Below are 72,089 nucleotides of genomic sequence, written 5' to 3'. Positions count from 1 at the left end.
TCCATTTGACTGCCTCGCTGAACAACATCGCTGCCACGCCACCATCTTTGACCGGTTTACCAAGCAAAGAACCCAAAAGAAGTCCCTTGTAGTCTTGTGTACGTGTAGGTGTAGCAAAACATTCCAGTTAACAACTCCACGACCTAACACCCGTGACTCTCCTGACTTTTCCTTGTTCTTTCTTTAATGCAGATCAACCTGTCCAATACGACCTGTGCAATTCCTTGAAACCGACCCTTTTTTTGTCAAAACAAATCTCAGTAGCTCCTGTATTGCACCACAGCTTTCCAACCAGCACACTGTCCCACGGCGCCCTGAGTCTCGGCTGGGCTCGCCCGCGCCTTGCGGCCTGCCTGGCTGCACCAGCCGCAACCCCGCACTTGGGCCTCCGCTGCGCTAGCGCGGTATGCCGTCGCTCTTCGCTCGATCCGATCACGCCAAGAACTCGGCTGCTGCACGTTCCGCCATCGCCACAATCGATCCATCGCTCACGAACACCTCTCATGTACACGCCGCCTGAGCCTCCAGCCCGATCGAGATCCTGCCGAGTTCCATGCTGACGTCGCTACGTGCTTCTCCGATTGCCCTTTGTTTGCTGCTAGTCCGGATCGCTTGATCATGTCGCCGATCCTGATCAAACCACACTGATAGAAAAAGAGGCTTCCGTCCAGCCCCATTAGTCGCGAAACTGTAGGAACCGCGACTAATGAAGTCTTTAGTCGCGGTTCGGCAGATGAACCGCGACCAAATGCCTGGGCCCAGGGCGCTCGCGGGCTTTAGTCGCGGTTGGCCAGGCCAACCGGGACTAAAGGTGCCCAAAGGCCTTTAGTCGCGGTTGGCCAGGCCAACCGCGACTAAAGCTCCTCCCTTTTAGTCGCGGTTTGTGGCACGAACCGGAACTAATGGGGTTGAGACCTTTAGTCCCGGTTCGTGCCACGAACCGGTACTAAAGGTCCCATTTTCAAACTCTACCCCCCCCCCCCGATCGCCTTTTCAGTTTTAAAAAAATTAAAAGAAAATAATGGAAATGTCAAAAAAATAAAAGAAAATAAGTTTCTCATGTGATATGTGGTCTAGTTGTTGGGAAAATTTGCAAATGTGAATTTTGACTTTATTTGCAAAATCTCTCTGAAATTTGTAAAAATGGGCATAACTTTTGCATACTAACTCGGATGAAAAAGTTTTTTATATGAAAAATCATCTACTCGAAAAGTTACATCCAAATTTTAACTGGGGGAACCCCGTTAAACATTTTCAAAATCCTCAAAAACCTAATAGAAAAAAAGTTACGGGGCTTGTAAGATCTAGAGTGGAAAAAATTGAAAAATATTCAAACAGTGGGCAAACTATGGTCAAACAATGGTCAAACTAATTATTCTAGAATATTAGTGTTACTAAATAATTATTTTAATTATTTCAATTTTGGTCAAATCTGGTCAAACTGTGGTCAACTGTGGTCAAACTGTGGTCAAACAATGGTCAAACTAATTATTCAAGAAATATTAGTGTTACTAAATAATTATTGTTTTTTAAAACAATAGTTTCAAACTCAAACAGTGAAATGTGTCACTTCATGCTCAAGCAAAATTCCTGAAGGTTAATAGGATTGACATCTTATTATTGTGAGGAAAACAACAAGTGCAGACTTGGAGCGTGGGAGAATAGAACCCGGAAGTTAAGCGTGCTTGGGCTGGAGTAGTGAGAGGGATGGATGACCGGTTGGGAAGTGATGAGGGGTGATGATTTGGAATGATGAGGGGTGATAAAAGAATAAATTGAGAAGTGATGAGGGGTGGTGATTAGAGACTAGAGGTTAAAATAATTTAGAAATTTGAAAAAAAAAATTCAATTTTTTTTTTCAAAAACCTGCGGCGGCCTTTAGTCGCGGTTGGCCAGAAGAACCGCGACTAAAGGTCCTCCGCCCCGACGGCCACCTGGCGCCCACGTGGACGGGCCTTTAGTCGCGGTTCTTAAGCAACCGCGACTAAAGGGGGGGGGGCCTTTAGTCGCGCCCGTTCTGTCGCGGTTGCGCAACCGCGACTAATGGCAGTTGCGAACCGCGACCAAAGGCCCTTTTTCCACCAGTGCCAGTCGCTATCTACCATGGTCGCGACTTTCGATCTCTCAGCCACACGTCGATCAACTTTCGATCTCTGCCGCAGCTCCTTTAGATCAACTATCCACAACCTCTTCGAACCTTGCTCATGATACCACTTGTTAGAATAAATCCGAAGCGCTCCGTCGATCTACCGAGGATCAAGCAATCACACGAGGCACGACACCGAGATTTGTTAGCGAGGTTCACCAGGCTACATCCCCGAGGCATGACTACAGGCGCTCCTCCCCATGACACCGTGACAATACCGCACCCCGGCACACGCCGCCGGCTCCCCCCGCGTGCCCGTGCTATTATGTTGGCATAGGTTATATCGTGTGTCTACCAAGGATACAAGTGTCCTACTAGGACACGACTCCATATTCTATGTAAACACAATACTACTCATAGTCCAACTGTAACCTATCTCGTACAATAATATTCGACACAATTCTAACAATGTGTATATATTGATGTAGACAATGGTCTAAAAAGATTCCCTTAAATACACGTCCAGTTTTGCATCAGAACGTCTATATGTATGGACCATGACAGGTGGGCTGTCGCTAGGGAGAGGAAGAAATCATGACTGCAGCTGAGTTTAGACGACGCCTTCACATTGTCTAAGCATAGACATTGTTGAGGTCGATTTAGAGGATGTGTATATTTGGACGACCATATAGACAAGCCGTTGGACGCCTGTTTTGGGCTCACGTCGTGGAAAACGAGTATATACATCCATATAGACAAGCTATTGAAGATGCTCTTAACACTTATACAAGGTGGAGCATTGTGAGGGGCTCACGGGCTCACTTGTAGGACTACTTTAATTGGCCCACCTGACCAAACGAATAAGCCCACTGTCCACCTGCTGAAAGAGCACACAGAGCCGAGCATTGGGTCGTTCCATCGTCCACTCACACGCACGCAAGGACTGAGAGCTGATTTTTTTTCGTGTGCATGACAAGAGCAGCGACCTCTGTACTTTACGCCAACTCTACCGGCGACCCCAAACGGACGTCCGTTTTGTTCTATTTTTGTCCCTTTGGGTAGGGTGAAAGAACATGCGGTGCCCCATGTTTGGTTTTGGAAATTGATGACAATCTCTATGGACTAATGGTTGCCTTGAGTTTGAAGGTTTTGTCCATAGGCTTTTCTTGGAGTACTTGTGTTGGTTTCAAGAAAAGTTTGTGTCGACCAAGGTGCTATTCAAGGAATTATCCAAAGATTGGTCATTTGAGAGTTGAGCTTATTGCAAGCATGTCTTGAAGAAGAAGATTGTGTGATCATTCATGTTTACCTTCAAGACATCATCCAAACGAAGAGAACTGGAAAGATTCAAGGTTGATCAAGACTAAGTCAAGAGTGAATCAAGTTGATCAACTCACAAAGCATAGAAGATGTACCGAGAGGGATGAAGTGATCCCATGGTTTGGTAAGCATTGTCCATTGTGCTTTGTGTACTAACCCATGGTCTATGTGAGAGTTCTACGTGGGGTTAGGTACATGTTCATGGGCTTGTGTCAAGAGGAAGATATCTCTCAACCCATGGAGAGGATGACATCAAGTGGTGATCGTCATCAAGATTGCCGTGTGCAAGTTCAAGTGGATCATCGCGAAGAGATCAAGTGCTTGAAGCTTGCCGGCCATTATGGTGACAATGGACTTGTGAAGATGTGCCGAAGAGTGGCTCACCCATAGTGGTCTATGGGGGAGCAATCATCTAGTCTTCATCGTGCCAACACAATCAAGAAAGGTGGTCCAACTTGAGGAAGTCAAGATCGTCATCATCTAGCTCAAGTGGACCATGTGCAAGGCAAAGTTTTGCCCTTGATAGGTTTTCTATTTTACCGGTCTCATGATGGTAGTTGGGAGACCGGGTTATAGGATCGATTGCCGTACTATCAAGGGGGGCTCTCGATGAGTAGCTTGATCGTATCGTTCGTAGAGAGCTCAAACCATTGCATCCTTGCATCATCTTTCTTGGTTCTTGTTTGGTTCTCTTTGTGAGTCTTAGAGTTTATGGTCATCTTGATGACAAGCTTGAGTTCATCGAAAACGGAGTTCGCATGCATCTTCTATGATGTTTTCGATGTTGGAGGTTTTGCCGGTTCTTCTCGGTTGGAGGTTTCTCTCCTCTATTTGTTGGCATACCTCCCCTGCCTCTTCTTACTATAACCATTCGCTGTTTTGATGCTACTCGTCGTCTTGTTTTCAACAAGCTTGAGTTTGCTCAATTCGGAGCTCATATGCAGAAGTTATGGCAGTTCTGATTTTCTTGAGTGTGGTTTTTGTCAGGGTCCCAGCGGTAGTACCGTGGTACCCAGCGGTAGTACCGCTGAGGAGTCACAAGCGGCAGTACCGCTCCGCAGCGGTAGTACCACCGGCCACAACGGTAGTACCGCTCCTCGGAGCGGTAGTACCGCTTGATGGTCCCAGCAGTAGTACCGTTGCGGCTCCGTGCTCCTACCGCCTCGACTCGAGTGCGCTTTTTCTCGTGTCGGGTTTTGCGGCACTTGCTGCGGTAGTAGTGGCGGTAGTACCGCTTATTAGCGGTAGTACCACCCTGCCTCCACGGTAGTATCGCTCTGGGTCCCAGCCCCAGCCCCTTTTCTTCTTGCGCGGCAGTACCGCTGAAGGCGAGCGGTAGTACCGCTTATGAGCGGTAGTACCGCCCTGCCTCCGCGGTAGTACCGCTCTCTGCGGGGCTGAGTGGGGGATAACGGTTGGATTTTCCCCCTCCTATAAAAGGGGGTCTTCTTCCCCTTTGAACCTTATCCTTTGAGCTCGTGTTCTTTCCCCATTGTTGACCTTCTTCGAGCTTGCTAACTCTCAATCCCTCCATGGATTCTTGCTAGTTTTTGAGGGAAAAGAGAGAGGAGATCTAGATCCACATCTCCACCAATCACTTTCTCCTCTATGTGAGGGGAACCCCTTGGATTTAGATCTTGGAGTTCTTGGTGTTCTCTTTCTTGTTCTTCCTCTCATTTTCCTCCCTAGCATTAGTTGCTTCGGTGGGATTTGAGAGAGAAGGACTTGGGCACTCCGTGTGCCCTTGCCATTGCATTTGGTGCATCGGTTTGAGTTCTCCACGTGATACGTGGAAGTTGCAAGTTGAGAAGCTTATTACTCTTGGGTGCTTGGTACCCTTGAGCTTGTTCCTCTTGGGTGCTTGGGCGCCCTAGACGGTTGTTAGTGTTCGGAGCTCAATCATTGTGGTGCAAAGCTCCGGGCAAGCGTTGGGGTCTCCAATTAGGTTGTGGAGATCGCCCCGAGCAATTTGACGGGTTCGGTGACCGCCCCCAAGGGTTGCCAAAGTGTACGGGTTCGGTGACCGCCCCCAAGGGTTGCCATTTGTACGGGTTCGGTGACCGCCCTCAAGGGTCCCTTAGTGGAATCACGACATCTTGCATTGTGCGAGAGCGTGAGGAGATTACGGTGGCCCTAGTGGCTTCTTGGGGAGCATTGTGCCTCCACACCGCTCCAAACGGAGATTAGCATCCGCAAGGGTGTGAACTTCGGGATACATCGTCGTCTCCTCGTGCCTCGGTTATCTCTTACCCGAGCCCACTAGTTATGCACTTTACTTTGTGATAGCCATATTGTTTCTTGTCATATATCTTGCTATCACATAGTGGCTTATCCTTTTTAGCATAAGTTGTTGGTGCACATAGGGGAGCCAAGTTGTTTTAGGTTTTGTGCTTGGCAAATTAACCGCTAGGTTTATTCCGCATTTGTTCAAGCCTAAACCATAATTATTTTAAAATGCCTATTCACCCCCCCTCTAGGCGACATCCACGATCTTTCATAGGGATTTGGGGTCGTGTCCGGGCCTGTCCTGGGATGCGGTGGCCATGCGCCCACCGCGCGGACGCATCTTTTTGCCCCATCCTATCCGCGTCAATTTTAAAAAAGGGGACGTTTCAAATGCCAAGCCTCAGTTCACGACCCCAGTTCATCACGCCGGCAACAAAGCGAGCGGCCTACACGACCATCGCCGGCAACATAGCCAGCGGCCGGCAACACAGCCAGCCTCCAAAATGAATGTTGGAAATATGCCCTAGAGGCAATAATAAATTGATTATTATTATATTTCCTTGTTCATGATAATCGTTTATTATCCATGCTAGAATTGTATTGATAGTAAACTCAGATACATGTGTGGATACATAGACAACACCATGTCCCTAGTAAGCCTCTAGTTGACTAGCTCGTTGATCAATAGATGGTTACGGTTTCCTGACCATGGACATTGGATGTCGTTGATAACGGGATCACATCATTAGGAGAATGATGTGATGGACAAGACCCAATCCTAAGCCTAGCACAAGATCATGTAGTTCGTATGCTAAAGCTTTTCTAATGTCAAGTATCATTTCCTTAGACCATGAGATTGTGCAACTCCCGGATACCGTAGGAGTGCTTTGGGTGTGCCAAACGTCACAACGCAACTGGGTGGCTATAAAGGTACACTACGGGTATCTCTGAAAGTGTCTGTTGGGTTGGCACGAATCGAGATTGGGATTTTGTCACTCCGTGTAAACGGAGAGGTATCTCTGGGCCCACTCGGTAGGACATCATCATAATGTGCACAATGTGACCAAGGGGTTGATCACGGGATGATGTGTTACGGAACGAGTAAAGAGACTTGCCGGTAACGAGATTGAACAAGGTATCGGTATACCGACGATCGAATCTCGGGCAAGTACCATACCGCTAGACAAAGGGAATTGTATACGGGATTGATTGAGTCCTTGACATCGTGGTTCATCCGATGAGATCATCGTGGAACATGTGGGAGCCAACATGGGTATCCAGATCCCGCTGTTGGTTATTGACCGGAGAACATCTCGGTCATGACTACATGTCTCCCGAACCCGTAGGGTCTACACACTTAAGGTTCGATGACGCTAGGGTTATAAAGGAAGTTTGTATGTGGTTACCGAATGTTGTTCGGAGTCCCGGATGAGATCCCGGACGTCACGAGGAGTTCTGGAATGGTCCGGAGGTAAAGATTTATATATAGGAAGTCCTGTTTCGGCCATCGGGACAAGTTTCGGGGTCATCGGTATTGTACCGGGACCACCGGAAGGGTCCCGGGGGCCCACCGGGTGGGGCCACCTGCCCCGGGGGGCCACATGGGCTGAAGGGGGTGCGCCTTGGCCTACATGGGCCAAGGGCACCAGCCCCTAGAGGCCCATGCGCCAAGATATAGGAAAAAGGGGAGAGTCCTAAAGGGGGAAGGCACCTCCGAGGTGCCTTGGGGAGGATGGACTCCTCCCCCCCTCTTAGCCGCACCCCTTTCTTGGAGGAAGGGGCAAGGCTGCGCCTCCCCCCTCTCCCCTGCCCCTATATATAGTGGAGGGGAGGGAGGGCATCCATACCTGAGCCCTTGGCGCCTCCCTCCCTCCCGTGACACCTCCTCCTCTCCCGTAGGTGCTTGGCGAAGCCCTGCAGGATTGCCACGCTCCTCCATCACCACCACGCCGTTGTGCTGCTGCTGGATGGAGTCTTCCTCAACCTCTCCCTCTCTCCTTGCTGGATCAAGGCGTGGGAGACATCGTCGAGCTGTACGTGTGTTGAACACGGAGGTGCCGTCCGTTCGGCACTAGGATCATCGGTGATCTGAATCACGACGAGTACGACTCCATCAACCCCGTTCACTTGAACGCTTCCGCTTAGAGATCTACAAGGGTATGTAGATGCACTCTCCTTTCTACTCATTGTTGGTCTCTCCATAGATAGATCTTGGTGATACGTAGGAAATTTTTTGAATTTCTGCTACGTTCCCCAACAGTGGCATCATGAGCTAGGTCTATTGCGTAGTTTCTTTGCACGAGTAGAACACAAAGTAGTTGTGGGCGTCGATATTGTTCAATATGCTTGCCGTTACTAGTCTTATCTTGATTCGGCGGCATCGTGGGATGAAGCGGCCCGGACCAACCTTACACGTACGCTTACGTGAGACCGGTTCCACCGACAAACATGCACTAGTTGCATAAGGTGGCTGGCGGGTGTTTGTCTCTCCCACTTTAGTCGGATCGGATTCGATGAAAAGGGTCCTTATGAAGGGTAAATAGCAATTGGCATATCACGTTGTGGTTCATGCGTAGGTAAGAAACGTTCTTGCTAGAAACCCATAGCAGCCACGTAAAACATGCAAACAACAATTAGAGGACGTCTAACTTGTTTTTGCAGGGTATGCTATGTGATGTGATATGGCCAAAAAGGATGTGATGAATGATATATGTGATGTATGAGATTGATCATGTTCTTGTAATAGGAATCACGACTTGCATGTCGATGAGTATGACAACCGGCAGGAGCCATAGGAGTTTTCTTTATTTATTTGTGACCTGCGTGTCAACTTAAACGTCATGTAATTACTTTACTTTATTGCTAACCGTTAGCCATAGTAGTAGAAGTAATAGTTGGCGAGGCAACTTCATGAAGACACGATGATGGAGATCATGATGATGGAGATCATGGTGTCATGCCGGTGACGATGATGATCATTGAGCCCCGAAGATGGAGATCAAAAGGAGCAAAGTGATGATGGCCATATCATGTCACTATTTGATTGCATGTGATGTTTATCATGTTTATACATCTTATTTGCTTAGAACGACGGTAGTAAATAAGATGATCCCTTACAACAATTTCAAGAAGTGTTCTCCCCTAACTGTGCACCGTTGCGACAGTTCGTGTTTTGAAGCACCACGTGATGATCGGGTGTTAGATTCTAACGTTCACATACAACGGGTGTAAGACAGATTTACACACGCGAAACACTTAGGGTTAACTTGACGAGCCTAGCATGTACAGACATGGCCTCGGAACACGGAGACCGAAAGGTCGAACATGAGTCGTATAGAAGATACGATCAACATGAAGATGTTCACCGATGATGACTAGTCCGTCTCACGTGATGATCGGACACGGCCTAGTTTGACTCGGATCATGTAATCACTTAGATGACTAGAGGGATGTCTATCTGAGTGGGAGTTCATAAGATGAACTTAATTATCCTGAACATAGTCAAAAGGTTTTTGCAAATTATGTCGTAGCTCACGCTATAGTTCTACTGTTTAGATATGTTCCTAGAGAAAAATTAGTTGAAAGTTGATAGTAGCAATTATGCGGACTAGGTCCGTAAACTGAGGATTGTCCTCATTGCTTCATAGAAGGCTTATGTCCTTAATGCACCGCTCAGTGTGCTGAACCTCGAACGATGTATGTGGTTGTTGCGAACATCTGACATACACGTTTTGATAACTACGTGATAGTTCAGTTAAACGGTTTAGAGTTGAGGCACCAAAGACGTTTTTGAAACATCGCGAAACATATGAGATATTTTGAGGGCTGAAATTGGGATTTCAGGCTCGTGCCCATGTCAAGAGGTATAAAACCTTCGATGACTTTCTTAACCTGCAAACTAAGGAGAAAAGCTCAATTGTTGAGCTTGTGCTTAGATTGTCTGAGTACAACAATCATTTGAATCGAGTGGGAGTTGATCTTCCAGATAAGACAGCGATGGTTCTCCAAAGTCATTGCCACCAAGCTGTTAGAGCTTCGTGATGAACTATAACATATCAGGGATAGATATGATGATCCTTGAGGTATTCGCGATGTTTGACACCGCGAAAGTAGAAATCAAGAAGGAGCATCAATTGTTGATGGTTGGTGAAACCACTAGTTTCAAGAAGGGCAAGGGCAAGAAGGGATACTTCATGGAATGGCAAATCAGCTGCTGCTCTAGTGAAGAAACCCAAGGTAAAACCCAAACCCGAGACTAAGTGCTTCTGTAATAAGGGGAACAACCACTAGAGCAGAATTACCCTAGATACTTGGTAGATAAGAAGGCTGGCAAGGTCGATAGAAGTATATTGGATATACATTGTGTTAATGTGTACTTTGCTAGTACTCCTAGTAGCACCAGGGTATTAGATACCGGTTCGGTTGCTAAGTGTTAGTAACTCGAAACAAAAGGCTACAGAATAAACGGAGACTAGCTAAAGGTGAGCTGACGATATGTGTTGGAAGTTTTTCCAAGCTTGATATGATCAAACATCGCACGCTCCCTCTACCAAAGAGATTGGTGTTAAACCTAAATAATTGTTATTTGGTGTTTGCGTTGAGCATAGACATGATTGGATTACGTCTATCGCAATACGGTTATTCATTTAAGGAGAATAATGGTTACTCTGTTTATTCGAATAATACCTTCAATGGTCTTACACCTAAAATGAATGGTTTATTAAATCTCGATCGTAGTGATACACATGTTCATGCCAAAAGATAGTAATGATAGTACCACCTACTTGTGGCACTGCCACGTAAGTCATATCAGTATAAAACGCATGAAGAAGCTCCATATTGATGGATCTTTGGGCTCACTCGTTTTTGAAAAGTTTGAGACATGCGAACCATGTCTATTGGTGTATATGCATGAAGAAACTCCATGCAAATGGACCGTTTTGACTCACTTGATTTTGAATCACTTGGGACATGCAAATCATACCACATGGGCAAGATGACTGAAAAGCCTCGTTTTCAGTAAGATGGAACAAGATAGCAACTTGTTGGAAGTAACACATTTTGATGTGTGCAGTCCAATGAGTGCTGAGGCATGCAGTGAACATCGTTATGTTCTTACTTCACAGATGATTCGAGTAGATGTTGAGTATATTTACTTGATGAATCACGAGTCTGAATTATTGAAAGGTTCAAGTAATTTCAGTGTGAAGTTGAAAGATCGTCGTGACAAGAGGATAAAAGATCTATGATATGATCATAGAGATGAATATCTGAATCACGAGTTTGGCACAGAATTAAGACATTGTGGAAATTGTTTCACAACTGATACAGCCTGGAACACCATAGTGTGATGGTGTGTCCAAACGTCATAGTTGCACCCTATTGCATATGGTGCGTACCATGATGTCTCTTATCGAATTACCACTATCGTTCATGGGTTAGGCATTAGAGACAACCACATTCACTTTAAATAGGGCACCACGTAATTCCGATGAGATGACACCGTATGAATTATGGTTTAGAGAAACCTAAGTTGTCGTTTCTTAAAGGTTTGGGGCTGCGACGCTTATGTGAAAAAGTTTCAGGATTAAGCTCGAACCCAAAGCGGATAAAATGCATCTTCATAGGACACCCAAAACAGTTGGGTATACCTCCTAATTCAGATCCGAAAGCAATATGGATTGTTTTTCTTTAATCGGGTCCTTTCTCGAGGAAAAGTTTCTCTCGAAAGAATTGAGTGGGAGGATGGTGGAGACTTGATGAGGTTATTGAACCGTCACTTCAACAAGTGTGTAGCAGGGCACAGGAAGTTGTTCCTGTGGCACGTACACCAACTGAAGTGGAAGCTTATGATAGTGATCATGAAACTTCGGATCGAGTCACTACCAAACCTCGTGGGATGACAAGGATGCGTACTACTTCAGAGTGGTACGTAATCCTGTCTTGGAAGTCATGTTGCTAGACAACAATGAACCTACGAGCTATGGAGAAGCGATGGTGGGCCCGGATTCCGATCCATGTATGAAAACAAAGTGTAGACTTTGGAAGAACTACTTGATGGTCGTAAGGCTGTTAGGTACATATGGATTTTGAAAGGAAGACAGACAATGATGGTAAGCGTCACCATTGAGAAAGCTCGACTTGTCGTTAAGATGTTTTTCGACAAGTTCAAGGAGTTGACTACGATGAGACTTTCTCACTCGTAGCGATGCTAAGAGTCTGTTGGAATTATATTAGCAATTACTGCATTATTTATGAAATCTTGCAGATAGGATGTCAAAACATTGTTTCCTCGACGATTCTTGAGGAAAGGTTGTATGTGATACAACCGGAAGGTTTTGTCTATCCTGAAATATGCTAATAAGTATGCAAAGCTCCAGCAATCCTTCTGAGGACTGGAGTGAGCATCTCGGAGTTGGAATTGTTGGGGAACGTTGCAGAAAACAAAAAATTTCCTACTCGTTTCACCAAGATCATCTAGGAGTTCATCTAGCAACGAGTGATTAGATGCATCTACATACCTTTGTAGATCGCGAGCGAAAGCGTTTAAAAGAACGGTGATGATGTAGTCGTACTCGACGTGATCCAAATCACCGATGACCAGCGCCGAACGGACGGCACCTCCGCGTTCAACACACGTACGGAACAGCCACGTCTCCTCCTTCTTGATCCAGCAAGGGAGGGAGGAGAGGTTGAGGGAGATGGCACCAGCAGCAGCACGACGGCGTGGTGTTGATGGAGCTGCAGTACTCCGGCAGAGCTTCGCTAAGCACTATGGAGGTGGAGGAGGTGTTGGGGAGGGAGAAGGAGGCAACCAAAGGCCAAGGCGTTCAGGTATTAAGTCCCTCCTCTCCCCCACTATATATAGGAGGGCCAAGGGGGGGTGGCCGGCCCTAGGAGATCCAATCTCCTAGGGGTGCGGCGGCCAAGGGGGGTTTCCCTCCCCCCCAAGGCACCTAGGAGGTGCCTTCCCCTCCTAGGACTCTTCCCCCTTCAAACCCTAGGCGCATGGGCCTATGTGGGGCTGGTGCCCTTGGCCCATTAGGCCAAGGCGCACCCCCTACAGCCCATGTGGCCCCCCGGGACAGGTGGACCCACCCGGTGGACCCCCGGGACCCTTCCGGTGGTCCCGATACAATACCGATAACCCCGAAACTTGTCCCGATGCCCGAAACAGGACTTCCCATATATAAATATTTACCTCCGGACCATTCCGGAACTCCTCGTGACGTCCGGGATCTCATCCGGGACTCCGAACAACATTCGGGTTACTGCATATACATATCCCTACATCCCTAGCGTAACTGAACCTTAAGTGTGTAGACCCTACGGGTTCGGGAGACAAGCAGACATGACCGAGACGACTCTCCGGTCAATAACCAACAGCGGGATCTGGATACCCATGTTGGCTCCCACATGCTCCACGATGATCTCATCGGATGAACCACGATGTCGAGGATTCTATCAACCCCGTAGCTATTCCCTTTGTCTATCGATATGTTACTTGCCCGAGATTCGATCGTCGGTATCCCAATACCTCGTTCAATATCGTTACCGGCAAGTCACTTTACTCGTACCGTAATGCATGATCCCGTGACCAGACACTTGGTCACTCTGAGCTCATTATGATGATGCATTACCGAGTGGGCCCAGTGATACCTCTCCGTCATACGGAGTGACAAATCCCAGTCTTGATCCATGTCACCCAACAGACACTTTCGGAGATACCCGTAGTCTACCTTTATAGTCACCCAGTTACGTTGTGACGTTTGGCATACCCAAAGCACTCCTACGGTATCCGGGAGTTACACGATCTCATGGTCTAAGGAAAAGATACTTGACATTGGAAAACTCTAGCAAACGAACTATACGATCTTGTGCTATGTTTAGGATTGGGTCTTGTCCATCACATCATTCTCCTAATGATGTGATCTCGTTATCAATGACATCCAGTGTCCATAGTCAGGAAACCATGACTATCTGTTGATCAACGAGCTAGTCAACTAGAGGCTCACTAGGGACATGTTGATGTCTGTTATTCACACATGTATTACGATTTCCGGATAACACAATTATAGCATGAATAAAGACAATTATCATGAACAAGGAAATATAATAATAATGCTTTTATTATTGCCTCTAGGGCATATTTCCAACAGTCTCCCACTTGCACTAGAGTCAATAATCTAGTTACATTGTGATGAATCGAACACCCATGGAATTCTGGTGTTGATCATGTTTTGCTCTAGGGAGAGGTTTAGTCAACGGATCTGCTACATTTAGGTCCGTATGTACTTTACAAATCTCTATGTCTCCATCTTGAACATTTTCACGAATGGAGTTGAAGCGACGCTTGATGTGCCTTGTCTTCTTGTGAAACCTGGGCTCCTTGGCAGGTGCAATAGCTCCAGTGTTGTCACAGAAGAGCTTGATCGGCCCCGACGCATTGGGTATGACTCCTAGGTCGGTGATGAACTCCTTCACCCATATTGCTTCATGTGCTGCCTCCGAGGCTGCCATGTACTCCGCTTCACATGTAGATCCCGCCACGACGCTTTGCTTGCAACTGCACCAGCTTACTGCCCCACCATTCAAAATATACTCGTATCCGGTTTGTGACTTAGAGTCATCCAGATCTGTGTCGAAGCTAGCGTCGACGTAACCCTTTACGACGAGCTCTTCGTCACCTCCATAAACGAGAAACATTTCCTTAGTCCTTTTCAGGTACTTCAGGATATTCTTGACCGCTGTCCAGTGTTCCTTGCCGGGATTACTTTGGTACCTTCCTACCAAACTTACGGCAAGGTTTACATCAGGTCTGGTACACAGCATGGCATACATAATAGAACCTATGGCTGAGGCATAGGGGATGACGCTCATCTCTTCTATATCTTCTGCCGTGGTCGGACATTGAGCTGAGCTCAATTTCATACCTTGCAACACAGGCAAGAACCCCTTCTTGGATTGATCCATATTGAACTTCTTCAATATCTTATCAAGGTATGTGCTTTGTGAAAGACCTATGAGGCGTCTCGATCTATCTCTATAGATTTTGATGCCTAATATATAAGCAGCTTCTCCAAGGTCCTTCATTGAAAAACTTTTATTCAAGTAGGCCTTGATGCTGTCCAAGAGTTCTATATCATTTCCCATCAAAAGTATGTCATCTACATATAAAGAAGCTCCCACTCACTTTCTTGTAAACGCAGGCTTCTCCATAAGTCTGTGTAAACCCAAACGCTTTGATCATCTCATCAAAGCGAATGTTCCAACTCCGAGATGCTTGCACCAGCCCATAAATCGAGCGTTGGAGCTTGCACACTTTGTCAGCATTCTTAGGATCGACAAAACCTTCCGGCTGCATCATATACAATTCTTCCTTAAGGAAACCATTAAGGAATGCCGTTTTGACGTCCATTTGCCATATTTCGTAATCATAGAATGCGGCAATTGCTAACATGATTCAGACGGACTTCAGCTTCGCTACCGGTGAGAAAGTCTCATCGTAGTCAACCCCTTGAACTTGTCGATAACCCTTAGCGACAAGCCGAGCTTTATAGATGGTCACATTACCATCCGCGTCTGTCTTCCTCTTAAAGATCCATTTATTTTCTATGGCTCGCCGCTCAACGGGCAAGTCAGTCAAAGTCCATACTTTGTTTTCATACATGGATCCTATCTCGGATTTCATGGCTTCTAGCCATTTGTCGGAATCCGGGCCCGCCATCGCTTCTTCATAGTTCGAAGGTTCACCGTTGTCTAACAGCATGATTTCCAAGACAGGGTTGCCGTACCACTCTGGTGCGGAACGTGTCCTTGTGGACCTTCGAATTTCAGTAGGGGCTTGATCAGAAGTATCTTGATCATTAACTTCCTCTCTAGTCGGTGCAGGCACCTCAGGAACATTTTCTTGAGTTGCGCCATTTTCCGGTTCAAGAGGTAATACTTCATCAAGCTCTACTTTCCTCCCACTTACTTCTTTCGAGAGAAACTCTTTCTCCAGAAAGGACCCATTCTTGGCAACAAAGATCTTTCCTTCGGATCTGAGGTAGAAGGTGTACCCAATAGTTTCTTTTGGGTATCCTATGAAGACGCATTTTTCCGACTTGGGTTCGAGCTTTTCAGGTTGAAGTTTCTTGACATAAGCATCGCATCCCCAAACTTTTAGAAACGACAGCTTAGGTTTCTTCCCAAACCATAATTCATACGGTGTCGTCTCAACGGATTTCGACGGAGCCCTATTTAAAGTGAATGTGGCAGTCTCTAAAGCATAGCCCCAAAAAGAAAGCGGTAAATCGGTAAGAGACATCATAGATCGCACCATATCTAACAGAGTGCGATTACGACGTTCGGACACACCATTACGCTGAGGTGTTCCAGGCGGCGTGAGTTGTGAAACTATTCCACATTTTCTTAAGTGTGCCCCAAACTCGTGACTCAAGTATTCTCCTCCACGATCTGATCGCAGAAACTTGATTTTCCTGTCACGTTGATTTTCAACCTCACTCTGAAATTCCTTGAACTTTTCAAAGGTTTCAGACTTGTGTTTCATTAAGTAGATATACCCATACCTACTTAAATCATCAGTGAGGGTGAGAACATAACGATAGCCACCGCGAGCCTCAACACTCATTGGACCGCACACATCGGTATGTATGATTTCCAATAAGTCGGTTGCTCGCTCCATTGTTCCTGAGAACGGAGTCTTGGTCATTTTACCCATAAGGCATGGTTCGCACGTGTCAAATGATTCATAATCAAGAGACTCTAAAAGTCCATCAGCATGGAGCTTCTTCATGCGTTTGACACCTATGTGACCAAGGCGGCAGTGCCACAAGTATGTGGGACTATCATTATCAACCTTACTTCTTTTGGTACTCACATTATGAACATGTGTAGCATCACGTTCGAGATTCATAAAGAATAAACCATTCACCATAGGAGCATGACCATAAAACATATCTCTCATAAAAATGGAACAACCATTATTCTCAGATTTAAAAGAGTAGCCATCTCGAATTAAACGAGATCCCGATACAATGTTCATGCTCAAAGCTGGCACTAAATAACAATTATTAAGGTTTAAAACTAATCCCGAAGGGAGATGCAGAGGTAGCGTGCCGACGGCGATCACATTGACCTTGGAACCATTCCCGACGCGCATCGTCACCTCGTCCTTTGCCAGTTTCCGCTTATTCCGCAGCCCCTGCTTTGAGTTACAAATGTGAGCAACTGCACCGGTATCAAATACCCAGGAGCCACTACGGGCACTAGTAAGGTACACATCAATTACATGTATATCACATATACCTTTTGTTTTGCCGGCCTTCTTATCCGCTAAGTACTTAGGGCAGTTCCGCTTCCAGTGACCGCTTCCCTTGCAATAAAAGCACTCAGTCTCGGGCTTGGGTCCATTCTTTGGCTTCTTCCCGGCAGCTTGCTTGCCGGGCGCGGCAACCTCCTTGCCGTCCTTCTTGAAGTTCTTTTTACCCTTGCCTTTCTTGAACTTAGTGGTTTTATTGACCATCAACACTTGATGTTCCTTCCTGACTTCTACCTCTGCTGATTTCAGCATAGCAAATACTTCAGGAATGGTCTTTTCCATCCCCTGCATATTGAAGTTCATCACAAAGCTCTTGTAGCTTGGTGGAAGCGACTGGAGGATTCTGTCAATGACCGCATCATCCGGGAGATTAACTCCCAGCTGAGTCAAGCGGTTATGCAACCCAGACATAGTGAGTATGTGCTCACTGACAGAACTGTTTTCCTCCATCTTACAGCTGAAGAATTTGTCGGAGACTTCATATCTCTCGACCCGGGCATGAGCTTGGAAAACCATTTTCAGCTCTTCGAACATCTCATATGCTCCATGTCTCTCAAAACGCTTTTGGAGCCCCGGCTCTAGGCTGTAAAGCATGCCGCACTGAACGAGGGAGTAGTCATCGAAACGTGCCTGCCAAGCGTTCATAACATCTTGTTCTGCAGGGAGAACGGGTGCGTCACCAAGCGGTGCTTGTAGGACATAATCTTTCTTGGCAGCTATGAGGATGATCCTCAGGTTCCGGACCCAGTCCGTATAGTTGCTGCCATCGTCTTTCAGCTTAGTTTTCTCTAGGAACGCGTTGAAGTTGAGGACTACGTTGGCCATTTGATCTACAAGACATATTGCAAAGATTTTAGACTAAGTTCATGATAATTAAGTTCAACTAATCAAATTATTAGTGAACTCCCACTTAGATTAGACATCCCTCTAGTCATCTAAGTATTACATGATCCGAGTTAAACTAGACCGTGTCCGATCATCACGTGAGACGGACTAGTCAACATCGGTGAACATCTTCATGTTGATCGTATCTTCTATACGACTCATGCTCGACCTTTCGGTCTTCTGTGTTCCGAGGCCATGTCTGTACATGCTAGGCTCGTCAAGTCAACCTAAGTGTTTGCATGTGTAAATCTGTCTTACACCCGTTGTATGTGAACGTCTGAATAAAACACCCGATCATCACGTGGTGTTTTGAAACAGCGAACTGTCGCAACGGTGCACAGTTAGGGGGAACACTTCTTGAATTTATTGTGAGGGATCATCTTATTTACTACCGTCGTTCTAAGTAAACAAGATGCAAAACATGATAAACATCACATGCAATCAAATAATAAACGTGACATGATATGGCCAATATCACATAGCTCCTTTGATCTCCATCTTGGGGCTCCATGATCATCTTGTCACCGGCTTGACACCATGATCTCCATCATCATGATCTCCATCATCGTGTCTCCATGAAGTTGCTCGCCAACTATTACTTCTACTACTATGGCTAACGCGTTTAGCAATAAAGTAAAGTAATTTACATGGCGTTTCTTGATGACACGCAGGTCATATAAAAGAATAAAGACAACTCCTATGGCTCCTGCCGGTTGTCATACTCATCGACATGCAAGTCGTGAATCCTATTACAATAGCATGAACATCTCATACATCACATATAGATCATTCATCATTCATCACAACTTTGGCCATATCATATCACAAACCACTTGCTGCAAAAACAAGTTAGACGTCCTCTAATTGTTGTTGCAAGTTTTACGTGGCTGAATTAGGGTTCTAGCAAGAACGTCTTCTTACCTACGTTAAAGCCACAACGTGATTTGTCAACTTCTATTTACCCTTCATAAGGACCCTGTTCATCGATTCCGCTCCAACTAAAGTAGGAGAGACAGACACCCGCCAGCCACCTTATGCAACTAGTGCATGTTAGTCGGTGGAACCGGTCTCACGTAAGCGTACGTGTAAGGTTGGTCCGGGCCGCTTCATCCCACAATACCGCTGAAGCAAGAAAGGACTAGTAACGGCAAGAAAGTTGACAAATCTACGCCCACAACAAATTGTGTTCTACTCGCGCAAGAAGAACTACGCATAGACCTAGCTCATGATGCCACTGTTGGGGAACGTTGCAGAAAACAAAAAATTTCCTACTCGTTTCACCAAGATCATCTAGGAGTTCATCTAGCAACGAGTGATTAGATGCATCTACATACCTTTGTAGATCGCGAGCGGAAGCGTTCAAAAGAACGGTGATGATGTAGTCGTACTCGACGTGATCCAAATCACCGATGACCAGCGCCGAACGGACGACACCTCCGCGTTCAACACACGTACGGAACAGCCACGTCTCCTCCTTCTTGATCCAGCAAGGGAGGGAGGAGAGGTTGAGGGAGATGGCACCAGCAGCAGCACGACGGCGTGGTGTTGATGGAGCTGCAGTACTCCGGCAGAGCTTCGCTAAGCACTATGGAGGTGGAGGAGGTGTTGGGGAGGGAGAAGGAGGCAACCAAAGGCCAAGGCGTTCAGGTATGAAGTCCCTCCTCTCCCCCACTATATATAGGAGGGCCAAGGGGGGGTGGCCGGCCCTAGGAGATCCAATCTCCTAGGGGGTGCGGCGGCCAAGGGGGGTTTCCCTCCCCCCCAAGGCACCTAGGAGGTGCCTTCCCCTCCTAGGACTCTTCCCCCTTCAAACCCTAGGCGCATGGGCCTATGTGGGGCTGGTGCCCTTGGCCCATTAGGCCAAGGCGCACCCCCTACAGCCCATGTGGCCCCCCGGGACAGGTGGACCCACCCGGTGGACCCCCGGGACCCTTCCGGTGGTCCCGGTACAATACCGATAACCCCGAAACTTGTCCCGATGCCCGAAACAGGACTTCCCATATATAAATCTTTACCTCCGGACCATTCCGGAACTCCTCGTGACGTCCGGGATCTCATCCGGGACTCCGAACAACATTCGGGTTACTGCATATACATATCCCTACAACCCTAGCGTAACTGAACCTTAAGTGTGTAGACCCTACGGGTTCGGGAGACAAGCAGACATGACCGAGACGACTCTCCGGTCAATAACCAACAGCGGGATCTGGATACCCATGTTGGCTCCCACATGCTCCACGATGATCTCATCGGATGAACCACGATGTCGAGGATTCTATCAACCCCGTACGCTATTCCCTTTGTCTATCGATATGTTACTTGCCCGAGATTCGATCGTCGGTATCCCAATACCTCGTTCAATCTCGTTACCGGCAAGTCACTTTACTCGTACCGTAATGCATGATCCCGTGACCAGACACTTGGTCACTCTGAGCTCATTATGATGATGCATTACCGAGTGGGCCCAGTGATACCTCTCCGTCATACGGAGTGACAAATCCCAGTCTTGATCCATGTCACCCAACAGACACTTTCGGAGATACCCGTAGTCTACCTTTATAGTCACCCAGTTACGTTGTGACGTTTGGCATACCCAAAGCACTCCTACGGTATCCGGGAGTTACACGATCTCATGGTCTAAGGAAAAGATACTTGACATTGGAAAACTCTAGCAAACGAACTATACGATCTTGTGCTATGTTTAGGATTGGGTCTTGTCCATCACATCATTCTCCTAATGATGTGATCTCGTTATCAATGACATCCAGTGTCCATAGTCAGGAAACCATGACTATCTGTTGATCAACGAGCTAGTCAACTAGAGGCTCACTAGGGACATGTTGATGTCTGTTATTCACACATGTATTACGATTTCCGGATAACACAATTATAGCATGAATAAAGACAATTATCATGAACAAGGAAATATAATAATAATGCTTTTATTATTGCCTCTAGGGCATATTTCCAACAGGAATGTATGCTTTGATGATGATCAAAGATTTTGGGTGTATACAAAGTTTATGAGAAACTTGTATTTCCAAAGAAGTGAGTGGGAGCACTATAGAATTTCTGATGAGTATATGTTGTTGACATATTAATGATCAGAAATGACGTAGAATTTCTGGAAAGCATATAGGGTTATTTGGAAAGTGTTTTCAATGGAAAACCTGGATTAAGCTACTTGAACATTGAGCATCAAGATCTATAAGGATAGATCAAAACGCTTAATAGTACTTTCAAATGAGCACATGCCTTGACGTGATCTTGAAGGTGTTCAAGATGGATCAGTCAAAGAAGGAGTTCTTGCCTGAGTTGTAAGGTATGAAGTTAAGACTTAAATCTCGACCATGGCAGAGTAGAGAGAAAGGAACGTAGGTCGTCCCCTATGCTTAAGACATAGGCTCTACAGTATGCTATGTTGTGTACCGCACCTGAAGTGTGCTTTACCATGAGTCAGTCAAGGGGTACAAGAGTGATCCAAGAATGGATCACAGGACAGAGGTCAAAGTTATCCTTAGTAACTAGTGGACTAAGGAATTTTCTCAATTATGGAGGTGGTAAAAGAGTTCGTCGTAAAGGGTTACGTCGATGCAAGCTTAACACCTATCCGGATAGCTCTGAGTAGAGATACCGGATACGTATAATGGAGCAACAATTTAGAATAGCTCCAAGTAGAACAGTTATTTGGAATAGCTCCAAATAGAACGTGGTAGCTGCATCTAGGAGATGACATAGAGATTTGTAAAGCACACACGGATCTGAAAGGTTCAGACCCGTTGACTATAACCTCTCTCACAAGCATAACATGATCAAACCCAGAACTCATCGAGTGTTAATCACATGGTAAATGTGAACTAGATTATTGACTCTAGTAAACTCTTTGGGTGTTAGTCACATGGGGATGTGACCTTGAGTGTTAATCACATATCGATGTGAACTAGATTATTGACTCTAGTGCAAGTGGGAGACTGTTGGAAATATGCCCTAGAGGCAATAATAAATTGATTATTATTATATTTCCTTGTTCATGATAATCGTTTATTATCCATGCTAGAATTGTATTGATAGGAAACTCAGATACATGTGTGGATACATAGACAACACCATGTCCCTAGTAAGCCTCTAGTTGACTAGCTCGTTGATCAATAGATGGTTACGGTTTCCTGACCATGGACATTGGATGTCGTTGATAACGGGATCACATCATTAGGAGAATGATGTGATGGACAAGACCCAATCCTAAGCCTAGCACAAGATCATGTAGTTCGTATGCTAAAGCTTTTCTAATGTCAAGTATCATTTCCTTAGACCATGAGATTGTGCAACTCCCGGATACCGTAGGAGTGCTTTGGGTGTGCCAAACGTCACAACGTAACTGGGTGGCTATAAAGGTACACTACGGGTATCTCTGAAAGTGTCTGTTGGGTTGGCACGAATCGAGATTGGGATTTTGTCACTCCGTGTAAACGGAGAGGTATCTCTGGGCCCACTCGGTAGGACATCATCATAATGTGCACAATGTGACCAAGGGGTTGATCACGGGATGATGTGTTACGGAACGAGTAAAGAGACTTGCCGGTAACGAGATTGAACAAGGTATCGGTATACCGACGATCGAATCTCGGGCAAGTACCATACCGCTAGACAAAGGGAATTGTATACGGGATTGATTGAGTCCTTGACATCGTGGTTCATCCGATGAGATCATCGTGGAACATGTGGGAGCCAACATGGGTATCCAGATCCCGCTGTTGGTTATTGACCGGAGAACATCTCGGCCATGACTACATGTCTCCCGAACCCGTAGGGTCTACACACTTAAGGTTCGATGACGCTAGGGTTATAAAGGAAGTTTGTATGTGGTTACCGAATGTTGTTCGGAGTCCCGGATGAGATCCCGGACGTCACGAGGAGTTCCGGAATGGTCCGGAGGTAAAGATTTATATATAGGAAGTCCTGTTTCGGCCATCGGGACAAGTTTCGGGGTCATCGGTATTGTACCGGGACCACCGGAAGGGTCCCGGGGGCCCACCGGGTGGGGCCACCTGCCCCGGGGGGCCACATGGGCTGAAGGGGGTGCGCCTTGGCCTACATGGGCCAAGGGCACCAGCCCCTAGAGGCCCATGCGCCAAGATATAGGAAAAAGGGGAGAGTCCTAAAGGGGGAAGGCACCTCCGAGGTGCCTTGGGGAGGATGGACTCCTCCCCCCCTCTTAGCCGCACCCCTTTCTTGGAGGAAGGGGAAAGGCTGCGCCTCCCCCCTCTCCCCTGCCCCTATATATAGTGGAGGGGAGGGAGGGCATCCATACCTGAGCCCTTGGCGCCTCCCTCCCTCCCGTGACACCTCCTCCTCTCCCGTAGGTGCTTGGCGAAGCCCTGCAGGATTGCCACGCTCCTCCATCACCACCACGCCGTTGTGCTGCTGCTGGATGGAGTCTTCCTCAACCTCTCCCTCTCTCCTTGCTGGATCAAGGCGTGGGAGACATCGTCGAGCTGTACGTGTGTTGAACGCGGAGGTGCCGTCCGTTCGGCACTAGGATCATCGGTGATCTTACGACTCCATCAACCCCGTTCACTTGAACGCTTCCGCTTAGCGATCTACAAGGGTATGTAGATGCACTCTCCTTTCTACTCGTTGCTGGTCTCTCCATAGATAGATCTTGGTGATACGTAGGAAAATTTTTGAATTTCTGCTACGTTCCCCAACAATGAATAGTTGTCCTCGCCGGCAACACAGCCAGCGGCCGGCAACATAGCCGGCCCCAAAGTGAATGTTTTTTCGCCGGCACACTGCCAGCGGCCCAGCGGGCGGGCGGCACCCATGCCAGCCTCCAAAAAGAACGGCCACGCCGATCGGACTACCTAGTTCAGACCTTCGGCGTCGAGCATCTCCTTCTGCTTGGCCTCGAACCAGGCCCTCGTCTTGTCGCTCATCTTCGACAAGTCCACGCTCATGATCGCAAGGGCCACCTCCTTCGCTTTGATGGCGGCATTGGTGGCCTCGATGTCGAGCTGCCTCTGCCTGGCCTTGACGTTGTCGGCCTCGATGTCGAGCTGCCTTTGCCGGGCGGCCTCTTCCATGTCGAGCTGCCTTTGCCGGGCCGCCTCCTCCATGTCTATCTTCTTTTTCTTGGCCGCCTCCTCCATCTCAAGCTTCTGTCTTTGGAGGTCTAGGTATTGCTTCATTTGCTCGTCCTTGCTTTGCCGCTTCTTCTCGTCCCTCACATCCTTATGTGACATCATGCCATGCAAAGTGTCATGCAAGGCCATGGTTGAGGCGTCACGTATGTCGTCCACCTTGGAGTTGGTCTTGCCCCTCGGCCTCTTCAACGCCTTGCCATCCCCACCTCCGGCGAACTTGGCCGTTTTCTTGCCTCTCTTCCTTTGAAGTTCACGGTATTGATCCTTGAACTTAGGGCAATTGTTGATGAGCGTCCAACAATGCGTAAGAGTGAATGGCTTGTCATTGTGCTGGGCCTTGAATGCCTTCAAAGATTGAAATGCCTACACCACATGATCAACAACAAGTGAACATGCAAACATATACACGGCAGAAGTATCATGGCCGTAGCAAGGAAAGGGCTAGAAAGAGAAGAGCATACCATGTCCCCAACGCCGAGACCACTCACGGGCCATGCTTCAACACTCTCAAATGCGACACAATACTTGTTGCACTCTTGTTGGATGAACAACCATCTTTTTTACCGATGCCACGGTTGCTTGCAATTTGGTAGGGCTCAAACATCTTCCTTTCACGAAATGTTTTGTGGACTCTCGTCTAAAAAACAATGCCCTTTTGTTGCGCGCCGGTCCTTGGATCTTGGCTAATCTCCATCCAACATGGACAAATCAACTTGTCCTCATCTTGTGTATATGAACCGGTGTGAATGCTCTTCCGCTTCTTTTGTGCTTCCGCTCTTTGGGTGAGCTCGTCTATGAACAATGGAGCGCCACTAATATCAACATCATTGACTTCATCTTCATCTTCACCTTCGACATAGATGTCGTCGTCTTCATGCCACGAATCACCATGGTCGTAGTCAGCACGGTCGTCGGCCTCCTCATCGGGCACGTACTGGGCGCGGCCATCCTGACTTTGGGTCTCCTCGGGGTCGTAGGCACGGCCATGCCCACCCTGGAAGATCACGTCCTCCATGTACTGGTTGTAGAAGGGGTCGTCCACCGTCGGCGTTGAGGATGGCATTCCGTCAAACAACACGCGGGGGGCCGGCATGGTGCCCGTGAACGGTGCACGCGCCTGCTTTCTTTGCATCTCGACGGACGGCCGCCCGCCGCTGCTGGACCCAGGCGTGACGTTGAGGTCGATGACGGCCGCGTGGCGTGGTGTGGACGGCGCGAACAAGCCCACGTCCGGCGACGCCGAGAAATGGGTCTGGCCGTCGTGCCTGGGCGGAGGAAAGCCGGGCGACATGGGCGCGGCGCGCGACGTCGGCGACTGGCAGTGCGTAGGCCGGACGACCGACGAGCCTGTGCTTGCTGGGCCGACGGCCGCTGCATGGAATCCCACCGGACGGCCCATGCCAAGCATGAGGATGGCGTGCGCTTTGTTGACGAGGTCTTCCTTCTCATCGGCAGCGGCCTTGCGCCGCGCGGCCTCCAGCTCCTCGCGCTGGGCGGCGAACTTGGCCGCGGCGGCATTGATCTTGACGGCCGCTCTCCGTTCCCTCCTCTTCGCCGATTCCGCGTCCAACTTGGCGATCTCCTCCGGCGTGCACTCCGACCGCGGCTTCCTTGGCGCCTTCTTGTTCACCTTTGCGGTCGGGTCGACGGCCAGGCCGCTGGAACTCGGCGGGGCGTCGGCCATGTACGGGGGAGAGAGGGGGTGGCGGGAGGGACGTGGGAGGGTTTGGGGGAAATAGCGTCAAATGGGCGTGGGGGGGTTTTGGTTTCTCCCACTGACAGGCGGGCCAGGGGAGGACAAGCGCGCGCGTCCCGCCCGTTCGTGCGTTGTCCGTTTCACCCCAAAACCGGCGCAATTTTGGGCCGGGGATGGGTCGAAAGCGGACACAAAGCGGACAAAAGTCCGTTTGCGCCCGCGCGTTGGGCCGTCTCGTTTGTCCCTTTTACCCAAAACGGACGGGGGCGGACAGGATAGGGTCGCGCGGTGGAGTTGGCCTTACTGCACAGTAGTACTGTATTGTATCGTACGTGACCAATCCCAGTAAGGCCCATACCATGACAGCTGAAACACCAAGTTTAACTGTAGCTCCAATGTTAACTGCCTCTAAGCTTCCCCGTAAAAATCCGTTAGCATGTGCCCGTGCGTGTAGGATTCCTCCTCTCAACCTGAGGACCGCAACAACAAAAGACTTGGCTGCATCCATCCATGACGAGATGTGCCGCCCAAGCTTGATAGAATGGAGCACGCACGCACCTAACATGCATCTTTTCTTGTGTATATCATGGGGCAGGAATTAAAGCGATGCCCGCCTTTGCATGCCAATCTGTTGGCGACGCCACACAATGTAGTACCCGTCCAATCCTAAAAGGTGGCACGCGCAGCAAAAATGTAGTATACCTGCAGCATCTCATATTGAGGACTTTACGCTTTTGTGGAGTACAACATTCTTCGGTTGACACCTGCTCTGCCTGCTCCCGGGCCTTGACTGCATTTCGGCAAGAATAAATTACGCCTATGAAAATCCAAAAAAACTTCTCTCTTTTTTGCGAATCAAAAAACTTCACAATGATGGACAACAGAGAGTTCCAAATATCCAAAAAAAAATCTAATATGCAAACCTCCGGCTAATGAGGTCCGGTATCTAGGGTTTCGTGTCTCGGTCTCACCGTGGTGGTCTTACTTTGGACTAGTATTCCGTTTCGGAAAAAAAAAACTTTGGACTGGTATCGCCGATGAGAGGAGCATGGCGAGATGGGTCGTAAGGCGGGCCGTGCAATGCATAGATGTCAACTATATGTCTACCCTCTTGCATTACACCTCGACTCTACTCCATACATCCAGTGAAAAACCGCAGAAGACCAAACACACACAAGCCGGTCTAATTTACCTCAAAGGCTTCGGAGAGCCACATGAGCCACCTAGCCAAACAGGTGAGAAGATAAGATCGGCGAACATGCTCTCGATCGAGGGAGAACGACACGATCAAACAACGGAACGAGAGACCTACTGACATGATGAACTCGGTTGACGCCCTCATTGTCGCCATCGCCGCTAAGACATGTAGGAACGGCGGATGGCGATCCGCAAGATCGCGGATCGTTTCGATCCGCAGGCCAAAACATCATAGCCTCCCCGGTGCACATAGTAATGTGTGATATATCTTGATAGATGATAGAGTGGCATGCATTATTGAGCACTTGAAATGTGGGCCTGCAGTGGGGAGGGTGAGGCGTGACATTCTTTCTTCTTCTTCTCTTCTCATACACTAGTTATTATTATCTTGTTGGCAGAAAGAAACAGAGCATGAACTTTGAGTTTGAAAAGCGTCCAACCACAAATATGCAGGCATTGCTTTCTCCCGGTACATATTCTCTAATTAAGGCCGAAAAGACACGTACGTACACGCGCCAAAAGTGATACTACGCAGAACAAATCCATCCGCGGCTGCTTACCACATTTCAAAACGCTTTAAGGGATTTTTGTACAACAAAAAGGGAGGGCAGCTCTACGCCCTCGTCTATACGATTAGTCAAAGAGAGTACGTACACAACTAGTACGCCAAAGGCGCCAACTTGTGTCAATTATACGCAGAATAAATTAGCCGCTCCACGGTCCAAAAGACTATGCCTCTTTTTCGTGTAGACAAAATGGCATGGCGATGCATGACACGGCCGGAACGTAGCTTGACTTTGCTCCCGGCTCGAACATAGGGTACTCCTACTTATTTACCGTCACTCCTGTCCGTTTCACCTTTTATTACGTATTATCAGGCCCTGCCACGTGTGCATGCATGCCTGTGTGTCACTACTCTGTGCAGCTCATCGATCCAGCTTGGCAGGTCGATGAGAGACTCATGCAAAGCTTCCGTCACTCCGAAGTTCCAATGATGCACACGCTACATACTTGCACTGCACACGCATCAATGATTTGCCTTGGGTGCGACTGCGTACGTACGTTTGCACGCCTGGAGGAATTGAAAACATGGCGGTCGACGGACAGCGACGCCGCAACCACCGATATATCGACCGAGTGCGACCGCTTGGTCTTGGACATCGACACGTTTGCCTCGACGCACACACACATTTCCGCACCGCCCGGCACATTGCTTTTCGCCATTGATGGCCTAATTTGCTCTCCATCGATCGACCTCGTCGGCCACTAGCGTGTTCATGGATGGATATACTACCTCAACTTTAGCTAAAGATCGGATGGCGTGTGCATGTACCGGCCGGTGCAACGCATGTGCGGATGCTCGATGTGTTAGTTAATGTACCTAACACGGAGGTTAGTTAGGTTGCACACATTGATCGGGATAGCAAAAGCAACAACTCAGCACCATGGTGCATGAGTTGGTGATCATCGAAACATACCATGAAGATGAGACATGAAACATGGAGTAGAATTCAAGTGTGAGTAATCAGAAGCATAAATATGTATCAGTATCACATCGTCTGATGAACATGTAGTGACCCTTTCCCTTCCTATGATTGACCAAAGTGAAATACGAGACCCAACTTACGTACGTACATGACAAGAACGGTTCATCTGCCGACGCCGATGTACGGCTGAACATGAACACAGCACGAATGAAAACTCAAAAAAATTATTAACACCGAGATGGATCGACCTGCTTCCCCTAACCTTACTTATTATCAACACGGAATCAACGGAATTCAATTAAAACGTACGCCATGCATGCGCGCCCTTCGGTTACCATGGTCACCACTGCTGCTCACCGGCTCCATGGATCGATCGGTCGAACGGTGCAGCTGCTGGCCCCATGCCTTCCGGAGGCGCCCACGTGTACCTTGCCATGGCGCGATCGGTGCGTCGGTCGGTGGCGATCACAAGGCCAGGGCGCCGGCGACCGTCAAAGCCGCGAGGGCCGCCGCGCGCCATGACGCGGAGACGCCCGGCGCGGCGTTGGGCCGGAACCCAGGGTCCTGCGGGTAGAGCGGCCCCGGCGGGGTCAGGTACGACGGCAAGTTGGGCGGCGTGAACCACCCGGACGGCGTGGGGTTGTACCCGCCACCCGACGGAGTCGGATTGTACCCGCCGGAGGGCGTCGTCGGGGTGTACCCGCCGGACGGTGTGGACGGCGTGGGCGTGTAGGGCGCGGGCGTGTAGCCCTCGGTGGGGGGCGGCGGGCAGTCGGCGGTGGGCGTGGGCGGCGGGTAGACGGCCTCGGGCGGCGGCGGCGAGTAGACGGGCGCCGGCGGCGGGTAGTAGACGGGCGGGGGCATCGCCGGCTCCGGCGGCGGCGGGCTGGAGTAGGTGCACGGGATGCCGCACGGGTTCCCGCACTCGCCCGTGCACTTCTCGCCGCTGTCGTCCGCCACGGCGACCACCGCGAGGAGCGCCGCCACCAGCAGCAGCCCGCACCGCTGCGCCGTCCGCCTCGCCATGGCGCCGAAAGCAAGAAAAGCTCGAGCCTTTCTCGCGGCCGTGCTCTCTAGCTGCGCGACTCTCTAGCTTCTTCCTCCTCCTCTCCTTTTTGGTGTGCTCGGCTCGGCTCGGGGTTCTCTCCTCTGGGTGGGAAATTTGTGTGGGTTATAATGGTCGGCCTCGGCGCTTTAGCGGTTGGGCTTTGTGGAGTGGAGTGGTGCGGTCGTCGTCGTCCGTCGTCTCGTCTCCTTTTCCTCTGCTCTCTCAGTGTGTGCGTGCGTGGGTGTATTCTAGCAGGTAGCTACCCAAGCGGCAGCCAAGCTAAGCATGCTGCATTATACAACTTTGGACTAATCATATCACGGATGGACCCTCCCTCGCAGAAAAGGTGACGTGATTCAAACGGCTCCATCTTCTTCTCTGATCTGCATGATTATCTCAGTCGAGTCGATCCTACCCTACACACAGAGAAGCACCAGAAAGAAATTAAAGGGCACGCACATCTTTCTCCGCACCCTTTATTTTCTAGTCGACCGCTGCCTGAAAGTGACCGGAATGTTTTTCATTTCTTTGTGTATCTATCTATACCTATATATCTATCTATCTATCAGTAGGCACAGATCAATCTGTGCTTGGGATAATCTGAATATCCAAGTACCGGGTAGATAGAAACTGCATGCTGTGCTACTTTTTGAATTTATTCCTGGGCAGAGGCTACAAATTCATTATTCTATTGCCATGTCGGCAATTAGTGGGTCTTGAGAACGTTGGAGGCGCCTCATCATCTTCATCTTCTGATATTGTTTTTTCGTTGGTGATAGTGAGAGATTTGGTCGAGGCCTTGACGCGTCAGTGGGTGACGCCTCAGTGATGTCCGTTCTGAAAACGCACGCTCCTCTCAGCCCAATGGCAGGTTTCTTAATGAGCCTCCTAATTTACTTTGATGAGTACGTACTGTATTAACTTTGTACAAGTAACTGTAGGTCGAGTTTTCATTTTGTTTTTTCAATTAGTACTTTTGGTTTTTCTGACAGAGGAGCACTGTGCAGTAGTACTGCAAAGTGTAAAACCCCACAGTAATCAGCTTCATCTTCTGCTGGTAAATTCATTGGTGATGGTGAGAGATTTGGTTGAGGCCTTGTCGCTTCAGTGATGCCGCCAAACGGAGAGGTTTCTTTCTTTCTTTCTTTGATGGTGGTATTTGGCAATGCTCCTATTCATTTCTAGCTGCATTAACTCGTGTTTTTGTTGGGAAACTGAACCGGTGGTGCGATCTGATTCACAGGTACTACTAGTAACCGTAGGTTCAGTATTGATTTTCGACTTCAGTTGCTTTGTTTTTTCTGAGACAAGATGAATTTTCAGTTATAGCTGAATGATGGATAATGTAGACTATGTAGTGCTGTGAGAATAATGGATTTGCTCCGTAGTTTCCCATTTTTCTTTTGCCGGGATTTTTTTTTCTCATTTCGGAGATGAACTTTGCAAGGACTGCAGTGTCTATCACAGATAAAAGGACCAATCAAAGTTGAGCGGCTTGTGCTCTGAAAGACTGTTTGGCCATTGCCATGTCTGACAGCACTACAAGATGGTACCAGCGTCCAACAGTGCCGCCAAGAGTCAATAATATTCTCAAGAAAGAATATGTGCATGTTCCAGACCATGCATCTCAACATCTCATAAAGCACCAATCATACATACACAGATCCAAATTGGTAGTACTCTATGCTGTATTATATCAGATCTGGCAGAGCCCCAGCATCCAGTTGCAACGAAAACTTAGAAGTTATTGCCTCCATGAACAAACAAATCAAGGGAGGAACAAGAACAGGATGCAGAAAGGAGGAACCCAACCAACCCTTCTTAGATTGCCTTTAGAATTGAACTCAAGACCTAGAATTACATTCATATAGATTCAGACATCAGCACAGCAGCCGTCAGTATTCAGACAACATCCGTCAATCTACAGGGGTGGATGAGCTAGCCAGATAGAGGGTTACTAGTGCGGGAGCAGCAGGAAAGCAGAGCACAAGGCGGCCACCGCCAGCCACGCCGCCGGATTCCTAGCGGGGCTGGCCGCTGCTGCCGCGAGGAAGCCCGCGTCCTGAGGGAACCCCGACCCCGACCTCGGCGACGCCGGCGGCTGCTGCTCCCAGGGGAAGGGCCCGACCGCCGGCGGCCGCTGCGGGCAGAAGGGGAACTGCGTGGGCGACGTCGTCGGCGGCGTCCCCGGGACGGGGCAGGGCGGCACGCACTGCGGGCCCGTGCACAGGCACACCGTGCCGTTGCCGCCGTCCGCCAGCGCGCCGGTCGCCGACCACCATAGACAAAGGGCCGCGACGAGCAAGACCGCCGGCCGCGCAGACGGCATCCTTCCTCGGTCGCCGCTTCTCCGGGATCTTCTTTTTCGGCGGTGGTGATGTGGGTGGGTGAGGCGAGGCCGCACCGCTGTAGCGATGGGTTCGTGGACTGCGGCTGGAGGCGGGCGTCCCGATTGGTTAAGTAGCCGGGGAGATAGAGACGTGACGTCGCGTCCATGGCTACGGTGAAACCAACGCGACCGGATTACAACGGCGGTGACGACCGCCATTAGCGACGGGTTCGGGGTCACGCGGGTTTCCAATTAAGCTGAGGGAATTGCACAAACCACCACTTATTGAGGCTAGTGTTGCACAAAACACCTACTATACAGGTTTGTTGCAAAGAACACCACATATTGGTGTAATAATTGCAAATAGGTCTAATCTAGTGTTTAGACACATTGATATAATTCCAGATAGATAGGTCTTGCTTGTAAGTGCACATATGGCAATAAAAACCGGCCACAACAGCCAACATATTAGACTGTCATTGTCTTCCCAAACATGTGGTCCAATTGAGCCGTAACTTTCCCAAATTAATATTGAATACATGTAATATTTACAGGAATTGTTTCACATTTTACTGAAAATGTCAAAATTTGAATAAAAAATAGTATGGGCTAACTAAAACTTCCATACTCTAGCAAACCATTGGTCTAAATGGGGTAAAACTTTCCCTAAATGGTAATGTCAAAATTTTCACATTTTCTAAAATTATTAAATTTTGAACAAAATGTTGAATGAAAGAAGTTCGGCATGTGATCACTAGCACCAAAAACATGGTAGATATTGTTGCCATTAGATTTTAGCATCCAAGTAGTTTCTATGTGGCCACTACATCCAAGTAGTGGTCATCACAAAATAATAATGACTAATCTCACACACCTGGTTCGGAGGAGGAGCTCTAGCTCTCCGCGGCCGGTGATTGCGTCTATCCTTCACTACCACCGCCATCGTATGCGCCCGCGGCGGCTCCGCCCGTAGCCACCGGGACATATGTGGTGGCAGGGCGTCGTGCGGGAGGGTCGGCACGCCGCGGGTGTGGCTCGATGCGTCGGAGGAGGAGCAAGTGACCTAACTTTAGCAGTGGCACCGCGCTAGAGGAGGAGCGGGCCGATGGGGAGCGCCGCATGCAACGCGAGCGCGGGGAGGATGAGCACCGACAGCGCTGGCTGCACGAGGAGGAGGAGGTGGAGCGGCGGGAGCAGGAGGAGGAGGCGCCCTGAGCCAGGCGGCCTTGTCGGAGGAGGCCAAGCTGGCGGCCTACCAGATGTTGTTCCCCTGGGCGCAGCCGCCGGAGTTCCTCGGCCTCACCTGCTCCAACAACGAGGATGACACTTAGGGCTATGGGCGAGGACGGCTAGGAGGCTTTTTTGTTTTTATTATGTTTTTATGTTTAATTATGTTTGAAGTGGACTTTGCCTGGAGGTTTTAATGTTTAATTATGTTTTAAATTTAAATATTTTATGTGCCTATTTATTTATTTAACACCACGTGGACAAATGTGTCGGTTAAGGTGGGCGCACTGACCGTTCTAAATCAAAAATCGGACAAGCGTCTGCTTGGCTGACCCGAACGAACAAAAAACAAATAAAAATCATGTTTGTTTGCATCGGCCGGTTGACATTGCCCTTACAAGCGGGACCTATCTATCTGAAATTATGTTAATGCGTCTAAACACTAGATTAGACCTATTTGCAATGTATTACACCAATATGTCGTGTTCTTCGCAACAGACCTGTATAATAGGTGTTTTATGCAGCACTAGCCCCAACAAGCGGTGGTTTGTGCAACGGAATAGCTTCACACACGATATCTGATGGACGACTTGTGGACGATAGTAGGATCTTACGTCCCGTAATCATGCAGGGATTTAATCTAACGGTGATTACCTACCGTCGTGCATGCATCGGCTGCAATATCGTCGGCTGCGTAGCACTGCTCTTTGTGCAATTACCTCAATTAAGCTCGGGTAAGGTTGAGACGTTGCGATCGAGCCGGGTGTGGGTGCGGCGTCAGGCGGCAACGGTACAAAAGCTGAAAGACGAGACCTTTTTTTCTTTTTTGCGAGGGAAAGACGAGACCTTTGGGCAGCAGCAGCCACCTAGTGACAAGTGACAAGTATAACAGTGACATCCATCCATGGAAACGGAAGGCAAGCTGCAGCGTCATTTTCAGCGAACTCATTGTAGAAAAGAAGGGGAAAAGGTTGACGCTGGCTGGCAATGGCAGGTCAACGGGAGAAGCTTTTGCTTCACCGAGGACTGAGCTGAACCTGTGAAGTGTGCCGGAGACGTCTGTCAGTTAATTACAGGTGCCACTGTCTACCAAACGTCAGTAGTGTATACGTTATATCTTGAGTTGATGAAGTGAGAAAACGAAAGCAGCAGATGGAGCGTGTCGTAGCACCTACCTTGCATCTTGAGTCCGTTGATGTGAGTATACATCGACGGACGGATGGATCACTTGACAGGTAAGTAAGTAATTGGAGTGACACCAATGACAGGTAAGTAACCGACCAGTCTATATCTGTCTGTCAGTGTTGTTTGCTCAGTAACATCTCGATCATCTCCTCGTTTCAAAAAAAAAAAAAAAACATCTCGATCATCTGCGGACGCTGCAGTCTGGTCAGTTACAGTACAGTACAGGAACTGCTGTTGCCTGTTGCTTCACTGCTCGACCATCCCTTTCCGAATCATGGCATCTCCATCCTGAAATCATGCATGCGGCTTACTTACTGTAGGCAGGAGGAGTTTGGAGCTGGCGTTTTGCAAGATGAATGGTACTCCACTGCGGTGGGGAGAGCCCACCAAATCCGACGACTGTTTTGGCTTCATCCTGATTTTGGAGGCTAGGAGTAGGAAATAAAGCCAAGTGGGCAGCAACAACAACCTCCTCCACTCCACTGGAATCCAGCAAGCATTTGTGGTCTGGTGGCCCTATCCTTCCTTCCCTGCTCTCCACTCTACATGATACACTACATACATACATACATACATAAATACATACAACTTTGTATGTAGCGTGTGCATGATTTCCACTATTTTTCTTGCCTTATTCAAGAGTACTCCTACCTCTCAATTCGCAGGGTGCTCCCTGTAGATGGCCTTGGATAAGAAAAAAACGGTGGGCATGCGCCCCACAGATTACAACCGCCGTTGTCAACACGAAACAGAAACAAACTATGCCTGCCATTCGATTTTGTGTCGGCTTTTGGTTTAAACTACCTGATCGACATGGAATAGATTGGGTGGAGTAAAACATGGAGGTGGCTGCACTTCACAGGTTGTTGTCATGCGGCCACCGGTTCAAACATTTATCATGTATACGTCGACCGGTCTGATCCTGTTCTCAACTTCTTCTAACACACCGAAGCCTCGCTCATGCGCCGAACCAGTTGACGCTTCAGAGGAGTTTCTCTTTTCTAGATGAAGCGTGCGTTCCTACCTCTTATGGTGGTGGTTGTCGGTTCTGGCGTCGCGTCACGAAAAGAAGACATGGGCCAGGTGTCCAAAGATTCAGAGCCAATGAGGAACAAGAGGCCTATAGGCAATTGTTTGGATGCGAATTGGGGGCATTACCTTTCACGTACTTAGGTATACCCATTCACCGTCGTAAGCTAACAAACGGAGAATGGAAGTGCATCGAGGATCGGTTTGAGAAGAAACTGAGTTGCTGGAAGGGCAAACTCATGTCATATGGAGGCCGACTGATTCTTATTAATTCGGTGCTCACGAGTATGCCTATGTTTCTCTTATCTTTCTTTGAAGTCCCAGTTGGTGTTAGGAAAAGGCTGGACTTCTATCGATCCCGGTTCTTCTGGCAGAGTGATGAACTAAAGAGAAAATACCGACTCGCCAAATGGGATATCATCTGTCAACCAAAGGACCAGGGGGGCCTTGGTATCGACAATCTTGAAGTCAAGAACAGATGTCTTCTCAGTAAGTGGCTGTATAAACTATCAGTTGAGACTGAGGACACGTGGGCGCAGATTCTCCGTAGTAAGTATCTGCAGTCCAAGACGTTGTCCCAGGCGACAGTGAGATTGACGGACTCGCCGTTTTGGAAGGGGCTTATGAGAGTCAAAGTTGTCTTCTTTAATAGAATAAAGTTTATAGTCGGTAATGGAAACACCACTCGCTTCTGGGAGGATACCTGGCTTGGTGAAACGCTGTTGGCGCTGTAGTATCCATCCCTGTATCGTATTGTTCAACGTCGTGATGCTCTTGTTGCAACGATTATGCAGTCCATTCCCCTCAATATTCAGTTTAGGAGGGCGCTTGTTGATGACCGGTGGGAAGCATGGCTTCATTTGGTGAGTAGACTGATAGAGGTTCAGCTATCTCATCAGCCCGATCAGTTGTGTTGGAAGCTCACTAGGTCTGGAGAGTTCACAGTTAAGTCGATGTATATCGATGTCATTGACTCTAGTGTCACTCCTAGTTCCAAAGAGGTTTGGAAAGTCAAAGTTCCTTTGAAAATTAAAATGTTTATGTGGTTTGTACATAAACAAGTCATTTTAGCAAAGGATAATTTGGTTAAGCGTAACTGGACAGGATCTACTAGGTGTAGTTTTTGTGATCGGGACGAAACTATCAAGCACCTCTATTTTGACTGCCCGTTGGCAAGAGCTTTGTGGCACACGGTGCATATTGCCTTTAACATTACTCCTCCGAATTCGGTCAGTATGTTATTTGAAACGTGGCTTGTTGGGATAGAGTCCGAAACAGCTAGACACATTTGTGTAGGAGTATGTGCTTTGTTGTGGGCAATTTAGAATTGCAGAAATGATTTGGCTTTTAACAGAACAACAAATATTCATTTTTTGCAGGTTTTATTCCGAGTTACTGCGCTGATCCGTATGTGGTCGTTACTCACTCCAACGGAGGCCGGGAGCATTTGGTTACTGGATCTGTCCGGTGGAAGATGATAGCGCGGGATATCTTCAACCGGTTTGGATGACGGTCATGTAATAGGATAGGCAATTAGTTTATCTATCTTTGTTATGACGGTCATGTAATTGGAAACTCGTTGACATCGTCCTCGGAGAGATTGGCCGCTGGCTCGCCGAGCGCGGGGGTGGGGTCGTTGCCAGAGGAGACGACCTGCTGGACGAGCATTGCCGGGGAAGTGCTCGCAAAAAATGTCATGAATCTAACGAAGGACGTGCAAGAGGCGGTGAAGGTGGACTAGTGGGAGATGAGGCTGCTGAGGGTGAGCTCCGGGGTGAGGTCTGTTGACCCACTAACCACCATTTTTATTAATTAAGTATAATGGAGCTGCCTAGTTAGTTCTTAAAAAACTGGATGAAAGGCGCCGCGACCCATGGATTAGGCACACAACATCTTCCAGGTTGTACAGTGGCGTCATCATCATCACTTTTCACCGAGAAAATGACTCCAAGTCACGTCGGATGGCCGCCGACAGAGTCCACACGACAAAGGTCACAATGAGCCACACAAAAAACCATGCATGCAACCGGCCACACACGCCGATGACAAGCAAGACTGGTGCCATAAAAGATCACGGAACGGACCACCCATTGCCTAGATCGTCCCCATCCGAACAGCGCCGCCACAACTCCAACTTGAGAACAAGAAACAACCGATGCGATCTTAGCCCATGCTTTTGTGTCCTATGTGGTATTATGTTCTTGTTGTTGGGACTTCTTGCATATTCATTGGGATCATCTTTGAGTCCTTAGTTGTCATTTATACAAACCTACACATTTCATTCCTATCCCATGCTTTATGGAGATCGTGATTTGTGTGGCATTAAACATCTGGAAAGGACAAATGATTTCGTTTTCGAGGCTGAGATCTATCTTCCCTGCACTTTAATGTCTGGTTACAAGTTAATATTCAACTTCATAGATTTTTGTGAAGCCATGACTGGTTTGATGCCCAATTAATTCTTTGTTGCAATTTTTTTGGTCTAATTCTGTCTTATTTTTTTTCATGGCCGCTTCATGTAAACTAGTAAGTAGCACATGCTTTGCATGCTTACACTTACTTCCATACAAATGTTAATTTCAGGACATTTCAAATTTTCATTATTGATTATCACAATGTTGAAAACTTATCTACTTTTTGCCCCCTACAGCAAGCAAGAAAGTAATTCTATCAGTCGTCCATTGAGATATATATGAGTTATTACAATGTGAGAAGAACAATTCTCAAACTATAAACTTTATTAAAAATGAAAAATGAAACATAAACGGGTCTGCATATAATAAGTCTGGACAGATCAATTTCCATATTTGTTTTATTCCAGTATATTTTCTCATATACAACCAAAGTTTTTCTGCGAGGTACAACAAAAGTTTCTTTTCTTATTTCTAGCCCCCTTCAATATTTTTCAGAAAGGAAATGTTCATCGCCGTGTTCCATGGTTGAGACCATCTTGCTTCTTTTTCTCCATCCAAAAACTCTCTAATCATTCCATCAGATATGCATATGCGCTAACCACCAATGAATACTTCTCACACCATCCCCAAGTCAGTCAGTATCTTATAGTACAGCCAACTCTAAGAACTGTCCTAAAAGGCCAAAACATCACCTCGTTCCTTGCCAACGTGATTAGCGTGCACGCTGCCGCAGACTGCCTGTCTATTTGTATGCTCGGTTCGGCCTGCTACACACACAAATGCACAACAGTAGCAAGCAGGTGAACTTTCCTTGTTTGTAGATGGTTCTGGAAAACAGCAGAATCTTCACTATACTGCAGATGCATTGTAGCTGGTACTGTAGATGCGAATCCCAACATTTTGGACCATTCGATGGACTATATCAACGGTTCACATTCTTTCCTAGCATTGAGATTCAAAACTTCAAAACTAGTACACTATATAATAGTATAGATAGTATAGATATTGTGAACAGTAGCGGAGTTCTGTGAGGGCCAACTCGGGCCTCCGTCCCCCAGCCCACAAGATTTTCTTTGAGTATCGCTTACCATATAATCAATGGAAATCAGCCCAAAACATGTTATGGCCGCCCCCAGCCCATCGCCCCTCCAAGAATTTGGCTCAAGCTCCGCCATTGATTCTGATTGTGAAGACTCCTTTCTTTACTCTATAAAGGTGAAGCTCCTTTCTTAGTCTATAAAATAGGGGACCCCCACTGTATTATAAGAAAAAGATAATTATTAGACATACACATTAATGTAGAACCCTCTACTAAGATATCTTTCAAAAACTAAAATGGACACAAAAATATATAAAAGATATGGTACATTTAAGAGTTCAAAATTAGCATTCAATGTCGCCAGTTTTGTATTTTTCTTCTTAGATTTAGATGGAATTTAGTGTAGCAAAATGCCCGAAATTATTTTTTAAATAACATAAGTTTCATGAGTTCTACTTTCGGAATGGTGTATTTGTAAACATAGATTCTTTAATTGCATAATAGTGAATTTTGGATCATGATATTGACACAATTATGTGGTTAATATTATTGGGCACAACAATAATAAATACTAGTTGGTATTGGTTGTAAAGACTATAAATTTTAAAAATACTTAAATTTAGCGATAAATTAAATGTTAAGGAAATAAAAATATTTAGTATAAACATGTGATGGTTTTTTGTTATTAGTGGCCCACACCACAAAAAAATACTAGTTGGCTTTAGAGTTGTATATTTTGACATTTTACCTTTAATCTTGTTCAATAATGGAAAAACGTTTGACTTTATTAAAAGAAAAACAATACTACACCTTATTATATATATAAGTATTTTATAAGAACGAAAGAGTTAATAGTATTTCACAAGGAATTATTCATGGTAATTAACTGTCTGTAACCGCTTGGAGCTAGACCAACGGCATCGAATACGCGAGTCAGTAACAAACAACAATGTGTTGGAAATATGCCCTAGAGGCAATAATAAAAGCATTATTATTATATTTCCTTGTTCATGATAATTGTCTCTATTCATGCTATAATTGTGTTATCCGGAAATTGTAATGCATGTGTGAATAACAGACACCAACATGTCCCTAGTGAGCCTCTAGTTGACTAGCTCGTTGATCAACAGATAGTCATGGTTTCCTGACTATGGACACTGGATGTCATTGATAACGAGATCACATCATTGGGAGAATGATGTGATGGACGAGACCCAATCCTAAACATAGCACAAGATCGTATAGTTCGTTTGCTAGAGTTTTGCAATGTCAAAGTATCTTTTCCTTAGACCATGAGATCGTGTAACTCCCGGATACCGTAGGAGTGCTTTGGGTATGCCAAACGTCACAACGTAACTGGGTGACTATAAAGGTAGACTACGGGTATCTCCGAAAGTGTCTGTTGGGTGACATGGATCAAGACTGGGATTTGTCACTCCGTATGACGGAGAGGTATCACTGGGCCCACTCGGTAATGCATCATCATAATGAGCTCAGAGTGACCAAGTGTCTGGTCACGGGATCATGCATTACGGTACGAGTAAAGTGACTTGCCGGTAACGAGATTGAACGAGGTATTGGGATACCGACGATCGAATCTCGGGCAAGTAACATATCGATAGACAAAGGGAATAGCGTACGGGGTTGATTGAATCCTCGACATCGTGGTTCATCCGATGAGATCATCGTGGAGCATGTGGGAGCCAACATGGGTATCCAGATCCCGCTGTTGGTTATTGACCGGAGAGTCGTCTCGGTCATGTCTGCTTGTCTCCCGAACCCGTAGGGTCTACACACTTAAGGTTCGGTTACGCTAGGGTTGTAGGGATATGTATATGCAGTAACCCGAATGTTGTTCGGAGTCCCGGATGAGATCCCGGACGTCACGAGGAGTTCCGGAATGGTCCGGAGGTAAAGATTTATATATGGGAAGTCCTGTTTCGGGCATCGGGACAAGTTTCGGGGTTATCGGTATTGTACCGGGACCACCGGAAGGGTCCCGGGGGTCCACCGGGTGGGTCCACCTGTCCCGGGGGGCCACATGGGCTGTAGGGGGTGCGCCTTGGCCTAATGGGCCAAGGGCACCAGCCCCACATAGGCCCATGCGCCTAGGGTTTAAGGGGGAAGAGTCCTAGGAGGGTAAGGCACCTCCTAGGTGCCTTGGGGGGGGAGGGAAACCCCCCTTGGCCGCCGCACCCCCTAGGAGATTGGATCTCCTAGGGCCGGCCACCCCCCTTGGCACCCCTATATATAGTGGGGGAGAGGAGGGACTTCATACCTGAACGCCTTGGCCTTTGGTTGCCTCCTTCTCCCTCCCCAACACCTCCTCCACCTCCATAGTGCTTAGCGAAGCTCTGCCGGAGTACTGCAGCTCCATCAACACCACGCCGTCGTGCTGCTGCTGGTGCCATCTCCCTCAACCTCTCCTCCCTCCCTTGCTGGATCAAGAAGGAGGAGACGTGGCTGTTCCGTACGTGTGTTGAACGCGGAGGTGCCGTCCGTTCGGCGCTGGTCATCGGTGATTTGGATCACGTCGAGTACGACTACATCATCACCGTTCTTTTGAACGCTTCCGCTCGCGATCTACAAAGGTATGTAGATGCATCTAATCACTCGTTGCTAGATGAACTCCTAGATGATCTTGGTGAAACGAGTAGGAAAATTTTTGTTTTCTGCAACGTTCCCCAACAGTGGCATCATGAGCTAGGTCTATGCGTAGTTCTTCTTGCGCGAGTAGAACACAATTTGTTGTGGGCGTAGATTTGTCAACTTTCTTGCCGTTACTAGTCCTTTCTTGCTTCAGCGGTATTGTGGGATGAAGCGGCCCGGACCAACCTTACACGTACGCTTACGTGAGACCGGTTCCACCGACTAACATGCACTAGTTGCATAAGGTGGCTGGCGGGTGTCTGTCTCTCCTACTTTAGTTGGAGCGGAATCGATGAACAGGGTCCTTATGAAGGGTAAATAGAAGTTGACAAATCACGTTGTGGCTTTAACGTAGGTAAGAAAACGTTCTTGCTAGAACCCTAATTCAGCCACGTAAAACTTGCAACAACAATTAGAGGACGTCTAACTTGTTTTTGCAGCAAGTGGTTTGTGATATGATATGGCCAAAGTTGTGATGAATGATGAATGATCTATATGTGATGTATGAGATGTTCATGCTATTGTAATAGGATTCACGACTTGCATGTCGATGAGTATGACAACCGGCAGGAGCCATAGGAGTTGTCTTTATTCTTTTAATGACCTGCGTGTCATCGAGAAACGCCATGTAAATTACTTTACTTTATTGCTAAACGCGTTAGCCATAGTAGTAGAAGTAATAGTTGGCGAGCAACTTCATGGAGACACGATGATGGAGATCATGATGATGGAGATCATGGTGTCAAGCCGGTGACAAGATGATCATGGAGCCCCAAGATGGAGATCAAAGGAGCTATGTGATATTGGCCATATCATGTCACGTTTATTATTTGATTGCATGTGATGTTTATCATGTTTTGCATCTTGTTTACTTAGAACGACGGTAGTAAATAAGATGATCCCTCACAATAATTTCAAGAAGTGTTCCCCCTAACTGTGCACCGTTGCGACAGTTCGCTGTTTCAAAACACCACGTGATGATCGGGTGTTTTATTCAGACGTTCACATACAACGGGTGTAAGACAGATTTACACATGCAAACACTTAGGTTGACTTGACGAGCCTAGCATGTACAGACATGGCCTCGGAACACAGAAGACCGAAAGGTCGAGCATGAGTCGTATAGAAGATACGATCAACATGAAGATGTTCACCGATGTTGACTAGTCCGTCTCACGTGATGATCGGACACGGTCTAGTTTAACTCGGATCATGTAATACTTAGATGACTAGAGGGATGTCTAATCTAAGTGGGAGTTCACTAATAATTTGATTAGTTGAACTTAATTATCATGAACTTAGTCTAAAATCTTTGCAATATGTCTTGTAGATCAAATGGCCAACGTAGTCCTCAACTTCAACGCGTTCCTAGAGAAAACTAAGCTGAAAGACGATGGCAGCAACTATACGGACTGGGTCCGGAACCTGAGGATCATCCTCATAGCTGCCAAGAAAGATTATGTCCTACAAGCACCGCTTGGTGACGCACCCGTTCTCCCTGCAGAACAAGATGTTATGAACGCTTGGCAGGCACGTTCCGATGACTACTCCCTCGTTCAGTGCGGCATGCTTTACAGCCTAGAGCCGGGGCTCCAAAAGCGTTTTGAGAGACATGGAGCATATGAGATGTTCGAAGAGCTGAAAATGGTTTTCCAAGCTCATGCCCGGGTCGAGAGATATGAAGTCTCCGACAAATTCTTCAGCTGTAAGATGGAGGAAAACAGTTCTGTCAGTGAGCACATACTCACTATGTCTGGGTTGCATAACCGCTTGACTCAGCTGGGAGTTAATCTCCCGGATGATGCGGTCATTGACAGAATCCTCCAGTCGCTTCCACCAAGCTACAAGAGCTTTGTGATGAACTTCAATATGCAGGGGATGGAAAAGACCATTCCTGAAGTATTTGCTATGCTGAAATCAGCAGAGGTAGAAGTCAGGAAGGAACATCAAGTGTTGATGGTCAATAAAACCACTAAGTTCAAGAAAGGCAAGGGTAAAAAGAACTTCAAGAAGGACGGCAAGGAGGTTGCCGCGCCCGGCAAGCAAGCTGCCGGGAAGAAGCCAAAGAATGGACCCAAGCCCGAGACTGAGTGCTTTTATTGCAAGGGAAGCGGTCACTGGAAGCGGAACTGCCCTAAGTACTTAGCGGATAAGAAGGCCGGCAAAACAAAAGGTATATGTGATATACATGTAATTGATGTGTACCTTACTAGTGCCCGTAGTAGCTCCTGGGTATTTGATACCGGTGCAGTTGCTCACATTTGTAACTCAAAGCAGGGGCTGCGGAATAAGCGGAAACTGGCAAAGGACGAGGTGACGATGCGCGTCGGGAATGGTTCCAAGGTCAATGTGATCGCCGTCGGCACGCTACCTCTGCATCTCCCTTCGGGATTAGTTTTAAACCTTAATAATTGTTATTTAGTGCCAGCTTTGAGCATGAACATTGTATCGGGATCTCGTTTAATTCGAGATGGCTACTCTTTTAAATCTGAGAATAATGGTTGTTCCATTTTTATGAGAGATATGTTTTATGGTCATGCTCCTATGGTGAATGGTTTATTCTTATGAATCTCGAACGTGATGCTACACATGTTCATAATGTGAGTACCAAAAGAAGTAAGGTTGATAATGATAGTCCCACATACTTGTGGCACTGCCGCCTTGGTCACATAGGTGTCAAACGCATGAAGAAGCTCCATGCTGATGGACTTTTAGAGTCTCTTGATTATGAATCATTTGACACGTGCGAACCATGCCTTATGGGTAAAATGACCAAGACTCCGTTCTCAGGAACAATGGAGCGAGCAACCGACTTATTGGAAATCATACATACCGATGTGTGCGGTCCAATGAGTGTTGAGGCTCGCGGTGGCTATCGTTATGTTCTCACCCTCACTGATGATTTAAGTAGGTATGGGTATATCTACTTAATGAAACACAAGTCTGAAACCTTTGAAAAGTTCAAGGAATTTCAGAGTGAGGTTGAAAATCAACGTGACAGGAAAATCAAGTTTCTGCGATCAGATCGTGGAGGAGAATACTTGAGTCACGAGTTTGGCACACACTTAAGAAAATGTGGAATAGTTTCACAACTCACGCCGCCTGGAACACCTCAGCGTAATGGTGTGTCCGAACGTCGTAATCGCACTCTGTTAGATATGGTGCGATCTATGATGTCTCTTACCGATTTACCGCTTTCTTTTGGGGCTATGCTTTAGAGACTGCCGCATTCACTTTAAATAGGGCTCCGTCGAAATCCGTTGAGACGACACCGTATGAATTATGGTTTGGGAAGAAACCTAAGCTGTCGTTTCTAAAAGTTTGGGGATGCGATGCTTATGTCAAGAAACTTCAACCTGAAAAGCTCGAACCCAAATCGGAAAAATGCGTCTTCATAGGGTACCCAAAAGAAACTATTGGGTACACCTTCTACCTCAGATCCGAAGGCAAGATCTTTGTTGCCAAGAATGGGTCCTTTCTGGAGAAAGAGTTTCTCTCGAAAGAAGTAAGTGGGAGGAAAGTAGAGCTTGATGAAGTATTGCCTCTTGAACCGGAAAATGGCGCAACTCAAGAAAATGTTCCTGAGGTGCCAGCACCGACTAGAGAGGAAGTTAATGATAATGATCAAGATACTTCTGATCAAGCTCCTACTGAAATTCGAAGGTCCACAAGGACACGTTCCGCACCAGAGTGGTACGGCAACCCTGTCTTGGAAATCATGTTGTTAGACAACGGTGAACCTTCGAACTATGAAGAAGCGATGGCGGGACCGGATTCCGACAAATGGCTAGAAGCCATGAAATCCGAGATAGGATCCATGTATGAAAACGAAGTATGGACTTTGACTGACTTGCCCGTTGAGCGGCGAGCCATAGAAAATAAATGGATCTTTAAGAAGAAGACAGACGCGGATGGTAATGTGACCATCTATAAAGCTCGGCTTGTCGCTAAGGGTTATCGACAAGTTCAAGGGGTTGACTACGATGAGACTTTCTCACCGGTAGCGAAGCTGAAGTCCGTCCGAATCATGTTAGCAATTGCCGCATTCTATGATTACGAAATATGGCAAATGGACGTCAAAACGGCATTCCTTAATGGTTTCCTTAAGGAAGAATTGTATATGATGCAGCCGGAAGGTTTTGTCGATCCTAAGAATGCTGACAAAGTGTGCAAGCTCCAACGCTCGATTTATGGGCTGGTGCAAGCATCTCGGAGTTGGAACATTCGCTTTGATGAGATGATCAAAGCGTTTGGGTTTACACAGACTTATGGAGAAGCCTGCGTTTACAAGAAAGTGAGTGGGAGCTCTGTAGCATTTCTCATATTATATGTAGATGACATACTTTTGATGGGAAATGATATAGAACTCTTGGACAGCATCAAGGCCTACTTGAATAAAAGTTTTTCAATGAAGGACCTTGGAGAAGCTGCTTATATATTAGGCATCAAAATCTATAGAGATAGATCAAGACGCCTCATAGGTCTTTCACAAAGCACATACCTTGATAAGATATTGAAGAAGTTCAATATGGATCAATCCAAGAAGGGGTTCTTGCCTGTGTTACAAGGTGTGAAATTGAGCTCAGCTCAATGTCCGACCACGGCAGAAGATATAGAAGAGATGAGCGTCATCCCCTATGCCTCAGCCATAGGTTCTATTATGTATGCCATGCTGTGTACCAGACCTGATGTTAACCTTGCCGTCAGTTTGGTAGGAAGGTACCAAAGTAATCCCGGCAAGGAACACTGGACAGCGGTCAAGAATATCCTGAAGTACCTGAAAAGGACTAAGGAAATGTTTCTCGTTTATGGAGGTGACGAAGAGCTCGTCGTAAAGGGTTACGTCGACGCTAGCTTCGACACAGATCTGGATGACTCTAAGTCACAAACCGGATACGTGTATATTTTGAATGGTGGGGCAGTAAGCTGGTGCAGTTGCAAGCAAAGCGTCGTGGCGGGATCTACATGTGAAGCGGAGTACATGGCAGCCTCGGAGGCAGCACATGAAGCAATATGGGTGAAGGAGTTCATCACCGACCTAGGAGTCATACCCAATGCGTCGGGGCCGATCAAGCTCTTCTGTGACAACACTGGAGCTATTGCACTTGCCAAGGAGCCCAGGTTTCACAAGAAGACAAGGCACATCAAGCGTCGCTTCAACTCCATTCGTGAAAATGTTCAAGATGGAGACATAGAGATTTGTAAAGTACATACGGACCTGAATGTAGCAGATCCGTTGACTAAACCTCTCCCTAGAGCAAAACATGATCAACACCAGAATTCCATGGGTGTTCGATTCATCACAATGTAACTAGATTATTGACTCTAGTGCAAGTGGGAGACTGTTGGAAATATGCCCTAGAGGCAATAATAAAAGCATTATTATTATATTTCCTTGTTCATGATAATTGTCTTTATTCATGCTATAATTGTGTTATCCGGAAATCGTAATACATGTGTGAATAACAGACACCAACATGTCCCTAGTGAGCCTCTAGTTGACTAGCTCGTTGATCAACAGATAGTCATGGTTTCCTGACTATGGACACTGGATGTCATTGATAACGAGATCACATCATTAGGAGAATGATGTGATGGACAAGACCCAATCCTAAACATAGCACAAGATCGTATAGTTCGTTTGCTAGAGTTTTCCAATGTCAAAGTATCTTTTCCTTAGACCATGAGATCGTGTAACTCCCGGATACCGTAGGAGTGCTTTGGGTATGCCAAACGTCACAACGTAACTGGGTGACTATAAAGGTAGACTACGGGTATCTCCGAAAGTGTCTGTTGGGTGACATGGATCAAGACTGGGATTTGTCACTCCGTATGACGGAGAGGTATCACTGGGCCCACTCGGTAATGCATCATCATAATGAGCTCAGAGTGACCAAGTGTCTGGTCACGGGATCATGCATTACGGTACGAGTAAAGTGACTTGCCGGTAACGAGATTGAACGAGGTATTGGGATACCGACGATCGAATCTCGGGCAAGTAACATATCGATAGACAAAGGGAATAGCGTACGGGGTTGATTGAATCCTCGACATCGTGGTTCATCCGATGAGATCATCGTGGAGCATGTGGGAGCCAACATGGGTATCCAGATCCCGCTGTTGGTTATTGACCGGAGAGTCGTCTCGGTCATGTCTGCTTGTCTCCCGAACCCGTAGGGTCTACACACTTAAGGTTCGGTTACGCTAGGGTTGTAGGGATATGTATATGCAGTAACCCGAATGTTGTTCGGAGTCCCGGATGAGATCCCGGACGTCACGAGGAGTTCCGGAATGGTCCGGAGGTAAAGATTTATATATGGGAAGTCCTGTTTCGGGCATCGGGACAAGTTTCGGGGTTATCGGTATTGTACCGGGACCACCGGAAGGGTCCCGGGGGTCCACCGGGTGGGTCCACCTGTCCCGGGGGGCCACATGGGCTGTAAGGGGGTGCGCCTTGGCCTAATGGGCCAAGGGCACCAGCCCCACATAGGCCCATGCGCCTAGGGTTTAAGGGGGAAGAGTCCTAGGAGGGTAAGGCACCTCCTAGGTGCCTTGGGGGGGAGGGAAACCCCCCTTGGCCGCCGCACCCCCTAGGAGATTGGATCTCCTAGGGCCGGCCACCCCCCCTTGGCACCCCTATATATAGTGGGGGAGAGGAGGGACTTCATACCTGAACGCCTTGGCCTTTGGTTGCCTCCTTCTCCCTCCCCAACACCTCCTCCACCTCCATAGTGCTTAGCGAAGCTCTGCCGGAGTACTGCAGCTCCATCAACACCACGCCGTCGTGCTGCTGCTGGTGCCATCTCCCTCAACCTCTCCTCCCTCCCTTGCTGGATCAAGAAGGAGGAGACGTGGCTGTTCCGTACGTGTGTTGAACGCGGAGGTGCCGTCCGTTCGGCGCTAGGTCATCGGTGATTTGGATCACGTCGAGTTCGACTACATCATCCCCGTTCTTTGAACGCTTCCGCTCGCGATCTACAAAGGTATGTAGATGCATCTAATCACTCGTTGCTAGATGAACTCCTAGATGATCTTGGTGAAACGAGTAGGAAATTTTTTGTTTTCTGCAACGTTCCCCAACACAATGCACCGTCCTACAACCTACTCCATCGGTCCGCACGCATCGCCCCCTCGTTCCAACATCCGACGGCTCTCATCAAACCAAATACGTCATGAGAAACCAACATGATAGAAACATATCTAGAACCAAAGAGTCAACTACTAACCCAAATTAACACCACAGATAACCATAATCCTGCAGCTACACGAGGCTGACTGGTGAGCCCTCATCGCACCCTAGAATAAATTACCATGCATCTTTTCGTAATAAAAAAGAAAAAACCGTAATAACACAACAAATTATGAGAATGGGCATCCGCCTCCGCGTGTGTTATTATTTCTTCCTCACTCTCCTCCCTCCCCTCTGTCCGCTACATCTCGCTCTTCTCTCATCTCACTACAAGGAATATGGTTTCCAAGGCGTGGTCTTGCGCGCGGGGGGGGGGGGGGGGGGGGGGGGGGCTTGCCTTCGCCGGAGGGGGCGGTCGTCATGCCGGACGAGGCGAGGGAGGAGAGGCCGGCAGCGGCGTCGAGGTCGTCGTCCATGGCGGGGTGGGGCGGGAGCGCACGCGGGCAAGAGGGTTTTTGGGGGAAATGGAGGAAAATGGTGAAGGCTGCCACCGACCAGCGGGAGGAGGAGAAGGCGCACGCGCTCATCCGTCTCGTGTTCGCGCCGATGCAAATTCGGCTCAAAAATGGGTCGGAAATGGGTAGGCAGGTGGACCCCAAACAAACGGGCGTCCGTTTGGATCGACGCGTTGTGTCGACTTTTGTATCCGCGTTGATTCAAACGAACGCTAGCGGACGAAATGGGTCAATCCCGTTGGAGTTGCTCTTACCGCCTTTGGTGTAGTTGTGGCCGTACTCTCTTTGACTAATTGTCCAGAGGAGGGCGTAGAGCCGGTCAAAAAAGCTAGCTATCGTGTCATGCTCCGGTTGCTCTGCCGCGAGCTGCTCCCCTTTTTTGTTTTGCAAAGAAAGCTTAACGCTTTCTGAAGTGTGGTTAGTGGCCGTGGATGGATTTGTTCTGCGTAGTAGTATCACTTTTGGCGCGTGTACGTGTGTCTTTTCGGCCTCGAGAATATGTACCGGGAGCAAACAATACTTGCATATTTGTGGTTGGACGCTTTTCAAACTGAAAGTTTATGCGCCGCTTCTTTCTGCCAACAAGATAATAACTATGTATCGCTCTCTTGGAGTTGGTGCCTGTTTCCGGCGAAAGCCTCGATTCGGTGTTGGATCGGGACGATGGCGGCGTCCTCGACGTTGTTCCTCCGTTGGAAGCATGGTGTTTGGAGACACAGTTGTGTCCTTATTGTCTTTCTCCGGTGCTCGCCGCTGTCCTCTCTTGATCCTTGGCGGCGCTATGTACGCCCGTGACTGGTGTTTTTAAGATGGTGTCTTCTCCGGATCGGATTGAGTCCTTTCATCCACTTGCCGTTTCCCCTTAGGCGTTCAAAATGGATGGTGCGTCGACAAGAGAAGCTCTGCGAATGTTGGTGGTCTTCGGAGGTGGCCGGTGTCGGTCGTGACGCGATGCCATGTATTAGCTTAGGATAGGCGTTTTTGTATTGTAGCTTGCTTTGCGGTGGTGCTTGTCTTTGATCTTACCCGGGTGTGGTGTTTGCTACATTCGTTGTTCGCAGCGAGTGCTAGCTAGTGTTCTTGTAATTGACATTCCGCCTTCTATAAACCTATGGTAAGCCTAGACGTACTCTCGAAAAAAATAACTATGAGAAAAGAAGAAAAGGGAAGAATGTCAAGCCTCACCCTCTCCCACAGCAGGCCCATATTTCAATTTCAACGAGTGCTCAATAATGCAACCCTATCAGTTATCAATATACCATGCCGATCACACATTCCTATGTGCACCGGGGAGGCTATGATGTATTTTTTTTTAGAACGAAGGCTCGTGAAGAGCCCAATTTTGAATTAACAGAGCCATCAACCGGCCAGGAAATACAACACAACAACAAGCACATCGGCCGAACGATACACGGGAGCACCCTAGGAAGCTTACAACTCAACGCAGTACACTAGCTCAAAACATAAAGAGGAGGAAGCCCTAGCTAGTACACGCCGCCCACTGCAGCAAACAAGAACCAAGGATTGCGGGCGGCATGAGCACGGCGAGGACCTGGAGAAACAGAGTGGAGTTGTGGATATGGCTGAGTCCAAGTTGGAGGAATCCAAGCATCTTCCTTCGTTCTCGCCGTAGAGGGACCCTACCCTCTCGCCTTGGATCGAAAGGCGCCGCTGACGGACCGAGAGACGCTCACCCTAGAGTAGGAGAGATGCTGACCTCGAGTCTTGGAGCAGGCACAGAGCACAACCTCCTAGGAATGAGCACACCTCATCTGACACACTGACGCAACCTAGGACACCTGAAAAACAGCGGGAAAGCCACCGGGAGCAGACACTGAAGAACGAGCGGCAAGGACATCAGGAGAGGCCGGAGAACGGCGAGGAGCAAGAGTCGTCGGCCACTGAAGAGAGAACACTGGGCGTCCATGGCCAGGGACGTGTTGCTATTGCCGGGAAGAGGAACCCTATCCCCTACCGCCGGATCGCAGACGCCGTACCGCCAGAGCTGAGCCAAACCCGCCACCGCCGAAGAGCACCACCCTTGAGGGAGCGGGGAAAGACTTCCCTGCGAACCAGACCAAACCACTGCCACCTGAAAAACAGAGCCGCCCAAAACTCCACCTTTGCCGCCCTCACCCGAACGCACGCTCCCCAGGCGGCACCTCCAAGGAGGACACGACGCGCGGCGCGCCGTCACCGTCCAATCCAAGAGGGATTTTGGGCTTTCACCCGGGAGGGGAACGGGGATGGATAAGGGTGGGACCTCGGCTGCACCTCCAAGGAGGAAGGGCGGCACCCAAGGGCGTCGCTGCCGCCGGGCCGGACCAGCCGATCGATGGTTTCCCACGGTCCCAAAACCGCACCACCGGGCACCCATCCACACCATCCCGGCGACCGAAGCAGCGGAAAACGGCGAGAATGAGGAAGCTGAAGGGGAGGGGAGTCAAACCTCAGATCTGACGAGGAGGGGGATCTCCACGCCGCAGCCACCGCCCACCGCCGTCTCACCACCCGCATGGTCGAGAGCGCCGGCCAGGATCTCCCACGGACGCCGCCAGCCGGGAGGGCGCCGCCACCGCGCCAAGAAGGGCCGCCGCCCCAGATCCGGAGTCCTCCCCAGGAACAGAGCGAGCAGGGCCTCGCTGCCATCGTCACCGGTGGCCGCGCAGGCTTGCCGGCGGCTACCTCGGGTGGCGACGAGGAGGGGAGGGGGTGAGGGGTGGCGGCGCTAGGCGGAAACCCTAGTCGCCTCCCGAGTAGTGGGCGACGCCCGCCATGATATTTCTGCCTTTTAGACAGTTGCTAGGAGGAATGTATGTGTTTGTCTCCTCACTATGACCGGCTATGATGTTTTGGTTCGCAGATCGAATCGATCCCCGATTCTGGATCTTGCACGCTCCCTGTATTCTCCCTCGGCCGAGAGTATGTACATCCAGAAGCCGAGGGCATGCGTATGCAGTTTCTCCAAAGCCTTTGCGGTTAATTATTAGCCTAGCTTGTGTGTGTTTGGTCCTCTGCAGTTTTTGTTTAACTGGATGCATGGAGCTGAGTCGAGGTGCAAGACGGTAGATATATAGTCCCGTTTTACGACCCATCTCACCATGCTCCTCTCGTTGGCAAATAGCAGTCCAGCGTGAGACACACAGAAACCCTAGGTATCGAACCTCATTAGTCGAAGGTTTGCATAGTAGAAAATTTTAGATATTTGGAACTCCCTGCTGTCCATCGACAAGTTTTTTGGATTTTCGGAGTCGTATTTTTTTGTCGAAAATATGCAGTCAAGCCCGGGAGCAGGCAGAACAGGTGTGGACTCAAGAATGTTGTATCCTTCTGCTCACTTTCTTTCTCCACAAGTGTTTGTATAGGATAGAAAATTCCAAACATCTGAAGCTCTCCGTTGTCCGTCCAAAAGTTTTTGGATTTTCATAGTCCTAGTTCTTGCCGAAATGCAATCAAGGCCCGGGAGCAGGCGGAGCAGGTATCAACTCAAGAATGTTGTACTACACTTTTGCTCATTTTCTTTCTAATCCACAAAAGCGTAAAGTCCTCGATTCGAGATGCTGCTGGCATTGTGCGGCGTCGCCAACAGATTGGCATGCAAAGGCGGGCATTGCTTTATTTCCTGCCACCAAACGAGCAATTAACCTCGGAGCTATACTTAAACTTGGTGTTTCAGCTGTCAAGTGTCAGCCTGCCATGTTATGTGTCTTGTACTTGGCTAGTGTGGAGGGGGTCAACAAACAGGGCACACGACAAGACGCAGGTGTGGTTACGTTCAGAGACAGAGAGAGACATCAGCCTAATCTGATCAATGCCCTAACTGACTCTCTCTGCGCTTACAAAGGCATCAGCCTCGGGTCTACTCTGTGAGCCGTGAACCAGCAGAGTGAAGAGGTGAAGAAGCAGGGCACAGAACACACGTACAGGTGTGGGTTGGAGAGAGATGAGAAGCTTCTCATCCTCATCTCCTTATCTCTGATGATAACCCACACCACACGTGCTACCACAATAGGTTGATCCTACGAGGACCAAGCTACAGCAAGTCAGACCAGGCAAAGTTGACGAACGTGATTAGCGGCGCGACGAAATGCCTTCTCAACCAGCAGCATACGTTTTTCTTATGTCCTACCTCTTGCACGTGTTCTTCTCACCATCATGTACAGTGCAGTAGTAGAGACGTGTGTCCTTGGAAATTGGAATGCATGCATTCTTTCTTGGCTGCTCCTCTCTCGCGCACAGTGACTAGGCTTCCACAGCAGTGCGCCGGCATTCTAATAAGCAGTTGGGTTTACTGAAGGAGTCGAAAAAACAGGGCCGCCGATAGGGTACCGGGCACGCACTGAGTGGTTCAGAGGGTAGGGTAGGGCGAGAAGCTTCTCAATATCCTGACAACAAGGACAAAAGTACAGAAACCTTGGCCTGTACTCACCATCCTCTGAATCATTGCGCGTCACCAGCACAAGAGCAAGACTCCCTCTTTCCTCGTTAAGCTGGACATCCGCAAGGCTTTTGACTCTGTCAAATAAGAGTATTTGCTTGACCTCCTATCTTCAAGGATCCTCTTGAATGGGGTGACTGGCAGGGTCTACGGCAAGGGGACCCCATCTCTCCCTTCCTTTTTGTCATAGCTATTGACCCATTGAAGCAAATCCTTGATGTGGCGACAATGAAGGGCCTTCTGCACAAGATTCGAGGGAGAGGGGTCATGGTGCGAACTAACTTTCATAGGAGCTCGATGGTCCCCATTCAGTTGGCAACCTCGACTTGGGCCACATCACACAAGGGCTACCGGTTATCAGGGCTTCATTCCCTCTCTGTTATCTAGGACTCCTACTCTCTGTGTGGAAGCTGAAGCTCGCCGACCTGCAATTTCTTGTCAATAAAGTGGCAAGCAGACTGACTACATATGACGGTCAAAACATCAGCACCATTGGCCGCGCAGCACTCATCAAGTCGGTCCTCACTTCCCAAGTGATCTACTTCATCACGCCACTTGTCATACAAACCACCATTCCGCAAAACATCAACAAGCTTCAGCGGGCCTTCCTATTGTCAGGGTCGGATATGACAGCCGGGGCAAAATGCAAGGTCAATTGGGATATTGTGAGCCGACTGCTTGCCTATGGTGGACTTGGGGGAGAGCATATCCTGTACTCCCAGTGATAGAGTACTCCGGCTGCACCGTGAGCAGCACAGTCGTTGGATGAGAAACGTAGGTACTAGATGTAATGTGGACGCCTCATCCTATGAATTTTGCATAAAGCCCCCCATGTACGTACATAATAATTAACTTTCCCATACTCTAGTCTAACTTCAAAAGATGTGCCGCTCCAGTTTAGGAACAGAAAGAACATATCCATCATGTGCGTAGGTAGCTTCTTTTGTCACACTGATGCATTCATCCAACACGTGTACATACAACAGATGTCCCTATATGAAGGACAAAAACATTTGGCAAGTTGTTTTCAGAAGGTAAAAGTAATTCTAAGAAAAGAAAGAGTAGTAAGTTCATGAACCAAGATTTTTGGACTCATAAATTCTGCACCAAAGATGCAGAGAGGACAACATCAGTCATATTAACCACCTTTGTCAACTTAGAAGGCAACACAACAACCATCTCGCCATTTTAAAGCTCATAGTACAACAACAATATCATGAACGACATGCGTGATAAAACACACAAATCTACCATGAAACACATAACTAGAGTTGCATCCCAATATTTACAACCAAGGCATAGCAAATTAGCGGGTATACATATATTGGACCAACATATTCAACCAGGTGTACTTGAACTAGGTCAATATATCACATGAACGAAGGCACTTTTTCATCCATTATTTACTGGAAAGTAAAGGATGTCTGCTCCAATGGGTTGCACTGTGCTGCAAAATATCAAGCAAGTTCAAGTGAATTTTTTTGCAAACATATTCAACATGTTTTAATCGATCATATATAAATATTGTTTGAGTTGTCATGACCGTCTTGGTAATTAGAACAATTTGCTGATGTTGAACCTTTGTAGACGCTACTTGCTCTGCAAACAAGAAGAAAAGTGAATTGTGAAAACATGACAAACGATATACTATTTAAATTATGGTTTATTTACCTTTTTCCTGAGTGCAACAACATATATTTAGCAATGCATCAAGGCATGTCATGACACATAGCAAAAAATGCTAAATTTGTAGGAATTTAGTTCCTTTATTTACACCTAAATGAGGAAGACAAAAGAGCTAATACATTTAATTCAGTCAACCAAAACTACTTCTATAAGTAAAATATTGCATCTGAATGAGGAAGACAAAAGAGCTAATAAATTTAATTCAGTCAACCAAAACTACTTGTATAAGTAATAATTTTTTTTACACCTGAATGAGGAAGACCAATGACCAAAACTAGTTCTGAAAGAAGAATCCTTTTGGCTATGTTTTCTCAGTTGTTGTGTCAGGGTGATGTGTGATTACAAGGTGGATATGATCAACAATGGGATGCAATAGTTCTTCATCCACTTCCATGGGCCCAACGATAGTATGCCCACCAATCACATCTCATCTGCTACTTAATTTGCTCCTTCTAATTAATTAGCTGCAGACTCATTCCTTACATGATGAGATTTTTTCCCTGATATTTGTTCCACGCGTTTTTGTAATTTCCTCATATTTGTTCCAAACGAAATCTACCTGTTACTATTTTAGCTCCATTCTAATTGGCATGGTGGTCATAGTAGCAGAGGAGGATGAAATGAAATTAAATGTCCTAAGATTGCTAGCCTCCACTTATTTCAGAACAAACGAACAATAATGTTCAGGCAGTAGCTCATTTATTTTGGACTATTCGATCTTCACCAATACATAGGATTAGGATGAACATGCGGAAAAGGAAAGAACTCTGAATCAAAACTTGCAAAAAATGGATTTCCTGCTGTATCTAGCTTCTCTTTTCTTTTTGTTTCCTTTCCTTCTAAGCAAAACTGTTTTGCTCATCCATACCAGCCATTTTCTCCATTGGTTGTGTCAGAACAATTGATTCTAAAATATAACCAAGGATCTGACTAGATGGGAATGGATGTACTATTATTAACCTCCATTAATTTGTAAAGGTGCTAGATGCTTCATGCACCTCACACCGAAACTACTTGTTCCAAGTTTCTGATTTTTTTTTGTATACGTACGTTTGCTGACATTTTACTTTGAACTCAGTTGAAATTACTTCGCACTAATCTCAAGCCACAAGTTGCTGCCATTTTTCTGTATGTACTTGCTCAAATATGTAGTCTACGCAAAAAAGAAATAGCAAGTTTTTTCAGCGACTATTTTTTCTTCGCCCTCATACAGAGAGATATCATCAAATTTTACCCATAGAGGAGCTACATCTAACACAATCAGCAAGGGGATGATGGATTCGAACCAAAATATACAATAAAAAAACAAGGTTGTATCATCAAAAAGGATACCTGAAGGCCGATTTTCTCTTCTACGGTGTCGGCTGATGGCGGATCTAGGCATCGGCGGATGGCGGAGGTACGTGCTAGGTGAGGTGAGGGGGTGGCGCCGAGGTGGGAGAATAGCGGCGCGGGGATGGGACGGGTTGTCTGCTGTACGTTGGAAAACAGCGAGGTCGCACCGTAGCCGCCGGTGAAGTCGCGGAGCAGCACACGGCGAGGTCCGCCGCCGCAGCACCCTATGGCCCTATCCCTAACTGTTCGTGTAAGCTTGGGGCATCACAGATTGGAGAAGCGTTACACCTATTCTGTACTTACCTGAGGTGATTTTTGAAAAAGTTGAAGGGTGGGGCGTTCGGTTCTCATCGCATCCCTACATTCTTTATCCAAAGCTCAGGATGTGCACGGTGCAGCCGGAGTACCGAATCCTCAGGAGTACAGGATATTTTCCCGGACTTGGGGTCCTCAACACCAACAAGTTCGCGCGGGCTTTGTGTTTGCGGTGGCCTTGGTATGAGTGGAAGGAGCCCACAAAGTTGTGGGTCAGGAGTGGGAACCCGTGTGATGAGGAGGACCTCAACTTTTTCTACGCCTATACCACCATGATGGTCGGGAACGGTGCGAGGACTCCATTTTGAGACTCTCCTTGGCTTCTTGGACGCAAGCCCAAATACATTGCTCCACTCATTTACGAGACTTCCTCCCGGAAGCACCGGAAGGTACAAGAGGCCCTCAAGGAAAACGCATGGATTCTCAAAATCAGACCACCCGCATCGGTTTTCCATCAAGCATGTTGCACAATTCTTCACCCTTTGGATGCTGCTGCATGAGGTACACCTTGATGAGTTCGCTGAAGATGACATCCTATGGAAGCAGACGGAATCTAGGCACTACTTCGCGCCTCGGCTTACATGGCACCGTTTTTGGGCTTGGTCCTCTCTCCCATGGACCAAATGATTTGGAAGGCTTGGGGCCCACCGAAAGTCAAGTTCTTTGCTCGGCTCGCACTTCAGGATAGGACTGGACTGTTGACAGATTGGAGAAGCAAGGATGGCCCAATTGTGGCCCTTGCCCCTTGTGCCGACGGGTGCAGGAATGTGGCCTCATCTTTTCTTTCGATGCCGCTTCACTCTCAGGCTTTGGAAGCTGGTTATTCAAAAACTACGCATCCACGACATGGACACGCTCGCATGGCACTTGTTCGACTCTGTTTAGGCATGGTGCGCGAGCACGTGCACCGCGGGCACCACCAACAGAAAAGAAAAGGTATCAATTACTATGCTAGTGTCGTGGATCATCTGGAATGAGCGCAACGCAAGAGTGTTCAGGCAAAAGAGCGCACCTCCGCAAATCTTGCTCAACATCATCATCGACGAGGCAAACCTTTGGATCAAAGCCGGGGAAAAGAAACTAGGATCCTTTTTATGGCGAGAATAATTGTCATGCCGTAACATGGGTGTGTGTTGTAGCAAACTCTTTCTCCTCCTTATTTAATATATGAGGCAAATCTTTGGCCTCCATTTAAAAAAAATCCTCTGAATCATTCTTTCTTCAACCAACAAACCCAGGTGAATCTTCCTTCTTGATTTGAGATTGTGATCATCGACCATTCATTCATTGATGTTGCTTTGGTTTCTTGTGCTTAACTCGGCGTCTGTCCGCCCGTTCCTTCAGACAGCAGGATAAGAGCATCTACAGCCACATGTTGCAAAATCTGGCCCCTCAAACGTCCGCGGACAATGACCGAACATGCCTCAAAATTGACCATTTCCAACCACATACCCTATTTCTAAAACACCTATTACATGCAGCGCCATCCTGTCCGTCTTGGGCCGGCTGGACTGTCAAAACACATCGAAAATTGCTCATAGTTAAGATTTTCACACTTGTATTAGTCCCACCTCGCCATGTGACGAGCTAGTCGACCGACTTAAATAGCCGGGTCGATGACAGTGCAACTCATATTCTGATGGCAAGCTATGAAGGAGGGATGTGCAAGGCTGGCGCCACGAAAGATCACGGAATGGATCACCCGTTGCTTATATCGTCAACACCCGGACCCCGCCGCCACAACTCCAACTTCACAACAAACAACCGAGGCAATCAGCCACACGTCAACAATGGTGTGGCTCAGATTCTAATGGAAAGATGCGAAGGAGGGATGCACAAGGCTGGTGCCATGAAAGATCTCGGAACGGATCACTTGTTGCCTAGAAACATATTAGAAGCCATCTTTTTTCGATAAAGGGCGCTTTTATTAGAAGCCATCTATAAGGGGAGGCTTCTGGACACTTGTTAGAAGTATAGTTGTGTAGAGGTAAGTAATTAGAGATAGAATAGTTCAAATAAGAGATAGAATAGTTCAAATACACCATGACTTGTCTTGTACTCGAAAATGTTGCTTGGGACCATGATGCACCTGAACCTACACTCACCGCCCTACATCGTCTGACAACCTTTTCGAGATACGAGCTAATTAAATTGTTTCAAGAACCATGCACAGGTGATCAAGAGACCTATAAGATGCTAACCAGTCTACTACATTTGAATTTGTAGGTGTTAAAAAAAATTCAACATCCTGGAGTTCTGGTACACTCTCCAATGCTCTTTTTTTCTGGTTGCTCGTTCTGTGTACACTCAGATTATTTACATTTTTGTGTTTTTTTCATCATGAAGTACCAATTAACATTTTTGGCTTTTGTAGCAGCAGGCTCATTTACTAAAACTACTGAAAAACGTAAATATTTCATGGATTTTTACTAAAAGTACCCATGCACAAGTGATCAACTATTTTAAAGATCTGCAACGATTTATAGAAAAATCATGGTCTTCACACAACTTTTTATCGTCACTTTTGGGACTGAAAATATAGTATAATATTCTCTACAGTATATATTTAGATATGAGAATGTATAGTGCTGTAGTATAGGAATGACACCGAAGGATAAAAATATTTCTTTAGTCCTTCTCATGAACTGGACTGACACTGTAGCTTAGGGTTGTGTGTGAGTTGGAAAAAATGGATCCCAAGCAGGCCTAGAACAAGCATCATTTTAGCTGATGGTTAAGCAAATAGGGTTTGCGCAACATTAACTTGCACAGATCCTTAGGAAAACCGAAATGGATCCGACCGCGCTGAGCGTAGGTTCGAGTGCACCATGGTCCAGAAAATCAGCTCTCGTCTTGTACTTCAAGTCTCAGCTCACGATGTACTCTATGTAATCCCCCACGAGGGTCACAACACAATACAACAGAAATATTTTAGCCATCCTACTATTTCCTATGGGTAAACATAGGTAATTACCTATTTGCCCGACCAATAATGGTTGTGGATTACAACGATGACATCGCCATTAGTAGCGGGTTTGGGGTCATGTGAGTTTCTAATTCAGCTCCGATCAGATTGAGACATTGCGATCGATCCTGGTGTCGGTGCCGAGTCATGCTGCAAAGGTACAAAAGACTTTTCTCGGAGGTGAAAGATGAGACCTTTGAGCTGCCACCAGTGACAGGTGACAACTACAACAGTGACATCCATCCATGGAAATGGAATGGAAGGTGGTTTACTACAGCATCTTTTAGGGCTCAAACGGTCAAGGATTTGTTGAAAAGAAATCCGGACGCTGATTGCACAGAAAAGTTGACGCTAGGAATGGCAAGAGTCAACTGATCAAGTGTTTGCTTCACTGAACTGAACTTGTGAGGCGTGCTGGAGAAGCCAGTTAGTTAATTACAGGTACTACCGTGTACCAAACGTCACTACATTATCCTGAGCTAATGAACCGCGAAAACGAAAGCAGAAGCTAGTTGTAGTATTACCATGCGTCTTGAGTCGGTTGATGTCAGTATACATCGTTGGATGGATCACTTGACAGGAAAGTAAGTAAGTAAAGGGAGTGACATGTCTGTCAGCATTGTTTGCTCAGTAACATCTCTGATCATCCTTGAAGCAGCAAGCAACGTCCCTTTCCGAATCATGGCATCTCGATCATCCTGCCTGCCTGCTGAAATCACGCGACTTACTTACTGCAGGTACGAGTTTGGAGCGTTCTGCAAGATGGTACTGTACTGCGGTGGATAGAGCAGGGCAGGATGGGGACTGCCCACCAAATCCGACGACTGTTTTGGTCTGATCTTTCCGCAGGGTAGGAAATAAAGCCAAGTGGGCAACAACCACCACCTCCACAGGAAGCCAGCAAGCATTTGCGATATGGTGACCCTATCCTTCCTTCCTTGCTCTCCACGATAGATGTGCAGATGTATGTAGCGTGTTCATGTTCATGAAGATGTGCAGATGTGGTGTGGTGGGTGTTCCTCATCTTCACTTCTTCCCTCACAAACAATTTTTCTTTACTTTTTGCCTTATTCAGCACTACTTCTTCTTCTCAATTCGCATGATGTTGTACATACCCTTGGATAAACACGGTGAGGTGGGGATGCCTTCTCTGAATCCCCACATATTACAACAGTTGATGTGAACATGAAACAAAAAGAAATTGTATCTGTCAGTCAGTCGATTTTGTGTATCAGCTGGCTAGTCTTCCTGGTTTTAACTACCTGATGATTGGCATGAACAACAAAGAGGTAAAGCGAAAAGAGAAAACATCACGGGTTGTTATCATGTGACCATCAGCTGAAACAGATCTCGGTTGAATTGATGCATGTCGACCGTCCTGATTTTCTCTTCTCAGGTGAATAGGTTTCCTTGGTTCTCTTCTCACAATCTCACGCACCCCTGTTCCTGTTGTATGACATCGCAGACGAGTTTCTCTTTCCTGGATTTTTTTTTAGAAAAGGAGGATGACCCCGGCCTCTGCATCTGAGCGATGCATACGGCCACTTTATTAATTATTCTCACAAGACCTTAGAAAGTCATACAACAGTAAGACTAAAGCCGCCGTCCAAACAACAAACTGTCGCTACACCTATCTAGTTGATGAAGGGCAGCAGATAGGAGTACTCTGCAGATAGCCTGGGCCTCACTACCAGAAAAACTTGTTTTGCCGACGGCCAAACCTATGCCGACGGCCCCTGTCGGCATATGTGGGCATACCCCGACGGCCCAACTAAAGCCGTCGGCATAGAAAGGCCGTCGGCGTATAACCATCTATGCCGACGGGGGCCGTCGACATAGATAAGCCGTCGGCGTTTCTTCGAATATACCTACGGTGGCCGTCAGCATAGAGCAGGCCGTCGGCATATCGCGTGGGCCCGTCTACCCGGGCGGCGACGACAGTTTGACGGCGTCAGGCTACGCCGATGGGCTAACGGTGGCCGTCGGCATAGCTATGCCGACGTCATCGATCCGCCGCGCCGCCACGTCATCGATCCGCGTCGTTCGCCCGTCCCGTGGGGTGGCATTTCTATGCCGACGGCTAGGCCGTCGGCATAGGCCTGGCCCATGGTTTTTGCCACGTCATTGATCCCCGCCCTACGCCACGTCATCGATCCAGGGCTCTACCGTTCCGTGGCCGTAGCTATGCCGGCGGCTTTGCCGTAGGCATAGATTTCTAATAATATTTTTATATTTTATATATTTTCTCTTTTTATTTTTTAGTTTTTTTTTCAATACTAATTTCATTAACTTAAATATACAGAAAACATATATCGATTGCCCCCCACACGGGCCTTCTTCCGTCGTGTCACAGAGAGGTTAGACGGGAAGGGGTACCTGTGGGGGGTAGCAATGCCGCCAGGTGTTGCGGTGGGCCCTCCTACGGTTGTGGAAATGTGGTGGCAGGCGCAGGCACGCGGCTCCGGGGTGTGCCCCTCCCCCCTCACGGGCGTCGATGCCGCCGTGCCCCGGAGGGGGGAAACGGCCACGTCGGGCCGACGCAGAGGGAATCTTGGGGTGGGTTGTGCCGGGACTGTGTTGGGGGGTGTAGCTATGGCTGGGCTATGACAACAAGGTGAAAAGCTCCACCTGTCAAACTACGTCCAGCGAAAGTCAAAGGGATAGACCCGGCGGTCGTCTGTGTCAGGGTTAGACGGGACGGGGTACCTGGGGGGTAGCAATGCCGCCAGGTGTTGCGGTGGCCCTCCTACGGTTGTAGAAGCATGGTGGCAAGCGTAGGCACCTGGCACGCGGCTTGTATGAGGTCCCGGTGCGACGCTCCGGTGGCATTGCTACCCCCCTAGGGCCCCCATCCCGCCTAACCCTGTAGCGTTTGACCACGGGATCTACCCCTTTGATTTTGCATGGACGGGCTTTGAGCAGTGGACGTATCCACCCGGTTGTGTAAGGTCAGCCCATAGGAACACTTTGGAGCAACATCCGGGCCAGACCCACGGCAAGATCCCCACCGTGTGGACCCGACGCGTCCGTTTCCCCCCTCCAGGTGCCGGCGGCGGCGGCGCTGTCCGTGAGGGGGGGCACACCCCGGAGATGCGTGCCGGGCGTTTGCACCCGCCACAACACTTCCAGATTTATGAGAGGCCGCCTACGCAAGATTTGGCGGCATGCTAGCCCCCGGAGGCCGCCGGCCATAGTCGTAGACACGCGAAGAGCAATCCGCGTAAGAGGGAATTGTTCAGATACTTCTCCATGACGAAAAATTATGAAAAATTCCCATCAATCCTACATCACATGTACCCATGTCGTGTAAAAAACTCATAATTTTATCGCGCTCCGAGTATTTAATAATATTCACGCCGCATCGTTACCGCAGAACGTATACTACCGTGTCATCACCGTTCGTGAGGGGGGGCCAAACCCCGGAGACGCGTGCCGCCTCTTCGGACATGCCATCACACCATCCCGCATGTATGAGGTCCCGGTGCGACGCTCCGGTGGCATTGCTACCCCCCTAGGGCCCCCGTCCCGCCTGACCCTGTAGCGTTTGACCACGGGATCTACCCCTTTGACTTTGCACGGACGGGCTTTGAGCAGTGGACGTATCCACCCGGTTGTGTTAGGTCAGCCCATAGGAACACTTTGGAGCAACATCCGGGCCAGACCCACGGCAAGATCCCCTCCGTGTAGACCCGACGCGTCCGTTTCCCCCTCTCCAGGTGCCACCGGCGGCGTCGTCCGTGAGGGGGGCCACACCCCGGAGACGCGTGCCGCCTCTTCGGACATGCCGGCACACCATCCCGCATGTATGAGGTCCCAGTGCGACGCTCCGGTGGCATTGCTACCCCCTAGGGCCCCATCCCGCCTAACCCTGTTGCGTTTGACCACGGGATCTACCCCTTTGACTTTGCACGCACGGGCTTTGAGCAGTGGACGTATCCACCCAGTTGTGTTAGGTCAGCCCATAGGAACACTTTGGAGCAACATCCGGGCCAGACCCACGGCAAGATCCCCTCCGTGTAGACCCGACGCGTCCATTCCCCCCCCTCCAGGTGCCGCGGCGGCGCCGTCCGTGGGGGGGGGGGGGGCACACCCCGGAGACGCGTGCCGCCTCTTCGGACATGCCACCACACCATCCCGCATGTATGAGGTCCCGGCGCGACGCTCCGGTGGCATTGCTACCCCCTAGGGCCCCCGTCCCGCCTAACCCTGTAGCGTTTGACCACGGGATCTACCCCTTTGACTTTGCACGAACGGGCTTTGAGCAGTGGACGTATCCACCCGGTTGTGTTAGGTCAGCCCATAGGAACACTTTGGAGCAACATCCGGGCCAGATCCACGGCAAGATCCCCTCCGTGTGGACCCGACGCGTCCGTTTCCCCCCCTCCAGGTGCCGGCGGCGGCGGCGCCGTCCGTGAGGGGGGGGGGCACACCCCGGAGATGCGTGCCGGGCGTTTGCACCCGCCACAACACTTCTAGACTTGTGAGAGGCCGCCTACGCAAGATTTGGCGGCATGCTAGCCCCCGGAGGCCGCCGGCCATAGTCGTAGACACGCGAAGAGCAATCCGCGTAAGAGGGAATTGTTCAGATACTTCTCCATGACGAAAAATTATGAAAAATTCCCATCAGTCCTACAGCACATGTACCCATGTCGTGTAAAAAACTCATGATTTTATCGTGCTCCGAGTATTTAATAATATTCACGCCGCATCGTTACCGCAGAACGTATACTACCGTGTCATCGCCGTCTGTGAGGGGGGGCCACACCCCGGAGACGCGTGCCGCCTCTTCGGACATGCCACCACACCATCCCGCATGTATGAGGTCCCGGTGCGATGCTCCAGTGGCATTGCTACCCCCCTAGGGCCCCCGTCCCGCCTAACCCTGTAGCGTTTGACCACGGGATCTACCCCTTTGACTTTGCACGGACGGGCTTTGAGCATTGGACGTATCCACCCGGTTGTGTTAGGTCAGCCCATAGGAACACTTTGGAGCAACATCCGGGCCAGACCCACAGCAAGATCCCCTCCGTGTAGACCCGACGCGTCCGTTTCCCCCCTCCAGGTGCCGGCGGCGGCGCCGTCCGTGAGGGTTAGACGGGACGGGGTACCCGAGGGGGGGGGGGTAGCAATGCCGCCAGGTGTTGCGGTGGGCCCTCCTACGCTTGTGGAAGTGTGATGGTACTCGCAGGCACCCGACACGCGGCTCCGGGGTGTGCACCCCTCAAGGTCGTCGCTGCCGCCGTGTCATGGAGGGGGGAAACGGCCACGTTGGGCTGAAAACTATCTATTCCGACGGGCAGAATGCAGTAATATTTATGTGTTAGGAAAAATGCACCTAAAATAATGAAAAAAAAGAATATACCTATGCCGATGGCTTGGCCGTGGCCATAGGCGTACACATGGCATACAGAGCTATGCCGACGGCTAAGCCGTCGGCACATCCTTCTTATCCGCATCGACCACCCGTGGCCACTCATTCTCTCTGCCCTCCTCCTCACCACTCCGCCTCCCCGACCCCGACCCACGCTGCGCCACCCGACCCCGACCCCCACCCGCGCCGCCGTAGGATCCCGACCCGCTGCGCCGCCGACCCTCGCTGCATCCGTCCGCCGCCCTCCACCCATGCCTCACCGCGCCGCCACCCCCATCCCCTCCCCTAACTCCGGCGCCGCCCCGCCCCCGCCCCAACACCATCGTCGCCCCCATCCCCTTCCCTACTACCGTCGCGCCGCCCCGCCCCCGCCCCAACACCATCGCCGCCCCCATCCTCTCCCCTACCGCTGTCGCGCCGCCCCCATCCCCTCCGCCACCGCCGCCGCACCACCCCAAATCCGTCGCCGCCACCGGGCCGGCCCGTCCCCATCCTCGGCCACCCCGTCCCCGACGCCACTGCCCCGCCCGTCGTCGCCCTTCTCCGCCCCGTCGCCGCCCGCCCTGCTCCGCCCCGTCGCCGCCCCGCCAGTGAGGCCCCCGCTTGCTGCTTGCTGCTTGCGCTGCTGCTTACTGCTTGCTGCCGCCGCTAGTTGCTGCTTGCTGTGCTTGCTGCTGCCACTGGATAGATTAGTTAGTTAGTTTAGGGTTTAGATGGATATATTAGTTAGGTATATAAATAGTTAGATAGATGGATTATAAGATATAAAAATGTTGTTGATGGGTTAGTTGAGAAATAAAATTGTTGTTGATATATAGATGGATAGATGAGTGGATATTACATCATGATATATAGATGGATAGATGATATGCTATATATGTGGTTCGATGAGATGCTATATATTGCATATCCTGCAAAAAAATTGGTTCGATGAGATGAATCAATGATGATGACGAATAGATGATGATGATGAATATGTGATGAATAGATGATGAGTCCCTATAGTTTTTTTGCCTACATGATGCAAAAATAAATGAATGCATGTTTAAATGTTTTAAATATGCTCTATAAGTTGTGATGTTCTAATTATTTGTCGTGATGGAATTTGCAGGCTTTGTGGTGTTGCATTCATCGGAGTGACCGTTGTCTAACGCGTTGGTCCCCTGAGCATCCCTCTGCTGTTCGACTACTTCCTCTACAACCGAGGGTGAGCTACAAGTCCATCTCCTCCATTTTTTCATATCACTAGATTTCATTCTCAAGTCAAGTGGCGTAACCTAGGCGTCTCCCGTCCGAAAGGGTTGCATCGATAAATATGCATTCAATTGCATATTTATCACCGCAGCTCTTTCGGATTGTCCAGCGTTTTCCATGGACAGCCCGAGGATGTGTAGATTGGGTATGTTCTCCATGTTCTACCCCGTTCTGAGACAGGATTTCGGCGGCGCCTCCCCATTGTTCTCCGGAGCACATTCTCTCGGCTATTTGCCGAGATGTGTATCTGGAGAACAGCGGGGAGGTGCTACCGAATTTTTTTCTTGGAATGGGGTAGAATGGAGAACGTACTCAATCTACACATCCTCGGGTGGGATTAGGACCCATCTTTACCTATTAGAGATGTAGGTGGATTAAAGGCGGTAGAAATTGAAAATTTGATGTGATTAATTTAAGTGAATCCTTAATTATGTTGTGTGGCTTGCAAAAAAGCAGAGGATGGCAGATAATCAGTGGATGTACAGTGGTTTTATCCGTCAGAATCGAGTAACATCAGAGTGGATCGCGAAAACCAATGTGTATTTAAAGGAGATATTCCGTCGTCCAATGAGAATTATCCCACAATGCCCCTGTGCGAGATGTGCCAGACGTCACCGTAGAAATTAGACGGACATGAGTGAGCACCTTCGCACGCACGGATATATGCCAAACTTTGACATGCCACCGATAAACATAGCCGAGTAGGACCGTGGTAGAGAGGAGGTGATGCGACAACGCATCGATGGATATGAGGACGACGAGGTCAGGGACATGCTAGATGATCTCATTGTTGCAAAAACGGCAAATGCGACACCTTCAGAGAATGAACCAGAGGAGCCGGAGGCAACCGCAAAGGCCTTCTTGGAGGTCTTGGCCTCGTCGAAGAAACCTCTTTATGCGGGTGCGAAAATATCTCAGCTGTATGCCATCTCGCAACTGATTGCAGTCAAGGCTGAGTACAGCTGTAGCCAGAAATGCTTCGAAGCATTCCTGGGAGTATGGGCTAACAGCCTCCCTGAGGGTCATGAACTGTCGAAAAGCATGTATGATACAAAGAAAATCATGAAGGCACTCTCTATGGATTATGAGAAAATAGATGTTTGCCCGAAGAATTGCCTTTTGTTTAGGCACGAGTATGCGGATGACAAGTACTGTAGGAAGTGCGGTTCGTCTCGGTACATTGAGGTGGTCGGTGAGGATGGTGAGAAAAAGTAGCTAACCATCCCCGTTAAGGTTCTTCGGTATCTTGATTTTATAAAAAGACTGCAGCGCCTTTTCATCACGAAGGAGTCTGCCAAAATGATGAAGTGGCACAAGGAAGGTATAAGGTACAATCCAAAAAAAATCGTACATCCATCGGGAGGGGAAGCATGGAAGTCTTTCGATGAAGAATATCCCGAGGAAGCAGCCGAGGCTGGGAATGTCAGAATAGCCATATCAGGTGATGGGTTGAATCCATAAGGTATGTCGTCCAATCCATACAGTTGCTGGCCTGTGTTTGTAATTCCGCTCAATCTTCCTCCCGGTGCCCTAATGCAACGGAAGACCATGTTCTTGTCGCTCATCATTCTGGGGCCTAAATACCCGGGGAAGCAATTGGGTGTGTTTATGCAGTCGCTTGTGGATGCTTTGCACCATTCTTGGTACTTTCCGAGGTTGACATACGACCGGGACGTAACGCCCTCGATGCGGCTATATCTCCCACGTGTCGAAGTACGACTTAGAGGCATAACCGCATTGAAAGCAATGTCGCAAGTGAGGTAATCTTCACACAACCCATGTAATAAAATAGGGGAAGAAGTTACACAGTTGGCTTACAATCGCCACTTCACACAATTACATGAATAAAGCATTACATCAACCAAATACAATCAAGGTCCGACTACGGAACCAAAATAAAAGAAGAACCCCAAATGCGACAAAGGTCCCCGATCGACCCCAACTGGGCTCCACTACTGATCAACTAGAACGAAACACCACAAAGGACAAGATCTTCATCGAGCTCCTCCTTGAGCTTGGTTGCGTCATCTGCACGGACTCATCGGCACCTGCAAGCTGGTTTTTGAAGTATCTATGAGCCACGGGGACTCAGCAATCTCGCACCCTCGCAATCAAGACTATTTTAAGCTTATGGGTAAGGTAAAGGTATGGGGTGGAGCTGCAGCAAGCGACTAGCATATATGGTGGCTAACATACGCAAATGAGAGCGAGAAGAGGAGGCAAAGCACGATCGAGAAAGTATGATCAAGAAGTGATCCTAAACAACCTACGTCAAACATAACTCCAAACCGTGTTCACTTCCCGGACTCTGCCGGAAAGAGACCATCACGGTTACACACGCGGTTGATTCATTTTAATTAAGTTAAGGTTCAAGTTATCTACAACCGGACATTAAAAAATTCCCATCTGCCCATAACCGCGGGCACGGCTTTCGAAAGTTCAAAACCCTGCAGGGTGTCCCAACTTAGCCCATGACAAGCTCTCACGGTCAACGAAGGAATAGACCTCCTCCCGAGACGTTCCGATCAGACTCGGTATCTCGGTACAACAAGACATCCTCGACAATGGTAAAACTAAACCAGCAACACCGCCCGATGCGCCGACATCCTGATGAGAGCTGCACATATCTCGTTCTCAGGGCAACACCGGATAGGTCAAGCTACGAGTAAAACCAGCCCTCAAGTTTCCCCGAGGTGGCCCCACAGGCTGCCCATTTCGGACCAACACTTAGACAAGCACTGGCCCGGGGCGGGTTAAAATAAAGATGACCCTCGAGAGAGCGACTCCCAAGGGAAAAATAGGTGGTGGTGAGGCAAATGGTAAAATCAAGGTTGGGCATTGCTGGAGGAGCTTTACTTAAGGCGAACTATCAAGGGGTTCCCATTATTACCCAACCGCGTGAGGAACGCAAAATCCGGGAACATGACACCGATATGACGGAAACTAGGGCGGCAAGAGTGGAAAAAAACACCAGGCATAAGGACGAGCCTTCCACCCTTTACCAAGTATATAGATGCATTAATTAAGTAAGATATATTGTGATATCCCAACAAGTAAACATGTTCCAACAAGGAACGATCTCCATGTTCCAACAAGGAACAAACTTCAATCTTCACCTGCAACTAATAACGCTATAAGAGGGGCTGAGCAAAGCGGTAACATAGCCAAACAACGGTTTGCTAGGACAAGGTGGGTTAGAGGCTTGGTTCAACAAAGTAGGAGGCATGATAAGAAAGTGGTAGGTATCGCAGCATAGGCATAGCAAAAGAGCGAGCATCTAGCAAGCAAAGATAGAAGTGATCTCGAGGGTATGGTCATCTTGCCTGAAATCCCGCAAGGAAGAAGAACGAGCCCATGAAGAAGACAAACGGACGTAGACGAACGGGTCCTCACAAACACGACGTTAACGGAACTAACCCGAAGAAGCAACACCGGAAAGAAGCAGACAACATGGTAAACAACCATCACATAATCATGGCATGAAGCACAACCAAGTATGATGCATGTCTGGTTTAAAAATATGCATGGCATGGCAAAGAGCACAAACAACTCTAGAAGTTAATTGGAGCTCAATATGCAACGAGTTGCATATTGGCGACACACCACATCAAATATTTAGTTCTCTCCCGGTTAGGTACTCAACAATATTAAATGTTGTTAAACATGGCAAGAGGTGATGCATATCAAAACTACACCATCTCAACAATTTAAATGGGGCCGAATATAACAAATAACGAATCCGGTAACTCCCCATATGCATTAGTAATTTAATGCAAACAACAATTTTAAACATTTAAATGTTATTATCATGATGCGAATGACATGAACAAGTTTATGAAATTTTTATTAAAACTTGACAAGAGTATTATGAAGCATTTGTCACCGTGGTGGAAACGAAAGGGGTGCCACGACAACGATAACGAAAACGGTGCCACGACAATGTTCCGGTTCCTACAACTCACTGAGACGTCGGTGCAAAAGAAAGTATGGCGGGAGCGTGCAAAGGATGGTGGGGTGATCCCGGTTACCGGGTTCCCACGGGTTAGCGGCAGAAGAGGAGGACCGAGCAAGTGACAACTCGGGCACGGTGCAAACATAGGGTGCAACTCATACATCACACAACATGCATTCGTTCCACGGGTCATTGTCTCGGCGGTTATACCTTCGAAGTGTGCAAACGGGATGGTTCTCATTTGATGGGACATAGTGGAAGTAGGCGTTCAGATCATGGAGCGATGGTAGTGGTACATGTCATCGGTAGTCGAACTTAGCGATCCGAAGGGGTACTTGGCGAACAACGGTCGTCAAAGTACTTGTCGGTCCACGAAGTCGGTCTCAGAGGTCTTGCCGGATCCACAGCAACGGTTGTTGTTCACTCGACGGCCCTCGGCGATGGTAGTCGTACACGGTTCGTAGAGGTACTTGACGTTCACGGGGTCGACCGTAGGCGTTCTAGGCATTGGGCGTCCAGGTACTTGCCGGGCTTGAAGAACCGAAGGGGTACTTGTCGACAGGAAACCATAGAGGCGGTCTTGTGTCCCTGTGTTCACTAGTCTTGGCAACGACAGGAAAGGCAGCGGGGCGACGTCCTTGTCGGACGGAGCTGGTACATGCGAACCATGGCGAGGCCGAAGGTGGGTCTCGGGTAGGAGGTGAAGAAGATGACATGGACGCAATCTCCGGCAAGAAGGCAAAGCAGAGGAGGCTGGGGTCGAGCACGGGGAGGCTGGATGCCGGCAGCGAGGAAGGACGGCGCGGCGCGGAGAGCTGGTGGTGGCGCTCCTGGACGCAGCAGGAGGAAGAGCATCCAGGCACTACTCGGGAGGCGCGAAGCAGAGGCGCGGGGAGGGAGCCGCACGGAGAAGAAGCCACTCGGGGCGGAGGAAGGCAACGATGCAGGCGGCTGGAGATGAACTTGGCGCGTGCTCCAGCGAAAAGACGGACGGCGAGGCGTCTGAGGCAGGGAAGGAGCACGGGCGACGCGCTTGGGGGCCGGCACGGTGGTCTCCATGGTCGTGCGGTCTACGAGAAGGTACAGGGCAGCGGCGATCTGGCGACGCGGTGCAGTAGAGGGAGGCAAGGGGACGCGAGCTCCTGGCGCTGGCTGTGGGGTGCGGTGTGGGTGTGTGTGTGTGCGGCGGCGTTGGGAGGGAACGAGGGAGAGAGAAGGGATCGAGAGGGAGGACTCTGGTGCGCGAGAGCGGCGGCGCAAGGGGAGGTCGAGGGAGAGAGGCGGAGATCGAGAAAGAGGACTCTGGGGAACGACTCGGGATAGGCTAGGGTTTGGAGGGGCAGCTGGGCCTTAGGGCAATTGGGCCGGCCTGGCTGGGATGGGCTCTCTCTCCCTCTATCTCTTCTCATTAACAGAAGAAAGAAAGGAAAGAGTGGAAAGAAAGAAAAAAAGGAGAGAAGAAAATGGAAGAACAAAGAATCTGGGCACAGGGATTATTTTTCCTGGACTCACAAAATTGAGCTTGACCCAAGAAAAATGGAAAAACGCATGTGAATGAAGTTTGGATTCAAACTCATTCAAAATATTTCAAATGGGTTCAAAAGTAAGGGGGTTTGGAAGGCCCCAAAAATGTTCGGTTTTAGAGGAACCTCGATAAAAGAGATACAGACTTGTGGACAAGATTTAAAGGTCAAACTCGAAGTGGAAATAGGCATGAGGATTATATATGCACGTGTGTTATGGTGAATATCAAATTAAAGAAATATTGAATATAGCTCCCTACTATCGGGAGGATAGGTTATAAAGAGAAACCACCATGTGAGTTCCCTTGATTTAAATGGACCGA

The 72,089-nt window shown here is 48.4% G+C and overlaps 2 protein-coding genes and 1 long non-coding RNA gene across 3 annotated transcripts; all 3 read right to left on the bottom strand.

The window, feature by feature from the left end:
• Window positions 1–28,362: 28,362 nt before the first annotated feature.
• On the bottom strand, window positions 28,363–29,622 carry LOC123059772 (leucine-rich repeat extensin-like protein 3). The gene has a single exon (XM_044482255.1). It carries the CDS (start codon window positions 29,387–29,389, stop codon window positions 28,829–28,831), a length of 561 nt encoding a protein of 186 aa, XP_044338190.1. The 5' UTR covers window positions 29,390–29,622; the 3' UTR covers window positions 28,363–28,828.
• Window positions 29,623–31,081: 1,459 nt separating this feature from the next.
• LOC123057470 (uncharacterized) lies at window positions 31,082–31,872 on the bottom strand. The gene has a single exon (XM_044480427.1). The coding sequence runs from the start codon at window positions 31,738–31,740 to the stop codon at window positions 31,369–31,371; it is 372 nt and encodes a 123-aa protein (XP_044336362.1). The 5' UTR covers window positions 31,741–31,872; the 3' UTR covers window positions 31,082–31,368.
• A 22,768-nt stretch (window positions 31,873–54,640) lies between these two features.
• LOC123057469 (uncharacterized) lies at window positions 54,641–56,731 on the bottom strand. Its single transcript, XR_006426867.1, has 3 exons — window positions 56,384–56,731; window positions 55,037–55,141; window positions 54,641–54,964 (listed from the first exon to the last, which is right to left on the bottom strand). It is a non-coding gene; the product is annotated as an uncharacterized lncRNA (long non-coding RNA).
• Window positions 56,732–72,089: the final 15,358 nt, after the last annotated feature.

The sequence above is a fragment of the Triticum aestivum genome, chromosome 3A, assembly GCF_018294505.1.
Source record: "Triticum aestivum cultivar Chinese Spring chromosome 3A, IWGSC CS RefSeq v2.1, whole genome shotgun sequence".
NCBI classification, from domain to species: domain Eukaryota; kingdom Viridiplantae; phylum Streptophyta; class Magnoliopsida; order Poales; family Poaceae; genus Triticum; species Triticum aestivum.
Note: the sequence above shows the minus strand (reverse complement) of the source record. Positions and strands in the feature narration are given on the sequence as shown.

Excerpts from the sequence above, each read along its gene's own strand:
- LOC123059772 (XM_044482255.1), bottom strand. The coding sequence starts at position 29,389 with ATGGCGAGGCGGACGGCGCAGCGGTGCGGGCTGCTGCTGGTGGCGGCG.
- LOC123057470 (XM_044480427.1), bottom strand. The coding sequence starts at position 31,740 with ATGCCGTCTGCGCGGCCGGCGGTCTTGCTCGTCGCGGCCCTTTGTCTA.